Source organism: Parambassis ranga, chromosome 7 (assembly GCF_900634625.1).
Source record: "Parambassis ranga chromosome 7, fParRan2.1, whole genome shotgun sequence".
Classification (NCBI taxonomy): domain Eukaryota; kingdom Metazoa; phylum Chordata; class Actinopteri; family Ambassidae; genus Parambassis; species Parambassis ranga.
The window spans coordinates 8,840,142-8,910,036 of NC_041028.1; the positions used below are offsets into that span (position 1 = coordinate 8,840,142).

General features: G+C 41.4%; 6 protein-coding genes and 1 pseudogene across 11 annotated transcripts; 5 read left to right on the forward strand and 2 right to left on the reverse strand.

Moving 5' to 3' along the window:
- Positions 1–4,433: 4,433 nt before the first annotated feature.
- Positions 4,434–6,581, forward strand: LOC114438821 (uncharacterized). 3 transcript variants are annotated; one of them, XM_028410401.1, is made up of 5 exons: positions 4,434–4,510; positions 5,029–5,188; positions 5,296–5,627; positions 5,729–5,806; positions 5,891–6,581. In XM_028410401.1, the coding sequence occupies exons 3-5, from the start codon at positions 5,321–5,323 to the stop codon at positions 6,169–6,171; spliced, it is 666 nt and encodes a 221-aa protein (XP_028266202.1). In that variant the 5' UTR covers positions 4,434–4,510; positions 5,029–5,188; positions 5,296–5,320; the 3' UTR covers positions 6,172–6,581. The 3 variants fall into 3 exon arrangements, with proteins under 3 accessions (XP_028266202.1, XP_028266203.1, XP_028266204.1); XM_028410402.1 differs by having other exon boundaries at positions 4,463–4,514; XM_028410403.1 differs by lacking the exon at positions 4,434–4,510 and adding an exon at positions 4,585–4,689.
- A 377-nt stretch (positions 6,582–6,958) lies between these two features.
- Positions 6,959–9,002, forward strand: LOC114438229 (acidic amino acid decarboxylase GADL1-like; annotated as a pseudogene).
- A 448-nt stretch (positions 9,003–9,450) lies between these two features.
- znf740b (zinc finger protein 740b) lies at positions 9,451–14,444 on the forward strand. Of its 2 annotated transcripts, XM_028410986.1 has the most exons (7): positions 9,456–9,555; positions 10,871–11,024; positions 11,190–11,423; positions 11,688–11,810; positions 11,895–12,027; positions 12,107–12,225; positions 12,344–14,444. In XM_028410986.1, exons 2-7 carry the CDS (start codon positions 10,980–10,982, stop codon positions 12,491–12,493), a joined length of 804 nt encoding a protein of 267 aa, XP_028266787.1. In that variant the 5' UTR covers positions 9,456–9,555; positions 10,871–10,979; the 3' UTR covers positions 12,494–14,444. The 2 variants fall into 2 exon arrangements, with proteins under 2 accessions (XP_028266788.1, XP_028266787.1); XM_028410987.1 differs by lacking the exon at positions 10,871–11,024 and having other exon boundaries at positions 9,451–9,555.
- Positions 14,445–23,858: 9,414 nt separating this feature from the next.
- Positions 23,859–27,404, reverse strand: copz1 (COPI coat complex subunit zeta 1). Its single transcript, XM_028410710.1, has 9 exons — positions 27,320–27,404; positions 26,812–26,880; positions 26,412–26,493; positions 26,239–26,330; positions 25,669–25,724; positions 25,501–25,578; positions 25,340–25,391; positions 25,215–25,253; positions 23,859–24,442 (listed from the first exon to the last, which is right to left on the reverse strand). The coding sequence occupies exons 1-9, from the start codon at positions 27,335–27,337 to the stop codon at positions 24,395–24,397; spliced, it is 534 nt and encodes a 177-aa protein (XP_028266511.1). The 5' UTR covers positions 27,338–27,404; the 3' UTR covers positions 23,859–24,394.
- Positions 27,405–31,671: 4,267 nt separating this feature from the next.
- Positions 31,672–36,243, forward strand: nfe2 (nuclear factor, erythroid 2). 3 transcript variants are annotated; one of them, XM_028409147.1, is made up of 4 exons: positions 31,672–31,824; positions 33,403–33,481; positions 33,595–33,732; positions 34,731–36,243. In XM_028409147.1, exons 2-4 carry the CDS (start codon positions 33,434–33,436, stop codon positions 35,988–35,990), a joined length of 1,446 nt encoding a protein of 481 aa, XP_028264948.1. In that variant the 5' UTR covers positions 31,672–31,824; positions 33,403–33,433; the 3' UTR covers positions 35,991–36,243. The 3 variants fall into 3 exon arrangements, with proteins under 3 accessions (XP_028264948.1, XP_028264950.1, XP_028264949.1); XM_028409149.1 differs by lacking the exon at positions 31,672–31,824 and adding an exon at positions 33,181–33,221; XM_028409148.1 differs by lacking the exon at positions 31,672–31,824 and adding an exon at positions 33,211–33,270.
- Positions 36,244–37,102: 859 nt separating this feature from the next.
- Positions 37,103–39,940, reverse strand: LOC114438077 (heterogeneous nuclear ribonucleoprotein A1-like). The gene is made up of 11 exons (XM_028409151.1): positions 39,821–39,940; positions 39,193–39,309; positions 38,913–39,059; positions 38,608–38,818; positions 38,431–38,517; positions 38,265–38,315; positions 38,134–38,187; positions 37,930–38,055; positions 37,709–37,852; positions 37,561–37,630; positions 37,103–37,408 (listed from the first exon to the last, which is right to left on the reverse strand). Exons 1-10 carry the CDS (start codon positions 39,830–39,832, stop codon positions 37,572–37,574), a joined length of 1,008 nt encoding a protein of 335 aa, XP_028264952.1. The 5' UTR covers positions 39,833–39,940; the 3' UTR covers positions 37,103–37,408; positions 37,561–37,571.
- A 539-nt stretch (positions 39,941–40,479) lies between these two features.
- cbx5 (chromobox homolog 5 (HP1 alpha homolog, Drosophila)) lies at positions 40,480–44,804 on the forward strand. Its single transcript, XM_028409152.1, has 5 exons — positions 40,480–40,636; positions 41,114–41,293; positions 41,578–41,803; positions 42,429–42,529; positions 43,700–44,804. The coding sequence occupies exons 2-5, from the start codon at positions 41,163–41,165 to the stop codon at positions 43,839–43,841; spliced, it is 600 nt and encodes a 199-aa protein (XP_028264953.1). The 5' UTR covers positions 40,480–40,636; positions 41,114–41,162; the 3' UTR covers positions 43,842–44,804.
- The last annotated feature ends 25,091 nt before the right edge of the window (positions 44,805–69,895 follow it).

Below are 69,895 nucleotides of genomic sequence, written 5' to 3' on the forward strand. Positions count from 1 at the left end.
GTTCCAATCAGTGCTGTTTGCCTGTATTGATCAGATCTGTGAAGTCCATGGGTTTCTCTCAGCTAATAACGAACATTGAGGATAATTTAAGCCTTCAAAACTGCTGAAGGGGGGAAGCAGTTCAATAGGTTCCTCTATTATGGGGATTTTCTTCCCTAGATGGTTTTTAAAAGCATAAAATACATTTGAATAAATCTATGTGGTGGCACATGATTAGCAGTGAACAGCAGTTTTTACAGTGTTAATACACACACATTATTACCCTGCGGGTTTAGTCCAGTCATTATGGTTCATGTTGATGCAAATGTTTGATGATCATAAATGCATTCGAAGATGACTTTCTGTCAGTGTCATACAAAGTACAGAATCACTCAGGTCACTGAGTTCGGGACAGTTCTGACCAAACCACAAAGCCAACACAATTTGGACCAGACTTGCTGCTGGTTCCTTTCAGGAGTTAAGCCAATGTGTCTTGCCCTCATTTTGCCAGAGGGACTTTGTGTCGTCTCATGGCCAAAACAGGAGAGGTTGTTGGGTTGAGGGGTGCCTGAGCTTTGTGGTGGTTCAAATTATACAGCAACAAAAGCTATGTTTAAATGAAGGGTGCAGGAGAAAACTGGAAGCATTCAGAATGATAAGAGCTCCCTCTAGAGGCTGGTTCACACTACAGAAGACATATAGCAGTGCTTGTCTTTCTTTTTTCACTTACAATGTGTTTGTCATTGATGTGATGATGCATTCTTCCACTTATCTACAGAACTGACTGGATGAATCTTGCAAACAGGGCATCATTTTAACACAGAACTCTGAGTTTCAGCAAGCATGAACTGCTGACATCAGCTGCTATCTGCCTCTCCAGTAACTGTGATGATGTCATGCAATAAGCGCTCTCTGCTCTGCAATGACTCTTCACGTTATTTCAAACTTCTCAACCCTGTCCTCCCCTTTTTTTAATCTCCTTTGACCTCTTCCAAACACTCCCTTTCTCTCACTCTTCTGCTCACATCACACAGACACACACTTTCCTGCACTCCATCCATTTTCTCAAGTAGCTCCTTTGTGGCTTTATTACAGTCTGAGAATGTGTCTGCTCAGTCAGTCAGACTCACTGTCTTTTCCATACATTAAAGGAAGGAAAGTGCCTGTATGATGGCTATTTTTCAGCTAGTTTCCAAGTGGGGAAGCTGAGCAGACACAGACACACACACACAGATGCGTAAATTATTTACACTTCTAGCAGCATTAATGGACTCGTCAATTACATTATAGGCTCGATCTGTGAGGCCTCTGCAAACATAATGAACAACAGCGTCATATATATTTGATCTGAGAAAATGGATATTACATGATGAATGATAATGGATGGGCATGGTTACACCCTCTGAAAATAAAGAGTTGCTGTAAACCTTCCCTCTAAATATGAAATCTTGCTTCTCTGTGCAGGAACTGAAGCTTCCCACCTACAGTATGTGTTTACTCTGCTGTGAACAGCAGCTTTCCTCTGCCCTCTGTCTCACTTTATTTCCCTGTCTCTTTAGTGGTGTTACTCTTTATATCTCTCCAGCTGCCCCCCTGAAATGCTCTCTTCTCATTCTCTCTGGTCTTTCATATATAATGCATGTTAAACAAACAGACATGTCAGAGTCACTCAACTGCATGGCTGTCCCTCTGCTTTTCCATCCACCCCAAGAGAAGAAGGGTCACGTCTCCAAGGCCTGTGTGTACAGCCTGGGACCAGCTGAACTACAGTCATCATCAAATACAAACTGTACATTCTAAAGGGAAAGGGAAAAAAATCAATTCTGGTGCTACAGCAGAGTCTATTTATATAAAAAACTCTTTAAGGTAAAACCTATTTCATCACAGAAAGTCAGGAAATGCACCAAAAAAAAGCAAATTGTGAGGTTCAAAAGGAGCCAAATCCAGACTACAAAAAAAACAGAAATATCCAACAAAAAGTGAGCTTTAATGAAGGCACTGAAGAATCCAATAATAAACTAAGTATAAACAAATCAAACACAAGGGGGAAACAGGTACACAACAGCAACACAATACAGACAGACAAAGAGGATAACAAAACTTAAATACACAAGGGGAAACAATCAGGGCAGGGGAGGTAATCACATGGAGGGAAACAAGGATACACTACTTTCAAAATAAATAAAAGGAAAAAAATAAATAAAGGAAATCCAACTAAACCAAACTAGGAGAACAAAGTTAGGTAAAGTGAGGATCATAACAATGTGGAGGCTTATCCAAGAGTCTGACTTTTGTGAAGGATTTCATAAAAGTCCATTTTTGTCCAGTTTGGTGTAGCATGCTAAAGACTGTCGATTTCCTTCATCTGTTACTTTACATGTAAATCTAATTTCTCTGTTAAAGCACCAATGGGATAAGCTGATACACTGGCTAACTCTCGAACTGTATATATGCATACATAAACACACATGCACATACACACAACTAAATCCCAATTTTCCAGGTGCAGGGGTCTGTAGAATAGAGGCAGAGCCACTCGTAGAGAAACTGCATTATTCTCCATCACGACATGAAAAGCTATTACACCATCCACCACTAGCATGCACAGAGGAGAGGAGTTTACCACTTGACAGAGAGTGCGATGGGGCCTGAAAAGCACAAGTGTTTGAGTGGGATCATGCTTGATCAGCAGCAAAGTAAGTTCATTGCCAGCTTCCATACAGAACATGCACCACTTGTGTTTCAGTAATATAATGCATAACTGACTAACTGCACACTTCACAAGCTCGTTATACAGAGCTGAAAGCACCCAGAATGCCAACATGTGCATATATTCTCACTGCATTTTAGCTTTGAGTCTCAAGCACTGTATCTTCTCAAGATCAAGACTGAATATATTTCAAATTTATAGCATAATAAAGTCATTAGAAATACATAAAGGTGGATAAATTATGCATTCCTCTCTTATACAGCTGTCTCACCTGGGTGGTAAGAATAAATAACAGGAATAAATGATGATTCGCTCTCTCCCCTTCCCACCCACTGTAGGCAGAGAGAAAACTGGATTTATTCAGACAGCTAATACACACAGTGACTCAGAGTGTATACTGTGTATGGATGAAATGGGCTCGGGAGGCTTTTCCTCTCACACAAAGCAAATATCTGCCTAGGAATAAGATATTGATTCGTCATTTCCCAGAGCTGAAGCTTAGTAAACAGGCTAAGCAGACGTGTGACCGCTGAGTTCCTGATAATTGTTGTCCAGTAAGAGTAAAGTGCCTTTTCGTTGAAATGATACAGATTGATCCTTCACTATTTACATAGTCTTGCATGTACCTGTAGATACACACACTCCAGTTACACACAGAGATGTCTTCCTCTAGTTGGTATGCATGCAGGGAGTCTATGCTGCACAAACCAAAACAATCAAATATTTATTCCCATGTTTCCACTGTATGAACAACAACATTTCTCGGTGTCAACATTAATGTTTGTGTGAGAGTTTTGTTTTGCGGAAATGTGCCCAGGCAAAGAAGTCGTTTAGTTTACAATGATTCAATGGTTCAACAATTTCAATAAATAAGTGAGGCAGTTAGTTTCTTGGTTAAGGAAATTGAGCTGATTTCAGGGAAACAGGATTACACATACATTTGTTCTCCCTTCTCCTTTTGCTCCTTTATCTTCAAAATAAGGACATCAGTTGTTGTTGTGCTATATGCTGATATACATGCATTATATATTCATGTATTTATAGCAATATTGCTATACACACATTACACTGTGTGTGAAGTAGTTACAAACATTGCACTTTGAATATTCTATTGGACTGAGCACATCGGATTGCATGGTTGTTGTCTTGGAGTCCTCAAGAGGGCACCAAAGATCACAGAAGGTAGACAGGGTTTAGTGGCTCTGAGGTTGAAATGTGGTTTGATAATAAGGGTCTCAGTAGTGTTGTTAAAGCTGAAGTGTCTCTCTTTCACTCCGTGGTGTTCTGCCCTTAAGCTCAGGTCACCCTAGTATCTCAGCTATTTTACCTAGAAGTCGCTCTAAAGTGCTTCATCCATCACACGGGCCTCTGTGGACTGGAAACGGTCCATATCCTCTCCTGATATTTCTTAGTTTTTTGCACCTCATATACACAATACTAGCCAGTTATGGGTCATGTACCACTGCTTGTATTTTATGCCATGCTATGCTGCCACTGACTGGGTCGTTTTAATTTTACCTCTATTTTTATTAATTGTTTTGGGTTTTTTTCTTCATTAAAATATAGATTTTCTCTGCCTGTCTCTGCATCATACTAATTTAAAAATACAATATTTCTTTCATTTGTATCTCAGCAGCTCCGCCAGATGTCAGTAAACCATGTCAGCCTTGTTGGCCAGCTCACTGCATTTAAATCCTCCGTCCACTAGGGGGAAGTAAAGATGAGGAAATATTGGCGTAAGAGAGTCATATTAATGCAGCAGTGCGCGTCAGGAAAAGAAGAAGAAGAGCAAAGACGGACAGCAAGCGGGAGCGAGGAGGGGTATGTAAGTCAGATGAACAGATCTACAGACCTCTGTTTAATCGTGTTGTTGGGGTTGCATTAAATAGTAAGAAAAAAAAGATGCATTTTAGCGGTCTGTAAAGTGCATCCACAAGTAGGTACAACAAAGGGCTGTGCATGAAAAACACTGCGGAAAACCAGGAAGCCGAAATATAAAGGTATTCAGAATAGGACCCTGGATCTAGGACAAATGTGTGGATTTTATTTATGACAAAAACAAAAAAACATAAACAAGATGTTGATCTAACATCAGTTTAACAATAACAGTCACTTGCTGTAGTTTACTTGCAACAACAAAGTAATACATATACACAAAGGCGAAACGGTATACAAACGTGTGTGTGTGGTTTCATCTGTCCTAATGAAAGCATTCACATTAGCAGTTTTATCCTCATATCTTTTCAACATTTGGGTAAAGAAAATATTATCAACAACTGTTTCCTTGCACATTGTTTATTCTCAAAAACTAACTAACTAACTAATATTTAACTTTCTAGGGCAACATATTTTCTCTGGTAAAACCTGATGGAAGTGAAAGTGGGCGAAGAAGCTGCTGCTGCTGTGCCCTCACCTGTAAATCCAGCAAGATCATTATTTCCTATCGTCTGCTGCCAGCATTAAGGTGCAATACTGGTGCCTGTATGACAAAGCAATAAGGTAAAGAAAGAGCAATGAAGCAGATTATAAATGAATATTATATATTTTTTAATGTACCAATTATTGTCAATATGGGTATTGCACATATCATTACCCTATTTTCTCAGGAACTGATTTAAGTGACATTCTGTCATGGGGGAAGAACCAGCAGCACAAGTCCAGTTACTCAGAAGCCAGAAGACAAAGCTGCTAGAAATTCTGAGTGCAGATCCTGACTTTGTCCTGCAGCATGCAGACTCTCGCTTTCTGCTGTCTCCTGGTGGCTACCAGCAGGTGAAGTCATGTCGTATTCCCAGCGAGAAGGTGACAGAGCTTTTAGATCATATCATCCAGAGAGGTGCTGAAGCAGTGCAGGGATTTCTGGAACTGCTAAAGGAGCGGGCCCTGCAGGAAACCTTTCCCATGCTTACAGATGTGCAAGTCAACACACAGTCTCCAGGTAGAAGAGTTTGATCACTATCTTCTGCAATCTTCTTATTATAAAATGTGGTTAGATCTACGTTAAATATGAAATAAATAAAATTTTCTTTTATATACAAGGGAGAAAGCAAACATCAAAGAGAAAACGACCTCCTGAAGCACAAGAGGTCATTTCATTCAAAAAACCCTGCAACAATGGTGAGTCACACTATACTCTGAAGTCTAAAAACAGTGTCAAGCCAGCACCTCCTTTACAGTATCTGTCTCTGTGTCATCGCCCAGGCTCTGTCTTAGTGAAGGAGAAGCAGCTGATGTCTGTGGCTCGTGCCATTGGCAAATCATGGCGAGAGATTGGCAGAATGGCTCTGGACATCCCAACTGTGAAGCTGGAGCAGATTGAAGAGGACCATTCAACTCATGTGGAGCGAGTCTTTGCCATGCTGCGTTACTGGAGGACCTGCCAGAGGGAAAAGGCTACAGCTGCTCAGCTGCACTCCCTCCTCAGCCACAACGACTGGGCGCTACCACCTGAAAGCATTGACTTTCTGTTGGAGACCGACTGAGGCACACAGACCCACAGACTGAAGCCCTTTCAGAGAGAAAGATTTGACTGAGAATTATGTTATCATCATGAAGACTGTTGTTTTATGTCAGGAGAGAAGTAAAATTTTTCTTCTTTGAGTCTTAAGAGACTTTATTGCATCTATCATGAAAAAGTAGGATATGGTTTTGTTGTATTATTTTTATATGTTTTTTTTAGAAGAGAGCTGAAAGTTTCTGTAAATACTGACTGTGGTACTGGTGTGTATTATCCTTTCAGTCAATGACACAGTCAATGAGTATTGCTCATTTGGCATTATTTTAAATACTGAAAATTAAATCTCTTAAGATTCTGATATCTATCTTGGCTTTTCAGCTTGGATGTACATTATGGTTTGTTAAATCGGGTATGGTATGTCATACAAATAAATCTCTCACCACACACTGAATAAAAGTTAATAACCCAAAGTTAATGTTTCTTTCTTTTATTGTGCCTTAGATGTTAACAAGTCTTTACATCTATACTACTAGCCTGGATATGATCCTCCATGTGATCATGGGTTTCTCTGGTAAAAAACCAGGATGCTGTTGCATGTAAATGTAAATATTGCATTTAAACATTAACTTTAATTATGGTCAGAATAACAATGGAAACGTGTCCTGAATATGATATAAAAACAAACATAAGACACATAACCTGTGTCTGTATAAACATATGAGACAATTACTAAAATGCACAGTGCTTTGTTTCATTTGTTAAAAAATATACCTCATAACTTGGTCAACCAAATACCTACCTATAGACAATAACGTGCCAATCTTTGCAATCTGAATGAGCCTCTTGTTGACCAACTCTTCTTGAAAGAACCATTAAAATCATCATGGAGGAGGTGCTCTGCGAGGGCACAGATGTCAGACAGAAGGTCTCTTTTGAAGCTTAAAATGACTAACCTGTCAGATCACAGCAAGTCCTCTGAACAAAGCTTATAATCCATGTTTTCTTTGTGCAGGTTTGTGAGTAAGGAGCCCAAGGAGCTGGCTGCGCTGCCAGATCTGGAGCTGAGAGAGACAGGGGAGCCACAACACAGGCTCCCGCAGAGAGTAGGAGATGTTGCCAAGTATACAGCGTTAACACAAGTAAGACTGCCAAAGACTTCCAAAGCTGTTCAGCAGACTTACATTTACTGTTAATGTTGATTTTTAATTCGAGGTCACCCACGTTTCTGTAATGAGCAGTTTGCTGCGCTTGATTATCTCTCCTTGGCTGGACCTTTCCTTACTGAAACACTCAACACTAACCTGTAAGAAGCAACATATAATGGGTATGCCCATGTCATTTCTATAAACGGTGTTTATTCAAATTAAATGATTATTCTACCTGTCTATTGCAGCTTCACCTATGAAGTTGCCGCAGTCTTTGTGCTGATGGAGACTGAGGAGACAGAGGACTGCATCAGCTGAGGGGCTGGGCAGAAGATGACAGTATCTTCTGCCCAGATGAAGTCTACCTCCAACATGTATGCCATGAACCTTGCATGCTATCAACTCTGTAAAAAAAAGGTGCTGCATTTTTAGGCATTGGAACGGACAATGTCATCTTGGTCAAAATGGAATCAGAATCAGAATTCCTTTATTTATCCCCGATTTTATTAATTGTGATATTGTATAGGGCCCACTAATGCTGAGAGCTGATCAACTTTAATCAGTTAGACAAACATTTTCTGAATACTAGTAAGTGCAGGTTTACTTGTAATTCCTAGGATACATCAGTCGAATGTAGAAAGTAGAATGGGACCGCTACTATGCAGCCAGTTACCAATCTGGGTCAGAGAGGCAGACACCGCCTTCACCTTTAAGACATAAATGTATAGTTATAGTCACTTCTTGACGTGCAGCCACAGGTAGATCAGGCTGCCTAACTTGTAGTCTTTAAAATCTAAGTCTTTAATTTTTATCATTAATTTTTAAACAAGCAAAATCAGTCAGCCTGGAATCCACACAAGATGCTGGTGGTGGGCCTGCAGTGCTCTGCCTTGCTTCTAAAAGATACCATGGATTGGTTTCATATTTGAAAGCTGCACAATTAAAAATGCTTTTTATTAAACTGGGTTTCTCTAATACTTCTCTGCTCTTCTCCAGAACATGCTGAAGCAGTGCCACAGCTCCAATGCGGCATATAGCCAAACTTATCTCAGAGGGCATGATTTAAAAGGCACTATTTACTTTATGCATGTTAACCAATTTATCCCTGTTGGTGACACAGCAATTTGCATTTTAGTGAAGGGATTTTTTTTCCTGCATAGAAGGGTCTAATACACAGTAGCAGCAGTATCATATTAACATTTTCAAACATTTTGTTTTATCAAACTGTTACCACTAAAATGCAAAAACTTGCAGGGCTCTGGTGCAGGAGAGGAAGAAAAGACATGGGTTTCATCTTTTTGGAGTGGTGAGTTCATGTCTTTAGACATAATGTTTTCCTTGTTTGGAGTTTAAATTCTTGCATGTTTGTTTGTGGCTCTATGGACAAGTTTAAGAGGATAGGAAGGAACTGTATATTTTCAGGACAGACTAGCAAAGGTACGCGTCAGCTTAAACATTTGACATTACGAAGAGAAGAGAAGAGAAGAGAAGAGAAGAGAAGAGAAGAGAAGAGAAGAGAAGAGAAGAGAAGAGAAGAGAAGAGAAGAGAAGAGAAGAGAGTTCTCTCTTGTTAAAAACACCTGGTCATTTTTCTCTTTATGTGTGTAACTTATTATTTCCCCTTGTTTCCCAGAAAGACATGGTCTTCTTCCTGCTTGATGAAATTGAGAGACTGGGGAAGGATTTAGGAACAGAATTGCAACTTTTTTAATGATGTGAACATCATCTTACCCATCTTGAATTTTAGGTTGTGCACAAAGCCTGCTGTAAGAATGTTACAAATTAGGTTTTAATAATGAAATAACCCTTTCTGTGCCATTAGTAAATAGTAGATTCGGCAGTTCCAAATGAATTAATGAACAGAGGGCTATTGTTCTCTTATAACAATTCTGTTTCATTTCAAGTTACATAATGACATATTAAATGTTTCTTTTGTGTAGAGTAATAGAGGAGTAGCTACAGTATGGCTGTCTTTCAGTGGCGTGTGTGTTTACGCCTAAAATAATCCCATTAAAAATGCTGTGACCTAAAACTTGAATGAAGTAATTCTTGCAGCTCAACACATTTCGCACGTCCATGCGACCCTGACTATTATGGCTGCAGATGTGGGTCAAACAGCCTCAGTCACGTGTCCGTGCGTATAACCAATCAGGGCTCTCCCCGGAGAGCACTTCCGGTGGTGTTTCCTGTCAGTGTTTGTAAACTGAGAAAAAATTGGAAGTGCGACAAGAAATATTAATCTTCAGCACTCTAAAAAGCGGAAGGTAAGATGCTCGGTTTGCAACACATTTCAATCGCGGCTCTTTGTAGGTTTTATAATCTGTTTCTGGCTGCTGAAGCTGGTAAATGAGGCGTTATTTTGAGGTCGGCGCTGAGCCCGCACGCCCTGCCTGGCTGTTGTTGTGTTGTCTGGGGCGGGGGGTGGGGGCTCAGGCGTATGAGAGTTGTCCCAAAACCCAACTCATAGCTAGCTAGCTAGCTAGTTTCTGTTTCATTCAACACACGCACTCTTCACACTTTTACCTCAATGCTAAAATATACCAAACTCCACTAGCAGTGTGCTTTATGCTCCCTGTAAATCACTGACGAGCGTTTGTCCTGGAATTTTCTCTTTTCCAACTAGCATTCGTTCTTGGCTAATTTTAGCTCGTTAACAGATTATATATGTTTTTGCAGAGCTCATTGCTTACAGATTGTTAGCAATTCCTGAACCCACTAATGCCACTGCTGTTTGTATATTGCATATTTTGTGCTTTATAAACATGTGACTGTAATAGTTTACATTTAACACTTGTTTAAATCACACTGCTTCTTGTGACATTGTCAATATGTTGTGCTACAGCCTAGTAATTTGTTATTAGTCTGTGCCACAGCCTTATTTTAGTTTAGATTACATTTGCTTTACTTTATTTTATCGTATTTCATTTTATTTACCCCATGCATGCATGCTTATTCTATTTTAGTTGTTTTATGTATGCACTAAATCACTAAGGCAAATTCCTAGTAATGTGAAACCTCTTCGCTTGCATGGCAATAAACACAATTCTGATTCTGATCATCTGCTTTTCATTGGTGTAAACTTTTACCTTTATGATTCTAGTGCAATATACCTGCTGCCTGCCCTTTTTATTCTTTGCCACAGCATAAGATGCATTTGTTTTTCTGCCATAGCTTTTTGCATGTGATAATGACATAATCATTAATATTAATAATGTCTGAATATATAATTTGTTGTACTACATTCTAAGACCCAATATTTACTGCTTGTAACAAAATATGTTATGACGTCTTTAAGTTTCGCCGCATGAAGGATTTGGGAGTCCTATATTTCAAGAATATCTTCATTTTTCCATCAGATTCCCTTTTTGCCTGTCTGACTGTTGTCTTTGCTATCAGCCTTGTAATCATGAGGCGTATACCAAACCATTGGGGTGTTTTGCCTGATAAACTGCAAATACTGAGGCTGGATCTAAATTTCTGATCCCATATCCACATGTGGAGATTTGAGAAATTGATTGGCCTGGTTCTCTAGCTCTTGATTCCAGCATGTAAAACTTGTTGTCATGCATCTACTTTCAGGCTTTTGGCCCCTGATGATTTGGGTGGGTGTGGTCTCTTCTGTCACCCCTCATCCTGAGTGAAGCCCCCTTTGTCCCTTCTCAAACACACACGCATTCAAACCACGGCGATGACACACCATTCCAACAATTCTGTACGAGACCATATGAAATGGGTCAGTGGAAGTCTCTTCATCTCCAGAATCACCGTCATAGTTTTAGTGTTTACCTGTCACTCACATTACTTAACCCCACCTCCCTCCCCTCCGGAATCCTAGTCTCTGTGAGGAGTCTTGTGTCCTCCCTTTTGGTCTGCACTGACATGTCGTTTGTATTGCCAGGCTGGGTTGATTGGCTGTGAGGCAGTGCTCTCCAGCATGGCCCTGATGCAAGCCAACAACATCCCAGGCCAGAAGAAGATGATGTCCTCCTTGGGTCAGGGGCACAGAGCCAGCCCTGATGGCCACCAAACCCACTCACAGCACAGCCACAACCACCATGGTCACCAGGTTCATCATGGACAACCCCACCACAGCCATATGGGCCATCCCTCAGCTGGGAGCTGTCCACCACTGGTAAGAAAGGGGCCAGCCACATGTTCTCCAGCTCTGTATATAGTATTTATATATTACAAAACACCACAAAATACACTAAAAACATAGTGTTATAAACTTATAAAATAAAATGTCTATTTGCTGTGTATAAATTCTGAAGGGACGGGCAAGTGTTAAAGGATTACTCTTTAAGTGATTGATGCTTGATTGCATGCTTGCATGTCATACAAAGCAACTGCCTCGACTGTTGCAGTCCTCTAAAATGTGTTTTATTTCCACCAAAAGCTAATCCGAAAAGACGGGGATTATCACTCATCCAGGATGATTGATGAAAAGGACATGCAGGCAAACCAGAATATGCAACCCAAGAAGAAACATAAAAAATCATCCAACAAAGTTAAAGTGGAGGTAAACATCATTTTAGAACTTCTTAAAGCAAAGGTGCAAAGAGTTTCTGTCAGGTTTATTTTTATCTATTTTTTCTGTTAATAGCATCTAATGGCATCTATGGATATGGATGATGATGACAGCTCCTTAAAAGTCCAGAAGAACTTCATCTGTGATCACTGCTATGGCGCTTTCCGGAGCAGCTATCACCTCAAGAGACATATTCTTACACATACAGGTTGGAAGTACACTTGTTCTCTTATTTTACTTATTTTACTGTGTGTTTTCAATATAAACACCTATGGTTATTCACACAGGGGAGAAGCCATATGCTTGCGATGCATGTGACATGCGGTTTATTCAGCGTTACCACCTGGACAGACACAAGAGGGTGCACAGCGGAGAAAAGCCGTACCAGTGTGATCGTTGCCATCAGGTTCGAATCCTATTTTCAGTATAGATAATTCTCTTTGTGTTTTATTTCTGTGTGTTAGTTATGGCCTTACACTGTGTGTACCTTTATTAAAGCGGACATCTCTCTTTGATTGCACCAGAACTTTTCTCGGACAGACAGGCTGCTGAGACACAGACGACTTTGTACAGTGGGGATGGTAAAAGAGGAAAGTCAGTACTCCCAAGATGCATCTTCCCATCCAGCTTCCTGGAGCCCTCTACAGACTTCCAACAACCGCCTGACTGTCTGATCCTCCAGCTTCTCCTATAGAGACTCTTAACAAACAACAGCAGTCTACAGCTTAGAAACGCCACACACTGGAGGTGTGACCTGATAGCAGTGTAGGCTAAACACAACCGAACATTAGTTTTCTGTCATGAGCTTGATTGTAGAGTTTTGTACTTCTTTTTAAAAAAAACTATTGTTACATTCATCCCACAAGCAGAAGAGGAGGGGCAAAATTATTATATTGGACAACAGCTCATTGTATTTTAGCAATAACCGAAATTATGAAACAGATTTTTTTTTCTGACGTTGCAGGTATTTTTTTTAAGTATTTTGTGACTGCATGGACAGTCAATTTGTATATCAAATGACACCCTAGATATTCTCTTGACCTGCATTCAACCCTGATGGACAGTTCATCGAAGGACACACAAAACCACCATGTAACATTTCAGTGTTAAAATCTTAGTAGTTTTGTTGTTCATTCTACTAAATGTGTACCAGGGACTGCTGGTTAGCAGTGGCAGTGCGTGTTGCCTTGATGAATTAGTTAAAAATCTATCAGATACTTTCAATTTATTCAAAATTAAATATTCACTGACCTAGAAAGCAAAGATGCTTGTTACAGAGTAAAATGCAACTAGTGATTCTTTTTTTAACTTCCTATACAAGATTTCCCCCTTTTTTTTATCAAAATAGTCTTAAAGGGACCCCAATTCACGTCCTGCTGTTTACTGAGGTATAAAACTAGAAATACAGATGGAGCCCAGTTGCTCAAAACCACATGAAAAACACTAAAGGTATTAACATTTTACTAATTCTGGTATTGGTTAAATTATTGACACACATTTTCTCAGTTTTACCTTGTTTTAAAGGGGTTTAGTCTTGACTGTTAGTACATTATACTGTTAATATAGTAGACTAATGGGTTGTAGGAGTGCAGAAGGTTTGGACAGTGAGTTTTTTTATAATGTTAACTGGATGTAGACGACACCTGCCTGCAGCAGGAAATTGTTTATACAATGACTGCCAGTAAAGTGAATTGTGTTTATTCTCGATCTGTTGCAAGAAACAGATTATAATAAGCAGGGCAGCATATTAACTGAAATCCTGTGGTCATTTTGCTTTAAACCATTGTCAGATTTTATTGTCATTAGGCTGTTTGCATGCAGCACACAGGATCAGATCTAACATTTACTTTTACTGGAACTACTAATGAAATTTTCCTGACGCTAACCAGCTATATTTAGTTAATTCAAAATTGTATTGAATTTCAAATGCCCCCTCCCTGCCTCTACCGGATTGAATGTGATCTGAATACAGTGCCATGTTATTTCATGTCCAGATTGACCTTGAGTGTCTTCAGTGAAGATTGTACTGTTTGAATGGAGAACTACAAGGTTCACACGGTCTTTTGTATGATGATAACTGGCTGCATACTAAGTTAAAGCCTTTGTATGGTTAAAATTAAATTGTAAACACTGGACTTCAGATGTTAGTTCAGTCGTAGAAGAACACCATTTTTTTTAGACTAAAATGTTTTATTGTAGGCAGGTAGATCGTTTGCTGTCTGACTTTTAGATTTTGTGAGAAGAGTTTGGGACCTTGTTACTGTCTACTGTTTATGAAGGTAATATATATATTTAAACTGTTATTAGGATAGAAAATAGTATGTATGGGATCTAAACTCCAAAAGCAAATCAAAGTTGTAATCCTTACTCTGATTATTTTTTTATGTCAGCCACAACTTTCACTGTTTTAGTATAGGAGCCATGATTAGTTAGACATTTTATTTTATTTCATTTTGCATGTATTTGTTGAAAGGATCTTATATGGCTGTTTTCATAGAGAGCTTTTTTGTAAGCCCCAGCAATGCTGTTATGTCCTGTAGTGTGATTGAGTCAAAACTGACTCAGTCACACTGGAGTTTTAAGTTCTAAGGCCCCAAGTCTCAATAAAGGTGTTTCTTTTTTTAACCAGTGCATGTGGGTGTATTTCCCAGAAAGTGTATGAAAAGTTATGTTTTGCAAGAACACAGAGTACACTCCTGCAGGTACACTGGAGTAATACACCAGTGGTGTCAGCAGGTGGCAGTCATGACCATATGAGCGTCATTAGATTCCGACTGGGGCGTCCCTATAAGTGTAAATTAAAAGAGCTATGCTAAAAATACCTGGAAGTAATTACTATAAAACGACAATTGTACCTCTTTATAACTGAATGTGAATGAATGTGATTATAGTTACTGTTATCATCACACTACTGATTGCAGATTAACCTCTGATATAGGTTATAAATACACTGCGTTGCAGCCTGAAGGACTGGACTTGTCCTCTTAACCTTTCATTTTTACTGCATCAGCTTAAGAGAAACAATAGGAACCAGTAAACAAGTTGCAAATTAAAGACATTTTAGATTAGAATTGTGTTGTTCTCAAAAAGACTTGTTACTATATATGCTAACAGGCTGTCTAGGTTACTCCCATTTTCCCTGACACCTCAGTGAACAACAGCAAACTACAACCACCTTTACATCACAATGGTGGTTACAAAGCTTTAAGAATGACGTGTGTTTCTATATAACCTTTCAGAAGTGAACATGGTGTTCAAATACATTTCTAGCATATACTTCTTGGAACTAGCAAAGACAAAATGTAAAATGTTTCTGTTGAGAAATATAATTGGCAATCAAACAGATATAACCATCTGTGTGGCCATAGCTGATATCCATATTCTTCAGAGAGCAGGAAAGAATTTTTTCGAGTACATTGCCCCGTAATTCTGCCTGCGTGGGTATTGCCATATCTGTCATATGTTAGGAAGTGCAGATCATACCCTTTAGCACCTTTCTCTTTGCTATTGACCAGTTCTTTAATTACAGCATAGGGATAGGCAGGATGAGATCAGCCTGAAGGCTGCTGGGAGTGTGCGCTTTCCCCCATGGGAGACATCCCCTCCCTCTGCAGTTTGATTTACACCACCCACAGGCCCCCGGCACTTAACAATGGACCTCCTTAAGTGAGGTAGATGGGGAGGAGATCAGAGAAGGAGAGATAACACTCCATCTTCATGCACAAAGTGCTGAAATCATCTAGGTTCGAAATCATCTCTGCGAGACAGACTGATCATGGAGTCAGTCCAGAGGTAAAGTGTGGGAGTGCTGCCTTGTCCTCAGTCTGGCTCTCTCTCCCTCTCTTAGGGAGGGGAGTTCTCCCTAAGACTGATAGCCAGCTCTCTACATGCCCACCTCTCCTGTCAGAGGGATACAAAAAATAGGTACTCCAAACAGAAAATCTCCAAACAACCAGTAAATCTCAACTGACTGCATAAGCTGTGGCTTTGTCAACACATGGGTGGTTCAGAGGTTTACAAAAACAAGCGCTCAGCAGCAGAAACGTTCTGTCTCCTACAAATGTTTGGTTGCCCCCTGATCAAACACATCACAGGCTCACTGCAAATGATTGAAACCCTCCCAACAATAGCTCCTGCTATCTCCCTCTCCCTGAGGTGTGGGAGAGCCTTTTCATCTCAGGCTTTGATTAATAAAGGAATCGCTGTTTGGTTGAAAGCAACGATCTGCCCCCCTCCGAACATCCATCATGTCTGTGACAGCCCACCTCTCTGTGTTAATTAGCAGTGATATTTAAGCTGTCTGAGGTGTTCCATGGCCGTCAGCATGGCGGTGGTGCTGCTCATCATTAAAATTTCAATTCCCCTGTCCGGGTTACTCCCATTTTCCTCGACACCTCAGTGAACACGTCCTTAAACATTCACACAAAGCAAGTGCTGGCTGCAGAAATGTAAAGGAGAGGAAAATGAATTTTATCTGTGAACATGAATCTGTTGGTGCACTCTTTTGTCCTCTTCATGCATTGTGAGGTTAAGGCAGCTTTGCCATCATGAATGTAAAAACATCAATTTGACTTATCCCACTTGCTCAATAATCATTTGATATTACATGAAAGAATTCACCATAAATCTAAAGTTCTCGTCAAACTACCAGCAGAGCAATGTGAACATATTACTTATTAATGATTACCAAATATTGTAATATTCTCTAATACTTGGAGCTATTATTCAGATATAAATTATGTATGTAGCTAAATTCCGGTCAATGTTATAACCAAAAGGCTTCATGTACCAATATGAAAACTTTAGCAGTGCAAAACTGAGGGGGAAAAGGGGCTATAAGATGAGCATCTGAGCCGCCATTTTACTCATCTGACATGGACAAAATGGCCTCCAAAGTTGACACACACACACACACACACTAACACCAGGGAATGACTGTTACTGTCGCCGAAATTTAGCCAACATATTGAAGTTACCGAGGGGATGGGAACGCCCTGTCATGTCATGCTTCAAAGTGTCCCATATTTAGATATCTGCCTCTACTTTTCTAATTAGTGTAACTCAGCAAGATTAATTAGCCTCTGTGTGTCATTCCCAGTGTACTCAAAAATTAAACACAAGAGGAGCAAGAGCCATCACCCACATCTGACAGGTAACAGGGGAAAAGTTTGAATCCGGCCTACTTACATTTTGATATATTCCAATCATGAATATTCATACAAGTAAATGAATCTCAGGTGAAAATGAAACTTTTTCAAATAGCTTTTTGTATTTAGTTGATGAAGGTTGAGAGATGTCAGAAAAAAGAGACAAAAGAGCTTTTTTTTTCAGCAAATTTCAACAGATTTGTGCTTTTAACGTAAGGGGTGGACCAGGAGCCATCGTATCAGCAACATCCAGGCATGTCAAACTGCCCACTTCACCTAACCTGGCCTCCTCACCACTGCACCCCAAGATAATGAAGTATCTGTGGTTGACATTTTGCCATGTTGAAAAATCTGAGCTGAGTTTTGTAAAATGTTCCTTTTATTCATTAAGTCAATAATGTATCACTTGCTACTCACACTGCTTACAAAGACACAGGTGGAGGCGCAGATATTGCTGAATATGCCTTTACTATTGATAAGGGTCTGCAGTTGCAGATGAACAAAGTTTGCATAGTCAGGTTGTACAAGCAGTTCTCTGATGACTGTGTAAAAACCACTTTCCCACAGAGGTGTGTTCTGCCTCGACAGATTTTCATGCCTTGGCCTCATGCCACCCTGTTAATCTGCAGCCTGTCGAGACATGTGAGGACTGAGCTGTTTCTCCAGGATCCAACCTGCCAGCCACCGTATGAGTGGAAGCGTCACCTCAACAGTTCACTTTATGCAGCTGATCCTGTATGTAAAATCACTACATGCCAAGAGAAGTGGGTAGTTTACCTTTACACAAACTGTCTCCCAATTATTTATAGCAAACAAGGTGACTATCCACAGCAGAATTATACAGGCCTTGTAAGTGTTGACACCATGTAGTGCAAACATATACAGCATATTACCAAATTAAGATCCAAGTCAGTATTCAACATCTTAATCAATTCTTATACTAATCTTCTAGATGCAACAGAGCAAACAATTGCATAGGTAATTGAGTGATGTTAGTTTATGAATATTCAATCCTCCCTGTGGACTAATCTGGAAGGTGTTGGCTGTCCTCTAAATGTTCCTCCTGTGCAACATTGGGTCCTTTCACTTTAATGTTAAATCCTGTTAATCATCTCCTGGGTGGATGGACAGGCTCCATCAAATACATGTAGCCCAGACACTGAGATTGATGATACGCAGGAAAAGTAATGGTCTCTGTTTCCTGGGATGCAAAAGCAGTGCCCCTATTGGACTACCTGGAGAAGGCTCAGGCTGTGTGAAACCTCAGTGCTGCACTTTACTAGATCTGCAGTTAATGAAAGCTTTCATTATTGATTGATTGCCCATGGTTAATCAACCAGTGTATTCTGACATTATATGAACCCAAGAGTTTGAAGCTTGTTAGAGTCTAACGCTAAAGTCCAACTGTCTTGCATCAAACTTATGGATAAAAATTCATTCTGACATAATGACATTTTATCAACAGACCAGTGAAAGATGTCCAGGAAATGTTTCTTTTTTAAAGATACTAACACTTCCAACTTTCCATTGATTGACTAATTGTTGCAGCTTAAGAGCATATAAGTATTTAGACGATTATGTTGTGTTACGGTTTCAGTTACACTTAAAAAAAGATCTCTCAAAGATATGATCTTCTCAGTTTTGTGAAAAAAGACCTTGTCCATCCTGACCTCAAGGCCACCCTACTCCTGACCCTGTGACCCTTCATCAGACTTTACAAATGCCTAATGGGCTGGACAGACAAGCAGCGAACACATACGGTGGCAGGGTGTCCACATACATTTTCCAGATAGTATTTGTTGATCATGAGAAACTGGCAGGAGACATGCTCTTCCACTAAGGCAGCAGTCCAGTTCAGTGGGAAAGGCTGCCATGCAAAATTCCTGGCAATACGGATTCTGAAAGTTTATTTATCGTTTGTATTGTTGTGCCTCAGCTTTGGTTTACAAAGCCAGTAATATGGCTATAGAGTCTTGATATGGGCTAAATAGTTGCAACCTTATGTGTAGACACTGTGCAAACTGGACTTCAGAGGTCCTGGATGCTTGCTAATATGTGGGCAGACATAGGAATCCATGACCTTTGCATCAAACATAAAGGGGGGTGGAAATAAAATGAGCCACTTTATATTCTGAACTTTTTTCCTCACAAGTATGTAGTCTGGTTGGTCACAATGGCAAAACACCATAAGTTTCACACAAAAAAACGATGATTCCACAACAACAACCTCATGTTTACGGTTAACTCTACACAGGTATATTTGTCTCAAGTGCTTCTAACACGCCGCCAAACTATCCATCACTCCTGTCAGTTCAGAGGGATCATGTCCCTTTAAGATGTAAAACCTGTTTTCTTTCTCTTACATAGCACATTGTCAGGGGGCACGCTGTGTAACCCCGACTTATCAAGTTCAAGAGAAGGTCTTTTATGAAATTATGCAATCCGGCTTGACAAGGCAAGTCTGGGGCTTTTCTCAGTCTCTTTATTTTCCAACAATTTTCCACTTGAGCAGACAACCTCGAGTGTGAAGTGAGAGAGTAAAGAGAGGGATTTGATATCCAAGGGAAACGGTGCATGAATTCACTAAAGGTTGATAGACAGGGCAGGGGCAGCCATGCTATTTACCCTTTAGAGATTTCCATGGGTCAAGGCTGTTACAGGGCCGCGTTCTCTCCCGCTCTTCTTGATCTTGTCAGGGTAGACTGTCAGGCTGATGAAGAGATAGGCTGCAGATAGATGATGGCGTTGCACGAACGCTGGGGCCGCGGTGAGCAGATATACTTCAGGAGTTGGACACGAAAGTGACTTTGGCAGTGTGTGCGATATGGTGATGGACATCGGTGTCAAGCAAATACCTGCTGATCATAAGAAAGGTGGAACAAGAGGAGAGAAAATGGTTTAGACAAATGCACAGTCATGCAGAAAAAAAATGTTTACATTTTCATGAACTTTTCAGTGCATATTTTCACTGCATTTTGCATCTATATCACATTTCTCTGTTCTTCCTCTGTGCTCACAGGAAGGTCTCTTCTGCTCTCATGATGTAAGGACTATTATATGCCAGTGCCACCTCCCTTCAGGGATAAGATTTTACGATTGCAACCTGACACCGTTTCTGTGTCCTATAAGCGACAGAGCTGTAACTCACTTCAAAGGCAGGAGGCATCAAATCACAGTGCACCCATAAATTAACCTGTCAAGTCTTGGCCAATGAGAATCCAGCATTAAATCTTGGCTGTCACGCTAGCGGCCAATGGAAAGACGATGGCAGTAAATCTGTCAGGGCTGGTCTGTTAACAGTGTTGTGGTGTGGTTGGGGAATCCACGGGGAGGGAGGGGAGAAAGTGAGAAAGAGTGGATGACAGAGGGAGTAGGGAACAAAATGAGGGTTTAGAGGTATGCCACAGAAAATGCTGTTCTTTTCATTCTTCACGCGCTGCAACAAAAATATATGCACACACACAGTAAAATAGCGTAGGATTTTTGTTTTCCAGTAAAACAAGACTAAACATGAACAGAAAGAGAAGAACTACTTTGCTGATGGATGCTGTGGGAGATGAATAACACCAGCAGAAACACTCGTAAAGGTTTATGGCAAGCATGGCTGTGTCTCATGTTGACTGTCTACACTGAAAATGACTGATGTCCCCCCCTTTATTGCTCTTTTGCATCATCGCTACACCAAAACTCAGTGTTGACTGTTTGATAACAGCAGTAACCCAGTAACCTCTGACTGTCATGACAAAGCACCATCAGTAGCTTGGCCCCAGGACTTCACCCTGCCCGCGAGGGTCTGGAGGAGAGGAGGAGGCGTGGTAGGGGTTGTAGGCCAGGGTCCAATAGAGCCCATCCACTAACCAGATGTGCCCTAGTTGTGCATCCTCAGAGGATGATGGAATCGCCCCAGAAGCACGGCTATGGCTTTGTTTTGCCATCCAGCTACAGAAACACAACAGTCCTGCTGCATGGAATCACTGGCTACAGTGGAAACCTTCTACTATCACTCTTCTGCTCTCAGTAATGCACTGGCATGCAAGAGAACTGTGGGGAAAACAGCAGAGGAAAAACACATCAGGTAGAATATTTCCTCGATTAACAACGCCCCAGGTAGTGAACTTTCATTATCCTATCAAAGTTGAACATTTCAATGTAATAAATCTTAAAGGTATCATAAAATAACTGGTGCTGTGAAGGCAAAGCTATTCCATCCAAACGAGAAAGAGAGAGAAAAAAAAGCTTTCCTTTAACAAATCCCACACTTTTTTCACCAACTTATAACGACATCTAATAAACCAGACACATTTGTGGTGATATTTTTATTTTACGTCAACAAAAAAATTAAACATTAGTATCAGAATTTACTGTCATCTTATGTCATTACTATGAAAACTTTTTTTTTTACCTCCAGAAACATAAACAGCAGATTGAGTTATGGCAAAGGCAGGCAAGAGTGCAATGGTGGAGGTGTTGTTTTTGGCTGGCTTTCCTTGAAGTGGCCATGATTCTCTATTCTATGGGAATCCATAAACAGACCCAAAGAGGGCAACTGGGGCCATAAACCATGTCAGGCTGCCACGACGCTGCTGAGGCAGAGGGAGCAGGCCCGGGCCCATACCTCTTCTTTCTCTGCAGGCACACAACCACATGTGCTCTGAGCAGACTATAATGACCTATTTTAAAATGTTAAGTTTACAGGGCTTCTGAAGAAGTGATGGTGGATGGGTTTATTTTGCAAACAAAATCTAATGTAGATTTGAAAAAAAAACTGCCAAATATCACAACAATATTATCGTGTTGGTCTTACTATCACACTGAGTCAATATGTGGGAGCAGTGGCAAACAGCCTAGTTAATTTTAATACAGTGGGTCATTAAACATCATGTGGGTCCTGCCCTTTGCCCTGCTCAGACAACGTAATGGCACTTCCTTTAATACATTTACTGTACTGGATCCAGGATGCTGTCATTGTTTTCTCCCAGAGTTGTTTCTGTTTAGTAGGACAAGCCATTGGATGGGTGCTCAGGCCCATCGACTATGACATAAAGACTCTGTAAGCTTACAGATGATGATAATTTATTGACTCTAATTCACCGCAGCAAGTCCACACACACACAAAAGAACTCACTCTCACTGTATGCATCGATCAATTACAAGGCTCCAGCACACACGTCTGTGACAATTTTACTGCATGTTATGTACAGCATGTCAAGCCATGGCGTTTCAAACTGTTATACTCATTCCTGTATAATTAATATAAATTATCTCGCTGGTTTTTATGATGGTGCAACTGTAATTAGCGGATGAAAGCAAGTCACCGAGCTGCTGATGGTGCTGCGGGGCTATGTGGATGAAAAGTGAGGGCTTGGACAGGCACCTTGGGTGGGATCCGTTATAACCTACTCTCTTTACTGCAGTGCCCTCGCTGGGATTTCATCTAATTACATTTACTGCTGTCTACTTCTGCTTATACCTCGTCCTCTTTAACCTTCATCTCCCCCACTCCATTCAGTGAAATCACACACTGAGACATAAGCTGTTCTCATTACACCAGCAAACTGGTGCGATAACAGTAACTGGTGCAATAATGGAGTCCATTTATTATGATTATCATTCCCTTTCTTACTGCTCTTTGTCCAGTAAAAACACTTAGCATCATCATACTGTAGCCTCCGTTCCTGCCATCTCTGCTGCCATAAACAGATGCACATTTGAAGGACTGAAACAAACCGGAGCAAAGCCAAGACAGCAGGTCCATAGGTCAGAGCCAGTAACAGTTTCATTGACTGTGCAGTATGTAAGCTCTAATCCTGATTCATCAGCATGCCCTTTATTTGTTATTTTGTCAACAGATTTAAGTAAAATTAAATTTCCTTCATCTAGAAAAAAAAATACAAAGCTGTTTCAACACATCACAACTTCATCTCACGCTGTCAGGAACTGACAACTGATTATATGCCAGGTGAAGATACATTTTCCATAGGGAACATATAGGGTGAAACACTCCAATTCACCTTTTACATTCCAACATAACAACTAATGTCAGTGATCCTTCCAACAAACTCCTTCTGGCAGACATGTCTACATCAAAAGTATGTTCTTTATCTGCGTCTCACTTTGATGCCTGGCCAAGTTTCTTTAGATATAGCAGAAGATATTTTCAGAAATTGCCTTACGTAACCAATTTATTGAAACTGTTACAACTAGTCACTTAATGACTTTTAAACTCAGGTCAGCAGACATGGCACAGCATGCAGAGCTGTAGAATGATACGTGTGAACGTAAGGACAAGCAAGGAGGAGACAGGATGTGTAACAGGACCTGCCGCCTAATATGGTTCAAATTAGACATGGGTGCCTCTGTTTGTTGTGCAGCAAACACAAATCTCAAGCAGAGAACACCTTCAAGTGATTAGAATGAGAACGTATGGGGCTACCTAGTCAGAAGAATGCAGATAGATCATTTCCACTGCTGTAATATACACCAGGTACCAACATGATGTAGAGCCCCTTTCTCACATCCATTCCTCTCTAGAGGGTAGCCCTCATTTGCATTCAAATGAGTGTATGGGGTTAGTGTGTGAAGCAGTGGGTGCACACATGGAAGCACACAATTCATGATGCACACTGTGGTGCTCTATAGTGAAGAAATGAATCACATAAAACTTATCTTCATGTCACAGTACACAGTTCCATGTAAGCTTCAGATCATAGCTGCATGAGCTTCTTCCTATCTTAACCTTGAATTTACATGCAGTGCAATTTGTTGCCAACACCAGGAGATGGAGCCCTTGCACTTGTATACGCGTCTCTTGGTGAGGTTTTAAAGAACGAAGTGCACACAGCACAGAGGAACAGCTCTTAAAATAAGAAAACACATTCTAAAACTAAACAGGTAGTATTAGGCAGATGAACAATGTTTATTAAATGTAATTGATGATGGAAGACCCCTGGACAAAATGCAAACCATACCTCTGAGATCAGTGGACAGTACAAGTTGTACATTTATCACAATATCCATCAGACTCTATTCGGTGTACAGTTATGTGAAGAAGATAAGAAAAGGCTGTACTAAGAATACAGTTCTACTTTTGGAATGTCAGATTATGGTTGTGTTTTACATATGCAGAGATACTCGGCTTTAATAAACAGTTTTTTTTCGATTGAAAAAAAAAAAACATTACAGGCCACGCATTACAGGAATGTACGCCATAGCTTAACTATGTTGATTACGTTATATAATGCAAGCCTGTGGAAAAACAAGTGAAAAAAGAACGGAAAAAAATCAAATAGTCCTGGGAGTGTGGCTGCAGCAGCCATTGGCACTCCTCACAGCTTTGATTGAAGGTGTGGAAATCAGAGGAAAAGGAGTATGAGGATCAGTGCCATGAAGTCTGAACACAGGCTCACTGGTAGGTTGGTGCAGGCATGACTACCGTAGAAGTGACCACTTGATCTGTTCTTTGGCAGACTGGAGTACCTGTGCAGGAAAAAGAGTTTTGACCAAGCAGATCACTCCAACAAAAGCCTAACTGTAAGGGACAGGCTACAGTATGAGGGGAAACCTTTCTAAAATAAAATTAGCATCTGCTGATGTTTTAAACCTTTTTGTTTTACTATTGTTTTACAAAGAAGTCTGACTGTTTCACTTCTAACAGAGTTAATATGCCAATGTACAACCTACACCCATAGAATGTAGTTTCCTATTCCTATTGCAGACAAAAGTTAGTGGGTCTTAGTGGGGCTTTTGTCAAGTAAGCTAAAAATGACAACTTGAGGAACAAATGATATTAATGAAGACAAATATGCAAGACCTAATTAATCTTCTTAATTCATTGAATGAAAGCTGAATCATAACCATAAAGCATGGGGACTGGGTACAGCCATTAATCATGGACAGAGGAGGGATGGTGGTAGCTAGTTGCAGGCCTTCTAAATGACAACATTAATCAAGAAGAGCATTTGGACACACACAAAGCATACAGACAGGCTCATGGAAAAAAAACAGGAATGTGTTGGCTTCCTACCACCTTACCATTGGAAATATTAGTAATCATGTACACTGCGCTGTGCATATAAGACAATGCAATATACAACAACCTAGAGCCAAGTGATAAACTAGGAGTAGAGGAGAATGACGCAATAACAATGCCCTTGTATTCACAGGGTCCTCGGTAATGAGTTTTAACAGTCAATAAACTAATGGATCTTTTAAAAGCAGAGAGGATCAAGCTAGGGATGATTTTTCTTACCTGGGTGACTGTCTGCTCTGTCAAAGGCACATCATCACCCTACAAGGAATATGACATTACATTTACTACTGACAGCCAACATCAAACTTTGCTGAATATTCTGAAGAGAGGATAGAGGAACTTACTCTCAGAGCCACACGATGCACAACTTGCTGTGGGTCACTCTCTAAGATCACCCTGCAGAAATTGCAGATACCGCCCCAAAGTTAATCATGGATAAAATAGCTGCAGTAAAACTCCTGATATTTCAGCATCTCAATGTTCAAGTTGCTCAATTTCTACTTACCCGCCATCTACAATTTCATCCACAGCTAGGAAAAGCCCCTCCATATTCTCCAACAAAGCCCTCCGTTCAACATTTTTTCTGCAAAGTTACAAATATGTACATATGAAGCAAACTTTTAGACAGTAAAAATATGTATGTATTGTATGTATGTATATGTCCAAAACGTACCTCAACATCTGACTGAGCGAATCAAAAAGGCAATTTAGAACAGCCATAAGCATAAGCTGCAAAAAAATATAAGAACATATTAGAATCTGTTTCAAATAAAAAAGTAATTACTCAGAAAATAGCTTGTTATCAGTTTTTAATTCTCTTTTATTCATTTTATTTAAACCTTAAACATTTATAATTTAAGGCACAGAATTTAAGTGGCACATGTTCATATACATCTGTTTTATCATGCTAGTAGTTGTAACCTTTTTTTTATTTGTTACTACTTTTGAGGTGTTTAATGAAATGTCTGTTATTTTATTTTTTTACTTCTGCTGCTGTGTTCAGTTGAGTTTCCATAAATAAATTATACATTTTTTTATGGAACACAAATTTACTTATATATACACGCATAATTCAGCTGACTAATTAAATTAACTTGTCATAATAACCTGAAATAATGCATTACACTGAGGAAATTATTAAAAGTATAGTAGTAGTAAAGTGATTCAAACCAAAGGTGTGATAACCAGAATTTAAGTTTCCACTGTTAAATAGTTTGTTCCAAAATCTTAACATTTTATTTACCTCATTTTCATGTGAACTTCCAATCACATAAAAGAAGAGGTCTATGTTGCTCTTGTAGACAACAGTGAGGCCCTCCAGTAAAGCAATCTCACCTAAAGGGACACAACAAAATCGCCATCAAAGTTTTTATACATAAAAAACTGTTGTAATAGAAAAATGTAAGCATTACTTACTGTCTGTCCTATGTGTTTTATTGAAGATGTTCTTCTCAAACGCCTTCTGCTCCTTCACTGTCGGGTATGTGTCATCATAATACTGCAGACAGGTTCAATTTGAAGATGTGGTAATTTGGCATGTAGTAACCAACAAACATCACACTGAATAGTTTCAGACTAAATCTTATGAAGTAAAAGAGTCGTCAGTCTCAATTTCTGATGTACACTTCAATACAAATGTGTGGGGGATTATTTTCAACCACAATAAGAATCAGAGCAGAATACATTGTTCATACATTAAACGCACTACTGTAATGCTTACGTTGTGACTTAAAAAAAGTTAGAATCTAAATATCTACTATTTATAATTATGTAATCCAGGTTCGCGAGATGCAGGAAATGCCAAAGAAAGTGATACCTTGGCGTAAAGCCTGTCTCCATCGTTGTCCAGAATAAGAACAGCTTTGACGGTGTACAGGGATGGTTCCTGCAGATGTAGACCATAGAGTATGGCTTTAATTTGAGCAGGTATGTTAATGATTTTTACTCATTCTCATTAGTACACCACTAAACATATGTTATAATGGAAAAATCACCCAGACAAGACGACGGTCAATGCGCTAAACAAACGTAATCCCACCACATGAATCAAACTGATGTAAATAATACTGATCTCTAAAAGTATTCAAAAACATTCGCTAACTCGTATAGAAGACACAGCACTTCCACATCACCAACACATACGAGGCTAACTAGGCTAGCTGGTTCGCTAACAGTTAGCTCTATGTCAAGATAACTCGATAGATAGCTAAAATACCACATTTTGCCACTCTCCATAAGCAGTCAAGTGAACTTGTTACACGTGAACAACTGCACGACACCATACTGTACACAACAGATAAATAAAAAGCATGCGCCAACATTACCAGTATAGGAGAATCCATCTTCTTTCTTGTTAGCAACCCAGCTACCAGGATAGCAGCGGACGTCGTACGTCGCACGTACAGGAAATGAGGCTCTTTCCTATTGGCTGACGCAGTGTCACGTCATGCGTGCAAAGGGCAAAGATCAGTACACTACAGGGCTCAGAGACATGACAGAGAAATTCATTTCATTTACTGAAAGTCAAGTGACATAAATAATTATCACGAAATTAATTCTGACTCAGCAGCATCTGTAAAGGTTTAATTATATTCACCACCAGTATACTTCTATAAAACTAGGCTGCATGCTGTGTAACAATGACCAACTCACCACACTTATATATAATCACCCGATCAACATGCTTTGTGCTTGTTATTTAACATATAAACATATATGTCTACTAGATGTTTATTTTAGAGTTCACGTGTATAAAATGAATAATTTAGTCGAACCTAATTTACGCAGCAGTTCAGCGACTGTGGTTGCAGTTTTTTTTTTTTACTAGAGTAACCAGAATCCTCGTCTTTACAAGCCGTTTTAGCTTGCTCGTACACTCATCAGCATCTTTTTTCAGGATCCTCCTACAGTTAACCAACCCCAATTATCTTAGTTCCCACTTCTGGGAAGCATTTGGAAGCCCTGGCTGATGGGGATTTCCCTCTATCTCACTCCATAAATTACATCATTGTTTGGCCTTACTGTGGGATATTTTTGGGCTTCATTTTCAAATAATGCTGGAAAAAGCAAATCGTGTATGTTCAGCCTATAATATTATCCTAGGGAATACGCATGGCAAAGACATACAAACTATTTTGTCATACATTCATAACAAGACTGCGGGAAACCATAAACTGTTGCAATGCTGCTCTGTGTTTACACAATACAGCTGCAATGATTTCAAAATTGACTGCAGAGGAAATTGTGCTGCCTTGAACTAGCTCATATGTCAATGTTAAAGAGTCATTGTCAGGCCATTTCACCCTATAAGACAAATATTGAAGATGCATTGAAATAAATGGGGATATGCACAGTTGGTGATGGAGAGGAATGATGATGAACTGATGATGAACATATTGACAGTGAGTGTTATTATTCTAGGGTGTGTAGAGCACTGACAGTGCTCCCCTGAAAAATGAACACACTAAATATATTTTAATTTTAAGTGACATAAATGTATATGCATTTCATAGCTGAAGTACACTTACAAAAAGCAAACATTGTAACTAATGACATAGCAAGTTAGAAGTGAAGTATTGTGATAGTTTAGGCTGCTCCCCTCTCCCCAGCCTTTGCCACCAACCACAGCAGTTAGCAGTTCCCTTCCTCAGAACCAAGTGGTCCTTTTATCAGCTTTGAGCAGGACTTCCGCCAACCAACATCCTCCTTTTCCCTCTCAGCATCTGTGTTACTAGCCAGCCTCGACATTCACTGTTATGTTGCCAATCGCATGTATATAATTATATACATAAACTGCTGCACAAACACTTCCACAAGCAAAAACGTTCTTTCTATACTATACTATAGTATATGATAATTATATAATCCGTTATAGTTGGAATATAATATGTTAATGCACAAACACTTACATAAATGGCAATAACAGTATTGCGTCAATACTGTTATTGCAAAATATTATCTTCATCTGAACATCTTGAGATAAGCTTTATTGAGACATTCAGAAGAATGATGCTGCATGTTCAGGTTCCTCATTTTCTCTTATTTCAGTCTGTGATAATGTGTGACCATCATGACCGACGGTTTGAGGAATCCCATTTCGATCGGATTGCTAATTCTCTGAGGTAGTCTGTGTGCAAAAAGAGAATTTTGTGTTCAGTTTATTTTACAAAAATGACAAGTATACATATTTCAGGTACATCTTTAATTTTGTCCGCAAACAGTTGGTAAAACTGGATGTACAGTATGAACATTACAAGTGCATATTATTATTAGTTTGCCTCCTGGGATCAATAAAGTCCTATTTTATCTTGTTTTATCTTACATGCTGTTGTTTTATTATATTTCACGTGTTAACAATGGAGAATTGAATACAATGCACTGGATTTGACATTACAGTGAGTTAATAATCAATATAAGAAAAAACTTCCCTGTCTATTTTTTTTCCTTTCCCAGAAGCTGACTCCAAAAATATTCCCTTTTTGATACCACAACCCAATGCACACACTCATTCTGTTTGCCAGTGCGGTGGTTTTTCCACTCATGTCTGATACAGCGTTCTGGATACTAAAACAAAACCAATGATTCCACAATTTCTCCTTCTTTAATGAACTAATTCAGTACCATGGAAATGGCATCACATAGAGGAGATGGTACACAACAAACAAACAAACAAACAAGTTTAATTTCAGATTACTAACCCTTGTATAAAGTTCAGTGGTCATTAAGGGAATTTTGAATCCATGTGAGTCAAAAGTGGGCAGTTCCCAACCAACATGTCCGGCCTGTTTTTGAAGTCGAGTTGTTTATAGCCCTGAGGTGCACAATAAGTAAACTCCGACAGTCCATGAGAGGTTCAAGCAGGCTGGAAAGCAGAGATGTCAAAGCCTAATTGAAGCAAACAAACACAAACAGGGAATGTGGGCGTTGACCTGGGAACTGTGTCCAGATTCAAAACCGCTGTGGTCGCAGTAATAACAGGGTGCTCTTTGGCATGCCGTGGCAGTGGTTGAGTCAGGGGCTGGGTGCTAGGAACTAGGGTTGGGAAGTCCCTTCTTTGATTCCTGGTAGATGTTCACCTTTCCTGACTTTGTCAGCCACCTACTTTTTCCATCTGAGAACAATGACAGAGAAAACATTGTGATGTATGTCTCAGTGGGATGTGATATTTTAACGGGTCAGACAAAGCCGCCCATGTTCTCATGGTTTTTTAATACACACAGTCTTACTGTAACTGTAGCTGTACAACATGCATTTATTTAACCATAAAAACAAGTTACATATTACATACATACGTTCTTGTACATACACATGATTTTTATCTGTATTATTAGATGTCACTTGATATTAGTAATAGTATGGTAGTGTTAGTAATATCAATATGTGTCCACTATATGAATAATTTGTGTTTTAATTTACTGCACTTGAAGGAGGAAGGTGATCGTGTCATCTGTTAACAGCTTTGCACTTCTGAGAAACTCTGCACAGTTCTATGCAAATTTAAAGCTGTTTTTAACCGCAAAAGCATCATGGCATCCTTTATATGCTGCAAACATACATTTAGGGTTACTTACTTTTTTAAATATCATTTTATGAAATCTATGGGTGGCTGTGGCTCCGGCGATAAGAGCGCTTGTCTGTAAGGTTAGTGGGTCAATCCCACCCTGGCTGCATGCTGATGTGTCCCTGGGCAAGACACTTAACCCTAAGTTGCTTACAAGCACTTGGAGTATCAGAATAGGCAGGAAAAAGCGCTATAAAAATGTTAAATCTACCAAATAGAGATTGTATCCATCATGGCTCCAAATTATTGTTGTCCCTGTACGAGCCATTGTTGTCTCAGTATAAGACACTGACAATAAAATTATAAACCGGTAACGTCTCTGACTCTTAATTTGTGAAAGCTGATGCACAACAGGGCTGTTATACACATAGCCTTTGTTAGTTCACTGTTCACATTGCTTCAGATCAGGGCAATGAGGGGATTTTTTTGTGAAGGATTTTAATGGTCACTTGCTATGTAAGACACGCTCCCCTCCATTCTCCCCCTGCTCCTCTCTCTCCCTTGGCGGTTGCTCTGCCAGATAGAGGAACAATGTAGTCTTTCTTACCTGTCGGGAGGGTGTACATTCCATCTCTGCTAAACTAAGTCTCAATCCTGCCTCCAACCTACCCCTGCCTGTACAGGGCCCTCGCTGCAACGCCGGCTCTGCGTCCAGGTGCTCCACATCACACTCCTCTTACCTTTTCATTTGGGTGGATTTTGAAAGGACATTGTTCTTGTACGGTTTGGCTTTGACAGACACAACCATACGGCTAGTTTTTACTCACTTTTAGTTGTCTAATCTGAGCCTTTTGTGCATATTGTCATTATACAATTAGAATCAAAATTGCTTACAGTCTTTTGGGGGGGGATTTGTAAACATCTACCTACTTCACCGTGGACTGACAGAATGATTGCCGTGGTGTTTGCCAGACTGTTGGTTTGTGGTTTGTCATGTGGGCAAAAGGGAAATTTGGAGGTTGGGGTGCAAGTGTGCTATTAAGGATACAAGAGTGCAAAAAATTGCGGTGTGGGTGCTTTACAGGAAGATTGCGTTTGTCTGCACAGAGCCATCCCATTTATGCCGGTGGCTGTATGTGTAGCTGAACACAGAGAGAGACACACACACAGTTGAATAAGAGATAGAGCAAGAGGCCTTGTCTACTTTACTTCTTGTGATCTGTTCAAAGCAAAGTGCCACAGGAGTGCTCAGTACTTTTCCTGGTCACACCTACAGGATTGTGATTTTTGAACTCATCACCTGGTGAAGACACAGAGAATGCTGCTCAGGTATGTTCATTCATATCTTAACTCCATGGTTTGTGTGCTTACAATGCTCAGACTTAAAGGTTTTATTAAACTACTTTTAACTAGATTGTAACATCTGAAGATATTTTAATGTAGCATAGTAAAGATAATAAACTTCATTCAAGTTTATTTAGGGTGTAAAGCTAATGTTAGAACGCAAATTTGCTTCATATTATAAGCAAAATTTTACATATTTAAATTCCTGTTAGTGGATTAGTTACACTGAAACACACTGCTATAACCACCAGCTCTGGTTATCGTCTAGTTATATAGAAGAATATAATTCTGAATTACGATGAATTTATGCGATATAGAATATCTAACAACCTACAGATCCCCTAAACACAGACATATTTTACAGATGTTTTTTTAAAATTACTGATAAGAATAAATACACAAATGAGTTTTATTGCCAATTGAAGGGAGGTGGATAGGTATCATATTAAAATATATAGCAACAAACAAAAAATAAAATTCAATTGTTGATAACTTTATTATCAAAGAACAGTAATTAAAAGAAAGTTCTTTTTTTCATTTCAAAATATTTTTTAATTCAGTATGAGCCACTTGCTGACAATGACTACAGACTGTCACAGCGACAGAGTAGCTGTCAGTGTCATTGGTGGAATAGACTGAGGATGCTGCCTAAGGACATCACTTTGTGCCCCTGTTGATGGAATAGCCTTAAGAATGAAATAGAAATCATAAATTATTATTACTATTGAAATATAGAATGTGTGTGTGGGTGGGTGTGAATATATTTCCAGCTGTGTCTGTTCTTCACTTTTCTCTTCTGTCTACTTCATATTGGTGTCTTGTTGGTGTTTTTGAGAAACTACATCTTCTGCTGACTGACTGCAGCTCATTAACCTTGACATTTAAACAGAAAACTCCAACAGTACTTTTCTGAACAGAAATGCTGTGAAGTGGCACTGAACACACTGAACAGATGCATGTGAGGGTGTCTAATGAAGCTGTAGCCCTGTCTCTGCTTAGGATTTGTAATGTACCTTTACCTAAACAAACTTGCTTCAGCTTCATTACCACAAGCTGTGTGCAAGTGTATATATGATATATACAGATAACTGTCTGTGGGCATTATGCTGTTTCTAATACAGCTCTGAAATTGGCTACAACGATCTTTGTCCTGTGGAACTAGGACACAGAGGCTATAACAACATTTCCAAAGCAGCCATCAGGCCCCAGTTTGTCTTGCAGAGCACGCTGTTTTCCCGCAGATTGTCTTATCAGGGGCTGGCATAGCTTCATGCTGGGACAGCTGATGGGAGGAGTCAACTCAACTAAACTGAACTCTTACATGTGTTCCAAAAGAACCCTCACAACACCCAATTACTTAACACCAGCAGGTCTACAGATATGTAATGTCTTACAAGAAATGTCTGTTTGAATACATGGTGTGACTCAACGGTTGGTTTGTGTGTGTCCGTGTGCGTGTATGTGTTTGTGCTTTTGTTTTTTGATGTTTGTTTTTCATTACTGCTGTGTTAATAGTTTAAGAGGTTGTACGTGATAGTAACATGTAGCTCTTTTCTCCACCAGGTTGATATTTTGCTACAAAAGCCTTTCCTGAATGTGTTCCACAGCCAATTATGTTCTCCCTCTGAGGAGAACCTGTGAGGTAGGTCTGTCTGTTGGATATACAGAAACACACAGTCCAGCCTAAACTAAACTCTAACTACATGAATGATTTTTTTTTTTAATAGAAAAACTTTTTTTTTTTTTCAAAAATAGGTTGTAGCTTCTCCAGGCAGGTTGTGTGGGGGAGCATCCATGCCAAATAATTTCCCTGGAGTCAGGTCACATGGAGTTCCTCAGGACACAGAGATGGATGTGGCTTGGCAGGAGCTGATGGCCATCACAGATCTGCAGGTAACTAAAGCCCTGATACACTGGGAGATTGTTACTTTACCTATCACAAATGCAGTTCTTACACATTATCAAAATTATTACATTATCACATTTTTTCTTTAACAATTTTAACACGAGGACAAATAATGATAATGTTTGTGTTTTTATGTACGTGTGCAGGATATGATTGTTTCACAATATTAATATTTACTTAAAAAACTGTTATAAATGTTTAGCGTGTAATTTCCACTCTCAGAAATGTAAATCATTTCAAGAAGTGTGAATGTTAAAACATTCTGGAAAAGAGGAAGAAATCTACTGAGCAGAAACACAAACTAAAAGCCTCATATAATGCAGGTCTTTATTACACTGTACAGTGCTGCGAAGAGTCATCAGGCGTTATCACACAAGTCAAAGTGTGCAATGTATGTAAGTACTGGGGGCAAATTAAGGCTAAATCTTACCACAACTACATTGCTTCGGAAAAAGAAGGAAGGATAAGACTGGATTCAGAGAATAATTAATTTATTTTTAGGTATTATCAACTCAGGTGTATTTTATTATTAATACATGTTAACATACTCTCAATGTATTTGAAAGCATGGCTTTCAAAAGTGTGATGACGATGCATGATGAATACATAATTGTTTAATAAAAAGAATTGTACTATTTCCATATGACACTATATATTGAAATACTAATACACACTCAGGTGAGATGTGCAACAATGGTCTATTTGAGTGATGGCAGGATGAAGAGATTGTGAGAGGGGGCATGCTGTATGTTGCTAGTGGCCCCCTGCACTGCACAATAGCCACCTGTTTCCAGGTGAAACCTGATCCCATCTTTGAGAGCCCTTCATAGGCTATGGGTGGCAGGCTGAAGTGGGGGCAAACTCTGTTCCATAGCAAACCAGATGACTGGTGAAACATACAGTGTTCCACTGTTGTCAGTCATTTCACTGCTGCCGTTTGTTCTGGTTAGTCATATCTATCTCTCTCTTTTTTCTTTTTCTACAGGAGTTTGAGATCCCTAGTGAAAGCTCCTATGAAACAGTTCAATACCAGCCCATGGAACCCATGGCCTCTGTTGGACAGTATGCAATGGCTCAGTCCCATCCGGAGCCTCCTCCTGCTGGCTGTGAGCTGATCTCTCCTGTCAGTTACAATGGATGTTACTCTGAAGAGTTGCCTTCCTGTCATCGTTTAGGCAGCAACACAGATGCGATGTATGAAAACTCTGAACCTCAGCTGAATCAAAGAATGCTCCCCATCTCCTCACACTCTCAGCCATCTCTCATGGCCCTTAGGGACCAGATGAACATGTCAGGCACCAGCCACGGGCACAGGAGAGCCAGCACCTCTCTCTCTCAGGGTCGCCACACGCTGTGGACTACACACGGACAAAGTGCACATGCTCGCTCAACTGATGATCTAGAGTCGGACTCAGGTCTTTCTCTTGGTTCCAGTCCACCTTTGGCCTCTCCAGATAATCCTGTCAGTGGTGCACCAGGTTACCAGAATGCAGATATGGGCATGACATTTAGTGATGCTGAACCAGACGGCATAACTGAGCATGCCAGAAGAGCACATATCCATTATTCAATGGATTATCAGAGTCAGGCTCATTCATATCTACACTCAGGTGCACATCCATCTTATTTTTCACCACAACCCAGTTTATCTCATACACAGCCAGGCACTCTGACACCTCGCCCAATGAAACAGCAGGGTCCAGGTTTGAGTGATCTATACGGTGATTCGGCAATGTCCAGCAGAGGGAGCTCACAGCATAACATGTACACAAAGCAACAAGGAAGTGCTCCTGTTCCTCTGAGCAGAGATGAGAGGAGGGCAGTGGCTTTGAAGATCCCATTCCCCATGGAAAAGATTATCAATCTACCAGTGGATGACTTCAATGAGCTTCTGACACAATACACCCTGACAGACACTCAACTAGCACTGGTCAGAGACATAAGACGCAGAGGGAAAAACAAGGTGGCAGCTCAGAACTGCAGGAAGAGGAAGCTTGAGAGCATAATTCATCTTGAAAGAGAACTGAACCAGCTGCAGACTCAAAGAGACCACCTGGCACAGGAAAGGATGGAGTTTCAGCGCAGCTTGGGGTTCATTAAATGTCGCCTTACAGACCTTTATACAGAGGTATTTTCACACTTGCGAGATGAAGATGGACAGCCGTACTCAATAGATGAATATTCTCTACAACAAACCCCTGATGGTAAAATTTATCTCATTCCTCACACAATGCAAAAGAGCTGAGGAACCCTGAACTCATTTCACTCTATAGACTACCTGATTATGTCAACCAAAAGTGTTAACTGGCAGTTTGTCACATTGAGTGCTAATGATTGAACCTGGTTAACCTTGTGCCTTAAATTTTTAACCAATTAACTGTTATCATGCAACTGAAACCACACCATATTGATTTATAAAAATACTTTATTAAAAAAAGGTTTTTAAAAAAACAAACTGCACAGCAGTCTTCCATTTAAAACGTCCCCGTCAGTGTGATTGTTCAGCCAACCTGTAAGAAGAGAATAGGTTCAATAAAAACAAGGTGAAAACTGGATCATGTGCTACTTGGGTTTGATAAAGTCATACCTGGCTGAGCCAATGATCATTAAAAGGAACTCCCAGTGTTTGGACCGCATGCGTAGCCACCTAGAGAGCAGAATCACAATATAAGCGAAAGATGCAATATCTCAAAAGGAAAGAAAAGTTATTTGCATTCTCCAGCATGCAATATATTAGACCTCTATACACAATTACAGAGGCCAAGTTTACCAGTCAACATTGGTTCAAGTCTTAATACTTTGTTACGTTTATTTCATTACTCGGCTACACAACTCACTACCAGCTACATGACAAAAGCAAGATATACTAACAGTAGTTGAGAAGTCTGGTCTTACCTACAGACAGCACTTAAGCCTTTTGGTAGCTGCTGCCTGCTAGCCTCAGGCTTCTGTTCTCACTCTCCCCTGCTTCAATGATCCTGGCGATGGTTTTGCTACTTCTCTCCCTCAGCTTGCTTCCATGGCTAGCCTCAAAGACTTTGCATGTAAGCTAGCATCCTCCAGATGATCTTTGCAGAAATCAGGGTAGAGTCTGTACCAAGTGATGGAGTCTCTATGATGGCAGCATTGGCACACCACTTCTCATTCCTCAACCAGTATTGTATATGTATTGACTTGAATCATGGAGTATGTGGCGCACTGTCACTAGTGCAGGACTACTCGCATCACAGGAAAATGGGCTTTTCCAGACTCCTTGAATGGTGTAAAAAGAAGTGTCTCTCACTCCCGCCCACCATGCAGCACATCTAATCATGAACCCTCCCTTTCCCAAAACCACTAAAGAGGCTAACGAGACTGTTTAAAAAAACAACTGAAAGATGGTTTATTTGAGTTCGATTTGATGCAGTTACAAATAAAAACCAGACTTCTACATAAAACCTTATTGGAATGCTTGCTTTCCAGAATCACATTTGAAAAATAAAATAAAAACACAAAAATGTTTAAATGAAGGCCCTCCATGATTCATCTACTGTACATCTCTTCTTGAAGCAGCTGTAACCTGCCACAACTGTTTGGCTGAGCAGATTTAGGAGGTAAACCTGCAGCTGCCCTGTCACTTCGCTTGCTCTCCTCTCCTTGCTCTCCTCTCCTAAGTACTCAGTCCTGTTGAACAATACGGAACAACATTGTTAACTGTGCACTGGCTTTGTGTGACCTAACATCCAGAGTCAATTTGTTTACATCTGCACTTAATGATTCCCTGCAACGACATACTCTGCTTTACAATGGAAGAGAACGCCTCAGGCAGTTCTTACCGCTTAACTTCTTAAAATCGTCCTGGACGGCCATAGCCACCACCATTGTTTCCGCCACCTCCGTAGCCACCTGGATGCAAATCAATTGCATTACACCCAAAACCAGCTGTAACACACTAGAATGTGCTGCAACCTCAAAGACACTTACCAAAATTCCTGCCGCCGCCCCCGCCACCGCCACCACCAAAGTTGTTCTTCATTGGGCCAAAGTTAGAGGCCTGGGGATCATAGTGGCCCATGTTATTGTAGTTATTTCCGCCGCCACCGCCTCCGCCACCACCACCACAGTTGCCTAAAACACAGATAACTTGTTAATATCATAATCAGCACAGAAAATGTAACTGTATCAGCAGAGTCAGTAATCCTTACCATAACCGTTGCTTTCATAACCGTTTCCTCCGTAGCCTCCACCGCCACCCTGGTTGTAACCCTGGTTGTACCCGCGGTTGCCACCATTATTATATCCACCAGGACCTCCCGGGCCACCACCATAGCCTGAAATGAACAAGTCTTAAGTACACCCTACAGTTTTAAAGAAGGAAGTCAGGCATGATGGAAAAAACGCCTACTTACCACCATCACCTCCATTGCAATTGTATGGTCCATCTCCATATCGGCCCCGGCCACCTAAGCGAGCAAAAACATTTAAATTGAGATTCCAGCCACAGCATAATGACAACTACCAATCTTATAATCAGTCATACCTTGATTGAAGCCTCTGTCATAATCATAAGGCCTTCCGCCACCACTACGGCCTGAAAAAAAGAAGAAAATTACCTTTGTGCATTTGCTATTATCTGCTTAATGAGGGGCATTTTTCCAATTTACCACGTAATAGTCATATTTTACAATTGCATGATTAGTACCCACCTCTCATTCCAGCACTCTGCATTTCCTGTTTAGTAAGGGCCTTCCTCACCTCACAGTTGTGAGAGTTGACTGTGTGGTATTTCTGGACTGTGGGGTACAAAAACAAATCATTTAATATATTTAAATATTTACAAGGCACATCAATAACCAATCACCAGATAAGCCCCTTTCACTTACTGACAATCCTGTCGACTGAGTCGTGGTCATCAAAGGTGACAAAAGCAAAGCCCCTCTTCTTTCCAGTGTTACGGTCGGTCATGATATCAACAACCTCAACTTTGCCAAACTGCTGAAAGTAATCTCGTAGGTGCGACTCCTCTGTATCTTCCTTGATGCCCCCAACAAAGATCTTTTTCACTGTAACATGGGCACCTGGTCTATTCGAGTCCTGTGAACAAAGACATCCATATTGTAACCACAGCCATCCTTGTTTAGATGCAAATGAATTACTTTACAAGTCAAAAAGCTCCAGTTTCACACACCTCCCTGGAAACTGCTCGTTTGGGTTCAACTACTCTCCCATCAACCTTATGGGGGCGGGCAGACATGGCAGCATCAACCTCCTTCACAGATGAGTATGTTACAAAGCCAAACCCCCTGGATCGCTTGCTGTTGGGGTCTCTCATGACCTGAAGAAAGTAATTATATTAATTCCAGATTATCTGCAGGGTAGACTAGCACGTGAAATACACTACAACACATGACATACATTGTGGCCATTGTACGCACAGGATACAAATCACAAAAATAACACACACTTACCACGCAGTCTGTTAGGCTCCCCCATTGCTCAAAATGAGCCCGTAGGCTCTCGTCTGTGGTCTCGAAGCTCAAACCTCCAATGAACAGCTTACGAAGCTGCTCCGGCTCACGAGGGGCCTAAATAATAGACAAAGCCTTCCTTTAGCATCTGTGCACGCTCACAAATGTGCAAGCAATCACACAACATTCACTAATAACCACAGCTGATTCACCAGTGTGCGAATGATTCATTAATCCTGCCCTGCGCCACATATCAAAAATCAGGACAGGGTGGAGGAGGGAGGAATCGCCGCCATTATCGTTTAGCAAACCGGTCAAATGATGTTGGCTTCTACCATTACGAAAAAGCCATCGGCCTACAACACAACGGGCTAGCATGTCATTATTGTCTTTTGTGCATAATAATCGGCGTGAGGTGTTAAATGAAGTCCTTAATTTACTATACAGATACTCACATGAACAATAGGCCACGAGGCCTAGTTGATATAAAATGGCGGCTTTATAATGCAGGAAAGCTACTGCAGCTGCGACAAAAAGCTACCAACACCAAGGGGGACAAACCGCTTCAAAATGACTCAATTCGCATATACAGAAAAGGACACAAGCACTTTCTATTTGAAATACTCACATCTTTCGACATCTTGATGGTGTATCCTTGAAGATTCCTTGTGTACCGACCGGAGAAATGTGATCTGCGTCAGAAGACGAACGGTACTATTCAACCCTACAACACACGGTAAGGTTACACCTCTTCCAAGCGGTGATTGGTCAGTACTTCCCGCTGCAGCCACGTCACAAAAACTTGAATCTTGATTGGGCCTAAATCTGTCAATCGCTGACAATATCCAATCACCTGGCGAGAAGGTTAGCGGTAGTAATGTGTCAAGGGAAATTTTTAATAAACTGTTTTGTACATGTTGCAGTGCAGTCCCGTGAGGAAAAAACATTCAATGAACACAAGCGAGTATATGTCACTTCTGTCAATGCGGAAATCCCGATAAAAACGAGCAAAATTGGAACAATAAATAAATTATTCTGATTTTTGACTTGGAGGCGGAGCTGTATTCCACTGCAGTAACACCAACATGCCTCCTTACTTCCAGGAAAATACGTGAGATTCAATCCTTTATATTGCATGCATGATTATCCTCACACAAATTACACCTCTAACAAAACATACAATGTGTTAAAATCACGATCGGAACACATTTTCTATAGCATATTTTATATAGGTCATCACCTGACTGACTAGGGGGCGGGCAAATTCTTTGTGCGCTCCTAACGCGCGCTTTTTTACGCACAGACGGTCACACAGTACCTTTTTGTGGTTTAGGCTATATGCTAACGTAGCTTCAACATCGGCCTCACAGACTGCTGGTCCACAAAAGATTGAGGTTATCGCCGCCTCTTACGGGTTATAACCCACGGTCTAGACATCTAAAAGGTGAGGATTCTTCTACATGGTGTACCAGCGTGTGTTTTGCTGCTGCAAGTAATGATTTGTGGTTTGTTATCAACTCTGCTAGCTCAAAGAAGCGTTTAGCTAGCAGGTTATCTGCCTTAGCAAGCTATTTGATGCTCGTCGGTCGAGGAGCATAATTATCAGAGCTTTATGAATTAGTGCCTCTGGTTTTAATACTTTATATCGAGGGCACTGTTACAGACTGGTGTTTAGTTGGCTTGTTAGGTTAGCACTTTGGAAGCTTTGCATCTCAGTCGAATTGAAAATCGAACAATGAAAGGATGCCTTTCGTTGATACATGGTAGGTTTCTAGCTAGCATTGGCTCACCTTAACGTTTAGAGCTAGTACCTTCTTAATGGCTGACTTTATGTAATGCATACATGTGTATATCGGCATAAACTTTGGGAAGCACAATCGCTGTTTTCTTTAACAAGGTTTCTGTTTTTTCGCTTGGATAGGGACGTCCATTGGCTTGCAACAGTGTCTTGCTAAGCAAAAAACTTTGCTATGGGCAAAAAGTCTCGCGACGAGGACTCTTCATCCTCTGATGAGGAAGAATATGTTGTAGAGAAGGTCCTGGACAGAAGGGTGAATAAAGGCCGGGTTGAGTTCTTCCTGAAGTGGAAAGGATACTCAGAGTAAGTAGTACCAGCCAGTCTAAGCAGTGTTTCTTTCATCTACAGTCTCAAACGCACTATTTGTTTTGTTGGTTGATTTTATTAACAACGTGGACATATTTAGCAGTCTGGATATTACTGTGCCAGCCAAACAGACAGCAGTGTTACACAGATGGATTCAGAAACTACAATGTTTACAAACAGAAACGGAATACCAAAACATGTTTGGATCATTATACATGATATGTTGTCAGCATTGTTATGGCTTTACTTTGATTGATTCTGTGTTCTATGATCTTCCTCAGTAAGCACAACACGTGGGAGCCTGAGAAGAATCTGGACTGCCCTGAGCTTATTTCAGAATTCATGAAGACCTATAAGAAAAGTGGCGTTGGGAGCTCCACACCCAGCAGTGGAGGCAGCAAATCAAGCACAAGTTCCTCAGTGCGCCACAAAGATTCCACTGGTTCAAAGAAAAGAAGCTCAGATGATGATGAGGAGGGTGGAAGTAAACCCAAAAAGAAGAAGGAGGTAAGCTATAAGTTGGTGGAAATTATGTTTCGATACGGTTTACCACAGTATCACGTTCACAATAATAACTTGTAAACATGCATTTTTGAGTTTAGTAATGTTTTAGCTCTGGGTACTTAAAAGCTATTAAGGTCTGGAATTGAAAAGACATCATGTCTATGTAAAAAAATAGCAGTTGATTGGTGTCTCAGCATAAGCTTAAAAGGGCAAAACTGTTGCTTACTTACATATAAAACCTCCTTTTATGATTAAGTAATGCTACAATCGTTTGTCAAAATAAGACCTTCATAATGCTGTCGCACAGTAATATTCATGCTAGTATATGTAAACACTGTTTGACATATATCAATGTTGTTAGTGAGATAATGAATGGTTAACTTATTCTAGAAGGGGTGTGAGGAGACTGAAGCTCATTTTTATATATCTGAATAAGATACACAAAACACTAAAGCAAAGTATACTCTGTATCTTATCATTATGCTGTTTAGGAGACTGATGACAGGTGATGATTTTAGTGTTTCGTGTCTTAGACAAATAAACATTTATGTGCATAAGTAAGCTTTATGTGTGAACCATAAAAATAAATCTCTCAGAAGTTATTCACAGTAAAAACTCTTTCTTTCAGGACGATATCCTAGTTGCACGTGGTTTTGAGAGAGGACTCGAGCCAGAGAAGATCATTGGAGCAACTGACTCATGCGGAGACCTAATGTTTCTTATGAAGTGGTAAGTTTGTTTGATATGGCAATCAAATGACATGCAACTCTGTTGTTAGAAACCATGCATAGTCCATTACACCCCATACAGTTAAGTAACATATTTTCCGGACTATAAGTCACACTTTTTTCATCCTTTGGCTGGGTATGCAACTTATACTCAGGTGCGACTTATATATTAAAATATACAATTAGTTAGCCTTGTGTCCTGACGTCCCATTACAGATATAATGGTAGCTGTTCTGTCCCTCTCCTGACGGTTCTCTTCCACCTCCAGCTTGTCCACACTTTGCATTCCGAGCATAGGTGTATGGAACGTGTGCTTGCAGCTGAGTCTCAGACATCGCCTGGCAACAGGGAATTCTATTTTCTGATTTGTCGATAGGGTGCTTATTCCAGACAGCTAGATGAGCGCACAGTAGTCTGCCTTTTACTCATTTACAGGATTTTTATTTCTGTGCGGTGAAGGTAATTTCTCCGCGTGAGGACTTGTCTCACTCTCAATGTCCTGTAGCCGTACCACTTAAGTTGAGCGGAATTCAAGAGCCAACATTACACTAAAAACGTAGTGACTTACGCTGGCCCGCTGGTGCGACTCATACTCCTGTGCGACTTATATATGTTTTTTTTTCTTCTTCATTACGCATTTGTTGGCTGTGACCTATAGTCCGGAAAATACAGTAATTAAATCAGTATGTACAGGAACACCGCATCGCCAACAAAAGAAACACAACCTTGTCCCTGTTATTCACACTTGTCTGTCTGACAAGCATTATTTATTAAACCAAAAGAGCAAGACACAACAAGCACATTGCCTCAGCAGCAGACAATAAAACAGTAGGCTTGCACCAAGCCAAAACCATATTTGGCACAGTAGCATTTGTAAACATGAAAAAGAGGGAGCATTATAAATACTATACACAGATTCAAAGAGGTTTAATTCACAAGCCTGGTTTGGCAGGTCCTGGATATATGATACTGCATCTGCAAAGATTGTTGTAGTTGTTTTGGTCTGCGCCGAAGTGCAGTGACTGCCCTAAGAAAAGGACATTAAAATAGACCTTCATTTTGTGTTAGGTACAATCATGGTGATTAAAATGCATTGAGGTTCCACATGTGTTGAAATTATGAACTTATACAGAGATAAAGTACTGAAATAAGCTTTCTATATTTCTAACAGGAAAGACTCAGATGAGGCTGACCTCGTACTCGCCAAGGAGGCCAATCATAAGTGCCCACAGATCGTCATAGCATTCTATGAGGAACGTCTAACCTGGCACGAAGACAGCGACAAGAAGGAGAAGGATGCCGTCAGTGCGTGAGTGCTCAAACTCAGAAGGAAACAGGACCACCTCCACTGCAGGGACAACCTTAGTCATTTTTTTTTTCACACCCAAAACTCCCATCCTTCACCTTTTTACCATGTTTAACAAAGACGGCGGACACGGTTGTGTTTTCTCCATCCATGCCCCAATGGAGCACAAGGGCCCACACTGCTGAAAAGGATCCATCAAACTGGAGTGGAAGCTGTAGTTAACATGGGTGATATGCTATTGGGAAGGGGTTTCTACTGTTCTGTTTAAAAAGCTTTTACTTTCTTTTTAATGTCTTCGCACATACGTTGCTTACAGGATTTAATAATTTCAGACAGATTTTTGCAAATACAGAAAACTCAAAATGTAGACTTGAGAACCAAATTTAGTACAAACTGTTGACCACAGGCTTGTTTAATGGTTGGTGCACTATGATTGAGAATATATTGTTGGTATTGAGCATGCAACTTTTTATTGACATAAGATAATTAATGGAGGTTGTTAATGGAGACTGGGCTTGCTTGATTTTTCTAGAAAATGTTTCCCCTCTCATCCATGAGGTTTATGTTTGAAGAGAAGTAAGGAAGCTTTTTGTATGAGGCTTTTTTTTCTTCAATCTCAAGCAAAGTCCAATTGCCTCTTTTTTGACATCTAGGTATATCATTAGTGGATTATTGAGAATCTTCTGACATCCTTGCATAATTGCATAATCACTTCCCTTTTAAACTTTTTATCTCTTGTAGATTTTTCAGTTTGTCCTGTCTGCAGGGATAAAACTACTACACAATTCAAAAACTTTGCAGGGGAGAAAAGCCAATGATCTCCTCGTGATGTAGTGATATCCTTGTTCTTTTTTAAATGTGATTTTTATCTTTTTATTTTATTTTCAACATAAATGTGTGTTTTTAAATTTCTTGACACGTTCACCATTTCAACAAGAGGACAATAAAAGAAACTTTGTTCTGCTTTGTACCTTCTTTTTAACTGCAGAGTTATTTTTGGAATAGTAACCGTGGGACAGGTTAAGACAATCTTTACTATATCAGCATGGAATAATACCAGCATTAACACTTGTGTGTGTTCTGCCACCTTGTGGCTAACAGAGAGAAACTTAACTGTGTCTTGATGACAACCCTGCAGTTGCAGACATTGTTGCTGCTCTGACAGTATTTTCTTCTATAAACAATGTAAAGTGATTGAACACCACCTACTAGTCTTCAAATTATGGTAATAATTTGTACTGTTAAATCTGTACATGGTTTAGTCATACCACTGGTTTGAACATAAGTGATTAGTTCTCAGCTATAAGAGTTAAAACTCAAGTCAAGTCTGACAAGTGGCAGTAAGTTTTTTTTTTGTTTTTTAAGATGGATGCTGGTTATGTAGTTTGATCTGTTGTGCTCCAGCTGGAACTTTTAGGACCAAATGTTTTGTGTCAAAAAACAGATCTGCTGTATTTTCCTATGTGTTGGCTTTATGTGTAAGGCTGTGATTTCCCCTCCCATTTCAGACATACAGTACACAAATCATGCCCAAGCTTTTACTTAGGTTTTTGTTTTGCCATCATTATCTTTCATTAAATAACATTTTGTCCTTAATTCTTGCCAGTGCAGATTTTTTTTTGAAGAAGTAGACTATTTCTTGTGCAGAAAAAAATGTTGCAAATATGTGTACAGTAGCACCCTTTAATAAACATTTTCAATGTTATTGTTGTCCGCTGGCTTATATTTTATGGTGTAAAGTGAATAAACAGCAACACTTAAAGGTATTTGGCAGTCAAACGGCAAGCTCAGAAATAAAAAACTGGATTGGATGCACACACGTTACCTTCAAATCCTGATGTATGGAGATAATTATTATATTTAAACACAGCCTCTGTCTAAATGAGATCAGTATATCTTTTCAAGAAATTATTTCAAGAGCACCAGCTGTTTCTACTCAGCAGATGGTGCTGTTACACAATACCAGTGCCAGTGTCACTTATTTTTTCAGAGTCCAAACATTTAAAAGTTCAACAGTACAGAAACCGAGTAATTGGTGATCATGAATTGTGCATGTTTTCACATGGCAGGGAACATAATCCTAGATTCACTTATGTAAAGATATGATTGTAAATCAAGAGGTATCAGCAGAAACTTTGCAAAACAGTCGAGTAAAATGTAGGCCTACCTAAGAAAATGTACAACAAAATTATTTTTAAAGATTTCTGTTTGTTATTTTTCTTTTGGCATTGGCATTAAACTGTAGGAAAATAAAAATGATAACAGAGATTGGGTGAAACAAAGGTAGGATGTGGATGAGGGTTATTATGGTTCATGAATGGCTGGTGCCTTAAAGCCGGAGGCCACTGAAGCACTTCAGTCTGATGTAATGATGTCACCATAACAAAATCAGTCAGTATAAAAAAACATAATACTGTATCCTGATGTAATTTTCCAGTAAAGACTACTTTGCCACACAATGAAAATAAGTAATTTACTTAAATATAGGATGTTTATTAATATAAATTAAAACTCCCTGTGAAGAATAGTGGGTAATCTTCTCTCACTGCCATCTTGCCTTTTATAGAGACTTGCATTAACATGCACACACACACACACACACACACACACACACACACACGTTGCTTCTGGGCTACGTCTATAGTGATGGAATTTTCCTCGCAAAAAAGGCTTTTACACTCAAAATGGAATGCAAAGGTCACTAGTAAATATCCAGCCCTTGGGACCATTAAGTCGGGCAGAGTGAGAGAGCAGCAGGCCGTTTTATGGAGCCTGGGGCTGTCTGCTGACGAACTTAAACCAGTAGATTTGGTCGGGATAGCCACTGTGACACTCATGGGAGCGATGCCACTGACATGTGTGGTACATACAGATGTAGGGGCAGTTCTGTTATGTGATTAACAGAATAACAGGTTTCACCAAAGCCAAATGATTTGAATAAAGAAAAGCTGATACTGTAAAAGCTACCTGTAAATGTGTGTTCTTTGTCCCAATGAGGATCATGTTGTAATACTGGTGTACATTTATTAATTATTTACTCATTTAAAGTCATCTTCTCTACACTTCAAACATATCCCCCCCTTACCAGTAACTTCCAGTGCAAATGAGTTCCACAGGGCATTGCCCACAGCAGAGGTGGCTATAGTCTTGCAGCACATTATACCAAATGAGTGCCGGGGGAGCTACTGTGCAGCTGTAGCAAGGGAACAGACTGCTGCTGTGGGCCTCATCAGAGGTACAGCTTGTTTAAGGATACCACTAGAACAACAAACCAATATACATACACTCAGATGATACGTAGGCTACAATACTTGAATAATAACAAAATGTATCCTCCAGTTAGAGCATGTGGGAAAAAAGAATCACAGTGTACTGTAATTTGATGTGGCTTTTCTTAAGCTGTGCTCATGTAGGCACAGCTGCCCAACAGCTGTGTCTCTCTTTCTTTGTTGCAATCAGATAAAAATGTCTGCATTGCTCTGACGACCGGCCCATCATCTCTCAGTCGGTGCACTGATCTGTATTGAGGGTGATTGCAACATGATGCTCTAATTTGGTGGCTATCACACTTAAAGTGCACTAAAGCACCACAGACAAAGCTTCTTCATTCTAAATGCCTCCATCCACCCACCCACCCTGTACTGCGCCACTGCTCTCACCACCAACCTTCTGCTGGCTGTGTTTCCCCTTCACCCCCTCCTCCTCCTGCCTGATCCTCCACTCCTCCCTTCATCTCCTCTCCCCACCAGGGGGAAAGAGTTATAGCTGCCATAAAAGGCAGGTAATGCATTGTTAACTAATTCTGTCTGCTCAGAGCTGATATATCCTCTGCTCTAAATCTCTGAGCTTCCAATAAAATGCAAATGCTAATGCTTGCCCTCCATGAGCTGATATCATTTTTAACAGGCCAGAGGTAAATGCTAGAGAAGGGTGGGGTGGGCCAGAGGTAGTCTGTGACATGGCATGGCTTTGGGCTTCTGTGGTACATTTTTGTCATAAAGGAGACCTCCAGACCATGCTCCACATACCACAGACCAACAGTGTGCATACATGTAATGGTGTACATATGGCTGCTGCAGGTATGCACATCAGACTGTGCAGCAGCACATTTTCTGATGAGCTAGGGTGAGACAGCAACCTGATAGCTTAAGTTACTCCGGTCTCTTTGTTAGTAAAACGCCGACACTAGAAGTCAGCCATTCACCATCAAATAACAGAAGCCAATTTGCCTGTGGATGTCATGCATCATATTTCCATGTTAATAGTAGTGTCATACTCCGTGTAACCTTGGGCTTCTAAATATTGATCCACTTCTAGATTTTCAATTATCCTGTGCCGTTTTTCTGCCATCTGGTAAGGACCGGTGATTTGTGTTCCTTCATATCTGGAGGCTTGTCCTGTAATTAGACCATAAATTAATTTGCAGAGAAGAGAGAGAGAGAAAAGATTGAAGGCATTAAGTAAAGTCGTTGGTTGTTGGAGACAGAAAATCATAGAAAACCACCACAGCACAGTGTTTCATTCACTAGAATAAGATAATTGGATTACAAATCCCAACACCATAACTTTTTAGTTCAGTGACGTGTCACTTGTTTTTCTTTTAACTATTAAAAACCAGGCTCCTGCCAATGAGTGCTGGTAAGTCAATTCTTCAGCGAATGGCAAGAAATCATCCACTGACATAATGATACTTAATTGCTTGCATGCAACAGCAAAACGATTAGGAAAAATTGGGTACATTAGTGTCAAAATGTGTGTGAAACTGCAGTGAAATCTGCTGCGACTCCATCAGTGGATTTACAATGACCCCCCACGAAGGCAGACAACAATCGTGTGTTCTTCGAACCACACTCTTATTTACAGCACAGCTCAAGTGGAGGTCCTAAAAAAACCAATGCGTCTTTATTGATTTTAAATTGGGAGTATAGGCTCTCCTGCGAAATTAGCTCATTGTCCCCTGCTGCTAAATTACACACAGTGATTGGGGCTGTCGCTGCACACTGTCTGAGCACTACAGCAGCAGTTCTCTTTGCCATGTGGAAATTCACATTAGACAAGCCTAAGTTACTCGCTCAAAGCCATTAAGAGAAAAATAATGTAAGAGAATGGGCTTCTCTTGTGGCGGAAAATGCAAAATCAGCAGGGTCTGAGTTTAAACACTGCATACAAAAAAGTGAGTGAGGGTAATGTGACAATGATGTCTGTAGGAGGAAAACAACATTGGTGTACCTGCTCTACATGATACCTCGGGTGTTATTAAACGAGGCCACAGCTGCCAGCATACTCTGATCATAGGCGAGAGAGGCAAGGTCAGCCAACACAGAGCCCACCTGCTCCCCCATTCTCCATCTCACAGCCTCTCGGCCCTGGCCTCCAGAAGGAAACACGCCTGACTGCCGTGCCGGTACAGACAGCCTGTGTCCCTGAATTTATGATGGCGACTTATAGGCGGCCTTTCACGTTAAAAGTCATCTTGAGTTTCCCAGTCTGGCTGTATGTGTGGTGAGCGTTAATCCATTAACATTCAGGGCAGACACGTACCGGGGCTGGCTTTCTGCCAGCCCTGAGCCCTGACAGTCTTTGACCCAGCACTGACCACAGCATTCCCCTGCCTCTGTTCCAAGCCGTAGCCAGCCTTGACATAATACAGAGCCATAAACTATCTAGTGTTACACTGTATATGAATGCGAGGTATTATATGCTTGAGGTACATTATGCACGGCTTATAACCAAGTGAGAAAAGTCCAGCTGCTACAGGCTCATTTTGTCAGAGGAGGAAAAAAATCACATCTGTCTACTGTAGCGCTTTTAATCGAAAGGATGCCAAATGAACATAAAGTTTCAGACCTTTCTATTTCTATCAAGGATTAGAGTTCAGAGAGGCCATGAAATCCCTAGGATTTTCTGTAGTTGTATTTATTTCAACAGGCGATATGGAGGTTCATATTAACTGATCCACAAGGAATAGCTCTGGCAGAACTTAAAATGCTGCGAGGCTTGCCCAGGCCTCAGAATAGAGAGCTTTCAACAACATGGGCTGCTCTGCTGCTGGAGGTGGCTCCTGACCTGATTATAATTTTAGAGGCTTATAAAGCCTTGATAAATACTTTATAAAGTCATGTTGCATAACAAATCTAACACATAAAAGAAGGCATCCAAGCAGGATAAAGGGGCTCTTGACAGGTTCTTGAATAGGTTTTATAATTCAACATTACAACCACTATCCACTGGAGGGCCCTGTCATCTTGCAACGCTCACAAAATATATAAGTTAAACACACATTCAAGTGCTCACAGTCTAGTCCATTACACTGATTAGCAGTAAACACATTTGTAATAAAACTTAGTGAATTAGAGGAGGATGGTCTGCACACTGATTCATGGTGGAATCTTAGTGAAATATAATGTGTCTTGGATGTCGTACTTCTGAGGGCGCAGTGATGCACGGCCTTTACTTACAGGATCTGTAACACACACGGGCCAATTTATCCAAACAGCTCATGTCTAAACATTGAGTCCTTCATTTCAACTGCCGTCCAGAAATAAACCCAGTCACAGCAGTGTGATGGGGGTCCAGGAGATGTGAGAGAATGTGGGAAGCAGAACAGACCAAACAGATGTCTTTCCACAACGTAGACACCTCTACCTCTGCCTATCCACCACTTTACCTAACTCTCCATTTGTCTCCTTCTCTCTCTCTTTAATTCTCTCTCTCTTCTAGCATCCTCCCTCCCTCTAATTTCACTATGCTTGTGTTGCCTGGTTTGAAATCTGTTCACCATGTACTGAACTTCACATTACATAAGTGTTATAGGAAAGTTTAATGGTCCATTTTAGCACAAAGCATTTTTACCAGGCTGTGGTTATTAGAGGAAGAAGAGCAGGAAGAACAAGAAGAAGAAGAAAGAGTGGATCATGTGTTTCCACTTTTGACCTCTCCTCTGTGGCATGTACACACCTGGTTCAGTTTAGAATGCTGTTTCTGTGGAATAGCTGCCGGGTAGCGGTTTCATCTGGGGAGTGGAGGTCTAAAAGTTTACACCACAGACTCTCTCTCTCTCTCTCTCTCTCTCTCTCTCTTATAATCCCTCTACAAAAGTTTGTTGTCATATTAGCAGTGGGAAACACAGCAACACTGTATTGTCAGCATTAAGAGCTGAAGGAAACTGATTCACCTTCAGACAACATAAACAATATTATTAAATAAAGGTTGTGCACTGTTATTTTAAAAGGGAGAGAAAAGCAACCTATAATTTTTGTTAGCAAGGCTGCATTTCTTCAAAATGACATCTTTAAAGCTGTATTTTAGCCCCAACTATGTGAAAATGTATGTCAGATGTGTTGCTTTGATTATGGGAAGGGCAAATCATGGCCACCTTAGACTCTTAGCTACTCATCTGTTTCCTATTGGAGGAAGTGACTCTGGCAGGAAGGCAGGGGTAGATGAAGGCAGGCTGGGTTAGAAAGATGGTTTGAAAAAGGGAAGAAAAGTGGTAGAGAAACAGGAAATGACAGTGTGACCCACTGGGCCCACTTACTAGCTTGCCAGAACCCCCTGGCCACAGCCAACCTACTGGGCCGGCAGTTTCCATCACCTGCTGCTTCTGGTTCCTCCACATAAATCCAGGTGCTCCTAAATAAAGCTCTCTTTCTCTTAGAGCCACGGGGAGCCAGAGGGGAGGCTGCCTACTGGAGGGGCTGTAACACCCACATGTAAAGCTCTGCCTCTTTCTGAGAACATATATTATGGAAAATACTGGTCCAAATAAGGCTAAGCTGAGAGGTGTAGAGAGCTGGGGATTTCTATCAGTCCCCTGTTTGTCCGAAGCTTCATTTCATTAATTATTTCTTCTAATTAAATGAATATAAAACCGTCAAGATAAAGTTTCTGTATCTTCTTTATTACTGTTTCTTACTTGCCTGTTATTAATAAAAGCCCCAGTCCACTGGGAGTGAGAGTCTCAGCCCTTCCCTGCTCCTCACTGCCCCCTGGCAAGCTAAATGAGCTCTGCAGCCGCTGAGCTGATAAACCGAGAAATCATTCCCGACTCCAGCCAGAGCTCTTTACAGTACCTTCAGCGCTCCCTGGTGATGGATTAATGCACTGTTGTTGTCATTTTATTGCCATTTTATTGCCCTGGTGCAATTTACTAGGCTTTATGTGCCTCTGCTGTCCAGCGAAGCAACGCGCAAGCGCAAGAGACGCATTCCGAGACAAAAGGCCGTCTCTCGCCTGATGAAAGCGCATGCGCACCGCACAGGCTCCCTTAACAGAAGACACAAAGACAGACGGACACGCAGACGCACATAGAATCTAAATCAAAAACACGATTCATTCCAACACAAATGGGGTACTACACAAGCGAGCAGATGAAAGCTGCAGCAGTGAATCTTTCAGCCACCTGATGGACTTCACTGCTGCTGTGCTCCATTCTCACCACCTGAGGGCAACATCACTCAACTGACCTGCAGCTGCAGACTCATACGACAGCACTACTGTCAAATAATATCATGCATAGAATATGTATTTATTTTTTTTGCTCTCTGGAGTTCTGTGCTTTAGAATTTAAACTCACTCTTTGTATGCAGCCATAAAGGTTAAATAGTTCAGTTTCTACAAATCAAAGCTTCATTTTGAGCTTGTCTCGCCTGTTCTCATGACAAAATAGTCCAATTTATAATAAGGAAGTTGACATTAAAAAAGCTGCTATTATATTAAAGCTATTAGTCATTTTAACACAGTACATATATAAACACATTTCACGTGTTATTGTAAGATGATTTTAAAGTAAACACACCCACCCACAGACACACCACACAGCTGCTTATGCAAGGCCGTTGTTGTAACATGTGGAGACGCTTTGTAATATCTCTTGCCAGCTATCAGGCTGTGTCTCTCATACTGTGGGAAAAAAAAACACCCAGTTAACTTCAGCCAACTCCTTTGGCTGGGAAATAAACTGATTTGGATTCTGTTTTTCTCTTATGTTGGTATTTTAACATTAGTCTTTAGTTAAACTCAGAGAATATATCAGTAATACAGAAAATGGTCTTGTTGAAGTGAATTTCTAAACCTAAGTAAATGCAGACATTGTATGACTTACTTTTAGTGATCATGGCAGGAAGCAACCACCAGAGGGAGCACAGATGCTATCAAATTGAATTGAGCTTACCTGACAATTAAAAACCATTAGACTGCAACAAAAAGACACCATCCAGGTACACCACTGTTTTCACTGAACTACGAAAACATGAACAGAAATAAATACCAATTCACATACATCTAAGCTTAAAAGTTTGCCTTGAAATGTAGTCTTTGCCTGTTAGTAGTGTTGGTGCATCTTTACCTGTGTGTATACTCTACATTTGCAGTGTAAAGCGCAATCTTTGCAAGGAGTTGTAACCTCAGAGTTTCTACGCCCTGAGAGCTGCTGATCCATCACTCTTAATGGAAGAGGATAAGTTTCAGCCAGTGAAAGGCAGACCAGACAAAGCCATGACGATTTATGAGAGATGTAGAAGTGGAACTCCTGGCTGTGGGCCTTGATCTGAGCTGGGCTGTGGCTAGGCTAGTCCAGGCTACGCCCTGGGCCAGGGTCATTCATGTAACCCCCACCTCCCTCCCTCCCTACATGCACACACATTACTTCACATCCAGAGCTTCCCTCACCACACTACATCCCCAAAATCCAAAATGTTCTTTCTTTTGAAGTTCCTCTACCCCCTTCTTCTGGACTCACTTTTGCATGTCTTTTCCACTGAGTGGTGATCGCTGGGTGGTGAAATATGGAGTGGAGACCTGTTACATGTTAGCTTAGGAGATAGCCAAGGTGTAAATTATGTGGGAGTCTCTGGCCAGCCTTATTTATGAGAGGCTTGTCAGGTGTTTAGGTGTTGGAGTGAGATGTGCGGCTTAAATCGTTTACTTCACTGTAAATCAGGTCATGCAGGCCACATCTGTTTGGACAGTGTATGTTTACGTGTGTGTGCCTGTGTTTGAGTCCACGGAGGACTCAGTGAGGCTGGGCAGTGATAATGTCAAGGCAGGTGTTAATGTTTTAGTGAGAACGTGAGGGTGTGTGCATGTGTTTGCAGGTCTGTATTGTTTGGAGGACATCATGGCTTCCACAGATGGGATGAAACATTAGTTATGTAATTATGGATATAATGATATCTGATGCTTTTTATAGAACCCCTCAATCATTATGAGCAAACATGAAACCTACTCCACAGTTTACCTGTTTCTTTTGTGCTGTCCCTGTCTGTCTTTATCCCAGACATATCATGTAGAGGTGGATAGCTGTGACTGTAGCCCATGTGAGGACATCAGGTATCACTCAGCAGGTAGTTAGACCTGTCACTGGATGATGGATACTGGCTCTCAGACAGAGGAATTGCTGCAAACAGGTTGCGTAGACCCTGTATTTGTTACCATTATTCCCCCATAAGGCGGCGCCTATAGTGTGAGCTGTGTATCCTCTTCTGTTCACCCTATTGTCTGTCCTCTGCCTAGGCCTTGTCCCAGCACAACAATAGCATGGGACTTGGCTGGAGTGTTTTGTTCCACCTAAGTGGGAGAATGTCAGTTCTTAAAGTGAGACCAAAGGGGAAAGGGAGTGGAGAGTGGAGGAGAGATGAGCTGAGCGAAGGTTGAAAGGGGTTAAGAACATGAGACAGAAAACTATGGAGAGAGATCGAGAGGACAAACTAAAGGGGTAGAGGGGAGGAAAAGAAGGAAGAGGAGAAGGACGAAGGACAGAGGATGATGTGCTGGAGGCAGGTACATCTGCATTCTCTCCAAACACAGCATAGGCCTGTCTTAGGTGTCTCTATCCCAGCAGCACTCACTGGCAGATTTATAGCCTCCTCCTTGTGCATGTGTGTAGATACATGTGTGTGTGTGTGTGTGTGTGTGTGGGAGCAGCGTGGATAAATTGAGGGACACACAAGGTTCTAGAGAGAGCAAGAACGTGTGTTAGTATAGGCGAAGGGCAGCAAGCAAACTAGCAGCCATGTTGCATTCCATCGATATCACAACCCCCCCCCCCCCTCACCCCTCCACCACCTCCCAGTCTCTGCCGTATTTCATCCTTCCTCTCTCCCTTTATCCTTCCCTTCTTTCCTCTCCTCTCCCACTCTGTCTCATCACCCCGGCGCTCTTGGTCCTTCCATTGCTCTGTTGGGTCCCAGGCTTTAAAGCCCTCTCAGGGGGAAGGGTGTAAATCTGTCTCCCCGTCTCAGGAGATTTCCTGGAGCTCAGCAGACTCAACAAAGCCTCACCAGTGTAGAGGACCAAATGTTACACACATACACACACATGCTCACACACACACAGACACACTGGATAAATGTACAGATTCAGAAAAAGCCCATGTGCACTTTGTATATTTTACATAAAGACACTTGCACAGATTGACTCATCATGCAGGCTAGGCCTTGTTTGAAAGCTCCTGTGAAAACAAACATGTTAGGCTCTTTTACTTGTCTAGCCGAGTGCCTGGGAAACCAGTGTTTGTGTTTGTGTGTGTCCACCCTACCCCCAAACCTTTTGTCCAGAAGGGCAGCCCAGACAAGCTTGTTGTCTCTCTTTATTTTCTTTCTCTCCCCCCCACTTTTTTTTCTCCACTTCCCTCTTTGCTTTATTGCACTTGATTCTAAGCGCGTCCATTCCTGAGATGGCTCAGATAGCAGCTGAAGCTAAATTGCCCATCATAAAGCATCTGCAATAGCAATGGAGCTCTCGGGGAGGGTCCGTTGCAAGGGGGTATGAGGCGGTTAGGGCCCACTATGAAAATACAAGGTCCTCTTTTTAATCTTTAAATGTGGAATATGAACTCTGTTTCAACATCCACAAATCACAAGGCCCTTCCTTAAACATTAAACGATTCTGTTGCATGATCGATTTCCTGAGTGCCTCCTAAATCAGTTTTATGCATATAATTTTCAGGAACATTTGGCTATTTGAGTGTGTGGGTTTTGTAGAAAAGTGACTGAAAATCAAAAGCAAAATGATCTAATGGTATTTCGGGACGCCAAAATGCTTCTGCATGATACTACTAATTACTCACACAAGACAGGCTAGTTAGAGTGAGATGCTGTGATTTATGGGGGAGTCATATATTTGGCTGTGCTATGTTCCTGTCAAATGGTTGACAGATAGATGACTGCCGGGCTGTAATTGGCCTTCCTGTTTGTATCTATGCTCATGTAACAACAAAGGCACTTCCCAGCCTTGACTGTAGAGGGTGCACATGTGAAAGTTTAGCCCCTCTGCCAGAATGACAACAACAGATTTTTTTCAAAGGAAGTAGAAAACTCAGACAGGAAGGATGAGGAAGTAAAGTATAGGAGCCAAGGTTACTGGAGTGGTTTCTGTCTCTCTTTCCCCGCAAGGAGAAAATACAACAGAAAGAGAGAGGGAGAGCAAGTCAGATCGGTTATGTTCCTGCAGGGCTCTGTATTGACTCATCCAATAAACAGAGCATCTGTGTGTGGCATTTGTATCGAGAAATGTCTCATCTAGCCAAAATAATCCCCTGAGCTGCCAAATTAATCTCAACAAACATTCTGAGCAGTCAACACAGCACTGTAGCCAAAAGATAGAGAGATAGAGACACAGAGCTGTAGTGTGTTCAAGTGGGAAACCCCCCCCCCCATGCTTCATGTAACTGTCTACAGTGTATTCTATCAATGCTGCAGTATTATTGCTCTGCAGCTGACGGTGAAGGAGAAGAATTCCAATGGACCACAGGAGCAAGACAGGGCCAGCAGCCTGCTTGGCAGGAGCTCCGGTGTGATCATCATATATGGAAGGAGTGACGCCCCTCACTCCTGCCTCCTCCTGCCTCCCAGCTAGCCTTGCCCTGTGACAGATGAGCCCAATGACAGCAGGACGCAACAACCTGCAATTGAACATTCCCCTGCGATCTGTCAATGTCCATGATGGCGTTTCACTCTCATGGAAACACACAGGGACACAAGTTCCTTCACACACACCCTCACGTCAAGTCATGCCACAAATATTAGAAGAATCAGGACCAGGAACGCCTCCTCATATTTGTGAAATGCTTCAGATACCTGTTGCAGGTGTTTTCTGAGGTAGCATGCATGCCTTGGTTTAGTCCTCATGGAGTTCATTCACTCACTTCAAAATTGCTGATAACTGCAAGCAAGCCCATTAGTGGAAACTAGATTTTAACAGGTGCTGCAGTTCTCTGCTTTGTCCACAGGGTGTCACCTTGTTCACAAAGGGCCCATGGCTTCAAGCCTGATATGGGCTTTATTTTCCGCTTTGGTGGCAGTGCTGTGGTGTATCACGGCAAAATGAAATAGGAAAAATGAAAATAGGACATAAATGTGTTTGCCGCATACAGGGCCTAATGAAGTCAGCCTTGCCAGTACATTAGGAACAAAGGCAGCAAAGAGAAAGGCACTGAAGGACAACTCACAAACAGTTCCAAAATAAAAAAGGGAGATAAAGTATGAATGGTGAGTCTCCTCAATGAAAAGCAGTTCACCAGTTGTCAAAATGGAGATTTATTTTCCAAGCAACTGGCTTTTTATGGTCAAGCTCCTCCACACTGGCGAACAGCAGTGCGTTGTAATATGGCATGTAAAAAATGGGATTCAATAGAAGTAGTCATCCATTTGTCATATTTAGGGGGATAGAATAATGACCATTGGCTGCCTGGTGCTTGAATCGCTCAAGTTGGCTTATTTTTGTGTGCAAAATGGAGGATGAAGACGAATGGACTTCATACATGACTTTGCACAGTCCAATAAGCTATCATATCATGTCATATAACTTAAACCAATAGCCAGTAGCTTATCATTATTCTAAGCCCAGAGCACTAGCTAGTCCTTTTGCTATGTTTCAGTGGAAATTATAAAACAATCCAGCTGTCTTCACTTGCTTGTTGCAAACTAATGGTCACTGGGCTTCTCAGCCATAAAAGCATGTGCAAAATTAATTGTTTCAATCAATCAATTGGTCACTTTCATAGCCATCAAGCTTTGCCCAAGATCACGTGCAGTCTCTACCCTTCTCCTTCAGGATGGGCCTGGAGTATGCTAGATGATTTATGGCCCCTGCGTGTGCTGCATACATTTATAAATACTATACACACATGCTGACAAACATACACACAAGAGGAAAACACACAGACACTGATGGAGCAACACATATGCTGTATGTGCACATACACATACATGTTCACACATACATGCATACATTCCAAGAGGATGACTCACAGCGGGGGGTGGATCACGTGAGGATGCACAGAAGATGATCACAGAGGGAAATCTTCAGTGTATGCTAAGCATGCTGCTGGCACATGCAGCTAAACATAGCACATGAAACGCAGCAATGATTGAGAACACTCTTCAACTCATTATTGCATTCAACGCACGTGTGAAGAAACAGGCTAACAAACATGCTAATATGATTCTGTTGTACATGCCACCTGCTATTTGCTCTATATGTGTTAGATGTCTATACTAAAACCTACACATACATGCACATATATACTGGGAGCCAAGTGCAGAGGCTTGTTGTTAGCGTGTTGTTCCTGTGCTGTGGCTTGTGGGCCTGTCTGCGAGGCTGATCGATGGTCTTTTACTGCTTCCCCAGGATTATCGGTCGAGTTCACCGGGAGGGGAAGGCAATTCATCAGAACACAGCAGAGAGAGGGAGAGAGAGAGAGAGAGGGGGAGAAAAGGAGAGAGAGAGAGAGAGAGAGAGGAGAGGGGACAGAGAGAAAGGAATGGAGGGAGAGAGTGAGAGAGAGACAGAGGTGTGGGGGATGTCAGTATGAAAATGGCAGGAAAGATAAAACAAGACAGAGGTAAGGGTGTGAGGAAAAACAGAGGGAAGGGAGAGAGAAAATGGGACTGAAAGAATAAGGAGAGCAAGATGGAGACAGAGGGGGAAGGGAGGAGATGTACAGATGTGCTGGTGATACCGCATCATCTGGAAATGTATGGAAAAGATAGAGCAGCAGACATAGATGAATATCACAACACGAACGATGGAGTGGAAGAGCAACCTCAGATTGAACCCTGTTTATACTGTACGTTCAACATCAAAGATAGATGACAGCACATTGTCTGTAGCTGCAGAAAGCAATACCACAAATAAAACTGGTAAGAGCTGTTGTGTTTTTATTGCAGTCGCCTTATTAATTTGACAGGTGAAGAAAAAACTGGTCTTTTGAACAGATGACACATTAGCATCTCTGGAATTATTGTTTCTAATGTTGTGCAACAAACACATATATCATGCATTAAATCAACTCAGCAAAATATATGTGTGTGTGTGTGTGTGTGTGTGTGTGTGTGTGTGTGTGTACAGGTGAGGTAAACATCAGAGATGCTTTGCCACAAAACTGCAGAAGCAACAACAATGTTGCCTGATTAACAAGGTCTGCAACAGGGAATAATCTCACCACACTGGAACACCTGCAGCTAAAAGTGTGAGGAGGTAAGTGTTTACTCAGCTCCCAGAGGTTGTGGCTATGTGTGCCCACTGTGTTCACACATTGTAGGGGCCATAACATGAGTATTCCAGCTGAAACAAATAGCAAGAGAAAATGGAGGGGTGATTCAGCATCACTATGAATAAGCAAAGAGATGCTGAGGGACACAAGCACAGAGAGGAAATGTGACACTGTCTTGCCCTTTATAGATATTGGTACACAACTTAGGATGTCAACACAGATCTGCCAGGTTGACCAGCCAGTCTACACTACTAAGCAGTTCCAACCAGTAACAGCCATAATAAACATGACAAGTGATGTAAGCAGCACTGTTGATGATTGAATCTCAACATTAGCTTGAGATGCTATACATGCATGTGCTATGCAATATACTTCTGCCTTGTAAATGTTTTTTTTCCCTCTAGCGTGTGAGGTTCCAGCTTGCCCAGCTTTTCTCTCTCTCCTTGTGTCTCTATCTCACACTTCACAGATAGACTGCCATTTCTCTCTCTTTCTCCCTCTCTCCCTCTCCCCATTGATGGATGGACAGATCATGTATATCCAATCTAGCAGTGCTCCTGATGCGGTTAGGGGCTGTGACAAGTCTCCGGGCGGGGGAACCGAGTGGAGCAGAGCAGACGAACGGGGTGACGAAGAGGACACGACATCTGGAGAACACGCAGAAGAAGAAGAATGCAGCAGAAAGAGAGACTGTGTAAAGTGTCTGCATAGTGCCTTGAGCTTGTGTGTGCTCATGTGTGTGTGTTTGTGTGAGGAAAGCAAACATGCACCCCCTGTCCTGCCCTTTGGGCTACTGTGTGGGTTGAGATTTCCTAACTGACTGACTGGCTTCTGTACTCCACAAGAGCCAATGATAATGATCAAGGGGGAAAAATTACATAGATTCAGCAGATAGTGCTGACATATTGCATGTATCAGATGGAAAACAGGCAGAGTGGTTGAGCCTCTTCTCTATAGCTGCAGTATGGACCACAAAGTGTTACGGATGGAGATTGATTGTACTGGTAGCAGTTGACATTCACTCATACCCATGAGTTTCAGAGTGCAGTTGCAAACATCAGCCACTGGGGGGTAATGTTAGCCTCACAGTATTCAAAGGAGCCTCTCTAGTGAAAGTGTGTTGCCAATGTCAGGCAATAGCGGGTGACTTTCTGGTGCATATTGGCAGGAGAGTTTATGATAATATATTATCAAAGGGTGTAACATTGCAGATGCTGGTGTGTGTGTCTGTGTGACGGTCATTTCTCCTGCCCTTCTGTTATCCTGGCTCCACAGCCCTTTCTCTCTCAAGTATAATTTCATTAAACATTTTAATAAACACATAGTATGAGTGCGTGCTTAAAGTGAAATACCATTTGCACTATAAATCTCAGACTTAGGTTTCACTGAGTGGAAAAAAAATGTAAGATAATGTTAACAAATTTGCTTTGGGAAATTACAAATGACAAGCTCTGATGAACAACTGCAAGGCCCTGAAGTACGAAAGCACACAAATCTTCAAGGTGAGGAAGTTGTGTTCAGAGCTAACCAAAGACCGTCTGACCTTTCAGAGCAGAGAGGTCAGGGGTCATCTCACTTGACCTGCCACCCCACCCCAAACCATATCATCATCTTTGATTACATACTATACCAAAAAAAAGTCTCTTCACAAATACCTCTAGTCTCCCCAGATGGGGTTGACACAGTCAAGGGGAGAAACACTTTCTCTTGTGACCCCAACACACCCTCAAAATCAATAAACAAAAAAGGAAGCAAGTGAGAATGCACCTCCCTCTCTCCTCTCTTGCCTGTCTCCTTCCCTTGTCCCCCACTGATTAAAAACCCATTCACACACCCTTATGTACAAATAAGAAAACACACACTAAACAAACGCTTAAATTACAACCAAACTCGTCCTTCCCCTCCATTTTAAAGACACTGGGCAAAACAGCAGCCATTTTCTAAAATGCAGAATCGCCACCCACACCCCCACCTCTTGATAGTAATCAAATTTGGTCTCATCTTTTCATTTTCTCATCTCTCCTCTCCATCTGTGTGGTGTAACTCCTCTCTTTCTCATTCTCTCCCTCATAATCCCTCACTGTCACTCTGCAGCTCCGAGCCATTGACCTCCGACCCCCAGGCAGGTTCACCAGCAGGTCAGGAGCCTGGCGGGGGGAGACAGGGAAAGAGGAGGGGTGGGAGGTCTGTTATTGGGGGATGCCAGCTTCCTCCTTTGGCCATGGATACAGCCCTCACTGCTGCTGCCATAGCAACTGGACGAGACGGCAGAGAGAGCAGACTGCAGAGAGCTGCTGGGATGGAGCTCTCTTCTGTGATCTGGCTGTAACCTCCATGGGCATTTGCACATGTTCACGTACACACATACACTCAAAGTCACGCTCTCATGCACACATAATGACAAAGTGGCACACATGCACAATCCCATGCGTGCCTGCAAAATCTAATCAAATTTCTTATTTGGACTGCCAGGCTGTGCTGTAAAAGACTTTTTCAAGTTACAAGATTGATGGGCATTCCATGTTGGCTGCAATTAATTGCTGCATAATTAGACTTACAAGTTATTTATTGAAGCAATTTGGAGAATACAAGAGCCTGGGGATATATAAAAAACATTTGATCATGAGCTGCATAAACTTTGAAGATGTCCTCTTACAAGCATTATTTGGATAGAAATTAGCAACACAGTCTCCTCCAAAAATGTTTCCCATGTTAATAAAATGATAAACGATAATAAATCTGGACTGAAGTGAATGACGTTTTGGAAGCCTCGTGGGGTCAAATAAAGGTGAGGGTAAGCAATGCAGATAATAAAAAGTAATACGATGGAAGGCAAGATAGTACATTTTTGGTGTATGCAGGTGTGTGAAGCTGTGAACCAGCATGCTTAGCTTGGAAAGCCTCAGGGCTGGGGCTCAGTCCAGGTGGTGTCCCACTACAAACAGAGGATTTGAAAATCTCTGTTGCCTCTTGCTATTAATTATCTTTGCTTTGGCACAAGTACTTTTATTCATTCACACCCCTTTTCTTTTTGCTATTCATCTGTCTTGTTTGTTGTTCATATGTTTCAATCTATTTAATTTTCATATTTTCCACTTCTTTCAACATTTCTTGTACTTTCCCTAAGTTTTCACTCTCAGCACTCTGGCTGGTCTCTTCCTCTCTTTTTTCTTGTCTAGCCTCACTCGATCTCTCCTTGCTCAAACAAATATGATAAATGAGGCTATTGGTGTCTCTCTCAAGAATGAGCTGTGATCAGAGAGCCTTTGAAGTTTGACAGCTTTAATGATGTATCTTGATGAATCGATGTACAGTAATTTTCTCTTCATGTGACACACTGTTTTGCTATTGAGCACATTCTTGTTCAGTGCTGTGAATGAATCTGCTATTGCGTGTATTAGCGCGCGTGTGTGTGTTTTTCCCATTTTTCTTGACTTGCATTCCTGCGCCTTGCATGTTTGGTGACAATGTCAGCGCACTTAAGCCGGCGAGCTTATCTCAAGTGCTTCAAGAGGCTCTTATCAGTTTTCTTTGTATTAACGGGATGAACTACTGTCAGTGGCACATGCACACTCACCAACACACAGGCTGGCTGCAGAAACACATTGCATATTTGTATGCAAATAATTGCATGTACCTGTGTGCACAAAAAAATAATGATTTGATATTGCACTACATTATATAAAAAAATAAAATTTATTTTGTTTAAATAATTGTACTTATAATCTCCAGATGCATTATGTAGACGAACCTGTGAAATTAATTGGTTTAGGTTGTGTGGTTCAGCTGTCGCTTGGCTTGCTAAATGTTGTTTGATTTGGCCCAGTGACTCAATTCTAAATTCATTGTGAGTCAGAGGGACCTGAGCTTTATCTGTGAGCTCTCTGTGTGCTGTTCCCAGACTTCACCAATAGGTGGAGCTATATACATGAAACAGAGGATAGAGTTTCTATGGTCAAATGCCCTCAAGCAGCAGGAAGAACTAATCAAATTGCTAGTGTGTCTGTGTCAATTACAGGGGGTCAACTTCATAAGAGGAATGGGCCCAAATCATATTTGCACCTGTATTCTCCCAGCAGCTCCTGAACCAGAAGCTGAATAGATACAGAGAGACCAGAGAATTCTCTTAGTATGGCAGTCAGATACTCAGGCTGGTAATGATATGGAAATGGTGGCTTTCATAAGCACACATTCTTATGAGATATTAGCCATTTTTTAAATTCTATAGATAAAGACTGCAGCTGCTGCTTTGAGCGATGAGCTTTGCCATTTGTAGATCTTGGTGAGATGAATAGCGAAGTGAGGCTGATACTCTTACAGTGCCAAGCCACTATCTTATCACTTCCTTTTATCGGACTGATAAAGTAAATGAGTTTGCCATAGGTGTGGAACTCTTCAAATTCATTATGAGCCTGCTCAGCCGAGTGACTATCGACATGACTGGGAGTGTGTGATGAATGCGAGACTGTCTGTGAATGGTGTGTGTTGTGTCATGGTAGTGACACACTCAAATAGGACACTGACAGAAGATGGAGATGCTTTTAGATGTGTGAAGAGGACTGGTGGCTGAGGAATTCTTAAGCCTTCTGAAATCAAATGAAAATGCAAATTTTAAAGGCTTGTTTAGGTTAATATAACGCTCAGGGATGCTGGGATTTTAAACCAGTCATTTACATGTTTTTAATCAAGGAACTTGGAGGGAAACATGCATAAATAAGCAACAGGACTTATTTGTGTAGCATCTCATGAGGGAGAGCATCACTTGCGGTTTAGTTAGAAGAAGAAAAGTTAGAGGAAGAAAAGATTGGTTGCGGGGCTATGTAATTCTGTGCCGTTACCTAAAAGTCCCCATGAGGGTGTGTTTACCGGTGCCAAGAGAGTAAAAACTGTGTCACAGTTTGGCACAAAAACATGCACATACAAAATAAGGGTTGCTTCCTCTCCTACAGCAAACACACTCCGTTAATGTTGTTTTCAAAGGTAGTTAGATCAGCAAAACAAATGAGTCAATGAATGAGTTTTGGAATTGTCCCAGGAGGAGAATCCATCATGGTGGTGAGTGGCAGCTCTGTCAATGAGTGCCAGAGCAGTAATGCACTGGTATTTGGAGGGCAAGCAGAGTGTGTGTGTGCATCCTCCGCATCCAGACATTTGGCTCTCCGAACTAAGCGATGCTGTTATGGAGGATGCTGTTAAGTATAGCTGAATGGCACTGTGTTGCACCCCAATCAAATCTCTGTCTCCTGTATTAACATGATGTGGAGCCTGATCGCATTCCTCTTTCCTGCCCCACTACTTTGCCTGCTGTGCATCTACTAGAGAAGGTATCTCTATCTCTGTCTCCACTCTTCTAATAATGGTCCATAATCCCTACTGAGCCGACCTGGCACTATTGCCGGATTTACAGTAATAATGAGGACTAATAGAGGCAATATCCATCCATTTGACCACTAAATCAGAAATGTAGCTGAAGCAGGTGATGAATGTAGTGTTCCCCCACAATTTTCTGAATCATAAATGATGGAATAAGTCTCTTAGATCCAGATTATACTCCAGTGTGAGCTCAAAATTCATGTCCACGTGGAATCCCTTTTGAAATACAGTCTTGAGTATTTCAGTTTGTCTCACAATTTTTGGCATTTTGCTGACTCTGACCATCACTAAAAATAAAGACTAGTATAATGATTAGAAAAGGGTGATACTTGCAAAGGCATAAGAACCTTTTCTTTTCACAGGCAGGTCAAAGCACACTGCGGTAGCATAGCATTCCTAAGACATGGTGACTTGCACCAAAACAAACACAACACCTGTATCCACATACATGTACTATTGCAGAATTATACTCACTATAGGCTCAATGGGCCACACAACATTTACCTTGTAGCACATATTTTTAAGCAAATTGAAGACTTAATTGAAAAAAGTTAATACACGTAGCTGCACACACACATGTACCACCAACATAAATGCAGTATATTCTAATATTAAATATTTATAAAATTCATAGAGGCCAGTCTGCATACATAATTTTTGCATTTAAATATTAGTGTGTTCCAGACCATCTGTCTTTTAATGGAGATTTTCTATCAGTGAGATATTGTGCTTATAGAAAACAAATGCTTCTTACACTGATGAATTCATGTGTCTCATTATGTCATCTTGTGGCCTAAGATGAGAGTCAACAAGTCCTAAGTCAAAACCTGTACTTTCCATTCCATAATATATGTATGGTAGACTTTTGTAAAACTCTGCAGGAAAGTCTCTCTTGCTGATAATTGTCTTGGCCAGCACTCAGACAGTGAAGGCCCTGTGCCTGCAGCAAAATGTGCCCTGCAGAGTAGAAATCCTAGCCAGCCTCCTGCATTAGTGATGCCCCTCTGCCCTGCGGCTCCACTCAGGGAGAGGGAGGAGACATGCATGTCCGTTGCTTTTGCACTGCTGTCTGCAGGCCGCAGCCACATGGTCGCACAGTAGACGCTGCTACTTCCCAATGAGTGAGTGAGTGGGAGACATTAGTGTACAGGCAGACACATAAATGGCACCAAGATGAGATCAATTAGACTGAGAGGAGGGTCATTAGGCCCCTGTATGGCCAGTGGTCAAAGTGCGATGCTTGTATGCTGTGTTGTGTCAGCTGTCAATGTGAGGTGCCTGCGTGTGTTTGTCTCTTTCATTGTGGCTGTATAATACACATGTAAACAATGAGGTACAGTCAAGCAGCATTTCCTGAAGTGAACATAAAAACTTGTCAGGGTCAAACTAGCCACAATACCTTGTCGTGTTTGAGTCCCCAGGGCTGTGACGCAAGGTGGTGAGTAATTGTGCTGTGTCTGTGCATGCGTTGCCATTGATTTTGTCTCGGCTCCTAGCTCCCCCAATTACCTCCTTCTACAGGCTGCCAGTCCCTTTGCTGTCGGGGGGGAGGCTGGAGACTGGGGCCTCAGCGAGCTGTTTGTTTACACTGCTAATTGCTCCTGTTGTTTCCTTTCATTAGCCCAGGCTGAGCTATTGGGCTGCCTTACACAACTAAGTGCTCTTAGCCTTCTGGTCCCCTTGCCTATAGTAAATATTGGTGATGTATACAGTGCCTCCTAACATATGGCTACAGAATGATAAGCTCTGTTGGTGGAGTAGAGTGTTTTATACAGAGCCCCGTGGAGCAGCTGTGCTGTTATGCTTGTCTTTGACTTACAGTGTGGTCTAAGTGGAATAACACATAGAGCTGTCCCCATTGATACATATGAGAAAGGGAAATCCTGTGCTGCTGCCCTCTGGCTGACCCTTCAAGAAAGTCCACCTGAAGTTTCACAACAGGAAACTATGTGCGTCTACATGTGGATTTATACACCCGCCACCTATGTTTGTGTGTATGTGTCTCATATAACTGTGTCCTTTCATGTTTGCTTGGCCTCTGTGAATTATGAATCAAAGGGGTTGCATGCCGGAGTCAGTCCCTGTGCCTGCAGTGCCCCCTCTCTTCACCCTCCCGCCCTTCTATCTGCCCCCTAACACACACATACATGCACACACACACACAAACTCCCGTGCAGAGGCCCACAGCATCTCAGCACACACAGCCGTGGCTCCTTAATGACTGCCATCCCTCTCTGTGCCACATTATTAATTAGCTCAATGATCCTTGCTGATGGGACCTGCACCGCAGATTAGAGCCCTCAGCACCCACACCCCTGGCTGCTGCTGCTGCCTGTCCAGGATAGGTGAAGTAGGGCTGTGGTAGGGATATGTGTGTGTGTGTGTGTGTGAGTGTGCATATGTGTTTTGCAGTAAATATAAAATACTGTGCCTCATATTTATTATCTGCATATGTGCCCCACAGGGCCTCTTGTTTGTCTCTTTCTAGTGTTTGTATTTGTGTGTTTGTTTGCATGGGTGAATAGAGGGGGTCAGGAACGGGACTGTAAATTGTGCGAGCGCACTGGGGATAACTCATGTGACCATGGAGGAGAAAGAAGGGTGGGTGCCACCTGGCCCAGCGCTGTGTGTAGCATGTTCAGCTCCCCAGTGCACCACAACTCCCAGCACCACCACACTCAGCAGGAGCACAAGATTCATGGACTGGTGTAGGTTCCCAGTGCCACTGATCCTGGCTATGTCCTGAGTTGCCATGCGCATTGTAATCTATCTAAAAAACAGTAGACTCCATCGCACTCTTCAGTCTTCTTGCCATGTATAATTGCAGAGGAGTTTTTCCTCGGTGTGTTCCCAAAAATCCAACTGTTCATCAAGGGCTTAGTCACTGTGGCATGCAAATGTACATTAATATTTTTTGTCAGGATGGAAAAAAAGAAAGAGGTGAGGGAGGAGAAAAAAATGGATACAGCCTCTCCAGATGCTTCACAATTGCACAGAGCAAATGAACATAAATGTCACTGTCAAGCTGAAATGAAGAAAAAATGTGTCACGGCAGCAAACTGTGCTGGAGTTGGAGGACAGCAGGACATGTTTTGCATATGAAGAGGTGAATGCCCAAGGAGAGAGAAGGAGGCACTGCACCTGTAACAAATGACTGCCCACTGTCAACCCCACCTCCCACCCACCCAAAAAAAAATCCATCCCCTTCAAAATACAAAAGCGGAGAGAGCACAGTGTAAACATGCTCTGTATGACAGACTTACTCTTGTGCTGAAAGAATATTTTAAGGGTAATGTGGTAAATCTTTTCAACATTGCAAGGATGGATTGATCCAGCTCAGTTAAATGAAGCGGAGTTTACATACATGTATTTGGACCACCAGTGGAGCAACATCAACACTTCCTCTACTATGCGTGTTTCTTGTGGTGCTGCTCTAACTCTACCCTGAGCTTCTAAGACACCTAACAAATGTGCACGGTGCTGGGTACTAAGAAGTAAAGTCAATGAGGAGCTTGGGAGTGTGTGTGAGAATAGATATGCAGGGCATGCAGTCGCTCCAAGGTGACAGTGAGGTGTGTTGTGATTATTGACTGTGTGACCTCACGCTGACCCCGGCTGTGAGCGAGTAAAGGGCAGGGAGTTAGTGTGTGCCGCACTGCCTGTCATGCCCGTCAATACACTGATGAATGGAGGTGGCGGTTATTAAAGCAGAATTAGAGCGGGGAGGGGGGGAGCGGGATAAATGATGGCGCAAATGGTTGTGCAGTGGAGACTGTGGAGCCGGATGGCACAGCATCAGTGTCATCAGTCTTTATTACCCTCCAGGGAACAGAGGGGGAGAGACAGGGAGCGGTCAGCGCCACGCACCCCTCAACCCTCAGCCTCCACCAACACCTAGGTTGCACCTTCACATCCTCCTGCTGGATGAACATCCAACACCTTATGCACTGCGATACCTGCATTGCAACTTCTATACATCTACGTATGCCAATAGGCAAGGACACATGCATGTGTGCAGTATGCATGTACATACACAAATACTGTTTCTCTTCACCCCATCTCACACTCTCTCCAGGCTTCTGCCTTTTTCCCCATTCCCTTCTCTCACTCCTGTTTTCCCTCCTCCATTTTCTCTCTCACCGAGGGAGTGGAGGACCCCCACCACTATCAATCATGGTGAAGTCACAGAGCACAGCGGCACACTCAGGGCACTGTGCGGATAAGCTGGTTAGAGAAGAGAAGAGGAGAGGAGAGGAGAGGAGAGGAGGGGAGGGGAGAGAAGAGAAGAGAAGAGAAGAGAAGAGAAGAGAAGAGAAGAGAAGAGAAGAGAAGAGAAGAGAAGAGAAGAGAAGAGAAGAGAAGAGAAGAGAAGAGAAGAGAAGAGAAGAGAAGATTCACTTGGCTTGAAAATAAGGGAGGGTGCTTTGGGTTCACTGCACAGTCAAAGAGTGGGCAAGCTCTGCAGGGCGAATGGATGGGTGAGCCAGTGCCATTGGTGAAGCCCCTGTGAGGCCCAGCCCCTCACCAGAGAGCTATGCCTGCATACAGATGTGAGTGTGCCATTGATATTCTGCCCCTGTGCTTGCGCTCCTGCTCCGCTCCGCTTCTTTTTTCCTAATTAGAGGTTTATTTATTGATACCCCAGTTAATGTCTCTCCTAATTTTGCAATAGTTCTGTCTCCATTACCCAGGAGATTCATTTGCCGCAGTGTTCAGAGAAGTGCCTTCATGAGTTTATGGGTGCTTCCTGGCTTACCTTCCTCCCAAATCTGGCCTCTGCTCCACCTCACTTTTGGGTTGACCACCTCTTCTGTGTTACAATATCACCTGGTAATAAGGAAACCTGTCTTGTGAGGTTGTAAGGAAATCCAGGATCATTGATGGTAGCTTTCGATGTAGTATTTTTTAGGCCCAAACATGAGGTTAGTGATAGTGATATTTGAAGAGCAGTCTGAATTCTGTTTCACCATTTACCACCTGAAAAGCTTTTGTTTCTGTAGTCTGATCCTTACTGAATCACAAACAAGAGCTGAACAGTAGCATTGTGCCACTGCACAGCAGATTCAGGGTTTGGTTCTAGCCTTTCAAAGTCTTCCAGCACTATTCACCGAAACAAATATTGATAAATGAGGTCCAGTATGAGCGGGAGATGACAGTGATGCTTTTGCAAGCACACTGGTTTTAAATTGTTTAAG

Excerpts from the sequence above, each read along its gene's own strand:
- LOC114438077 (XM_028409151.1), bottom strand. Across the intron at positions 39,060-39,192 it reads GGAGCCTAACAGACTGCGTG|GTCATGAGAGACCCCAACAG; the intron begins GTAAGTGTGTGT and ends TACTTTCTTCAG. Across the intron at positions 38,056-38,133 it reads TTGCAATGGAGGTGATGGTG|GCTATGGTGGTGGCCCGGGA; the intron begins GTAAGTAGGCGT and ends TGTTCATTTCAG.
- LOC114438821 (XM_028410401.1), top strand. The coding sequence starts at position 5,321 with ATGGGGGAAGAACCAGCAGCACAAGTCCAGTTACTCAGAAGCCAGAAG. Across the intron at positions 5,628-5,728 it reads AGTCAACACACAGTCTCCAG|GGAGAAAGCAAACATCAAAG; the intron begins GTAGAAGAGTTT and ends TTTATATACAAG. Across the intron at positions 5,807-5,890 it reads CAAAAAACCCTGCAACAATG|GCTCTGTCTTAGTGAAGGAG; the intron begins GTGAGTCACACT and ends GTCATCGCCCAG.
- cbx5 (XM_028409152.1), top strand. The coding sequence starts at position 41,163 with ATGGGCAAAAAGTCTCGCGACGAGGACTCTTCATCCTCTGATGAGGAA. Across the intron at positions 41,294-41,577 it reads AAGTGGAAAGGATACTCAGA|TAAGCACAACACGTGGGAGC; the intron begins GTAAGTAGTACC and ends GATCTTCCTCAG. Across the intron at positions 42,530-43,699 it reads CTAATGTTTCTTATGAAGTG|GAAAGACTCAGATGAGGCTG; the intron begins GTAAGTTTGTTT and ends TATTTCTAACAG.
- copz1 (XM_028410710.1), bottom strand. Across the intron at positions 26,494-26,811 it reads GAGACAGGCTTTACGCCAAG|TATTATGATGACACATACCC; the intron begins GTATCACTTTCT and ends ACCTGTCTGCAG. Across the intron at positions 25,579-25,668 it reads TCGCTCAGTCAGATGTTGAG|AAAAAATGTTGAACGGAGGG; the intron begins GTACGTTTTGGA and ends GTAACTTTGCAG.
- znf740b (XM_028410986.1), top strand. The coding sequence starts at position 10,980 with ATGACACACCATTCCAACAATTCTGTACGAGACCATATGAAATGG. Across the intron at positions 11,424-11,687 it reads CTGGGAGCTGTCCACCACTG|CTAATCCGAAAAGACGGGGA; the intron begins GTAAGAAAGGGG and ends TTCCACCAAAAG. Across the intron at positions 11,811-11,894 it reads CCAACAAAGTTAAAGTGGAG|CATCTAATGGCATCTATGGA; the intron begins GTAAACATCATT and ends TTCTGTTAATAG.
- nfe2 (XM_028409147.1), top strand. The coding sequence starts at position 33,434 with ATGTGTTCCACAGCCAATTATGTTCTCCCTCTGAGGAGAACCTGTGAG. Across the intron at positions 33,482-33,594 it reads CTCTGAGGAGAACCTGTGAG|GTTGTAGCTTCTCCAGGCAG; the intron begins GTAGGTCTGTCT and ends TTTCAAAAATAG. Across the intron at positions 33,733-34,730 it reads TGGCCATCACAGATCTGCAG|GAGTTTGAGATCCCTAGTGA; the intron begins GTAACTAAAGCC and ends CTTTTTCTACAG.